The sequence below is a fragment of the Pollicipes pollicipes genome, unplaced genomic scaffold (assembly GCF_011947565.3).
Source record: "Pollicipes pollicipes isolate AB1234 unplaced genomic scaffold, Ppol_2.1 Scaffold_6686;HRSCAF=7923_pilon_pilon_pilon, whole genome shotgun sequence".
Classification (NCBI taxonomy): Eukaryota; Metazoa; Arthropoda; class Thecostraca; order Pollicipedomorpha; family Pollicipedidae; genus Pollicipes; species Pollicipes pollicipes.
Window position 1 is genome coordinate 20,451,477 of NW_023596921.1, and position 69,726 is coordinate 20,521,202.

Genomic DNA, 69,726 nt, shown 5'->3' on the forward strand with positions numbered 1-69,726 from the left:
CACCTTCAGGTGAGTGAGTCGGCCTCGGCCGGCGCCCGCCCTTGTCCGGAGACGGACGGCCGAGGGCTGCTGGCGGCTCCAGCCCCAGCCCGGTCACACGTCTGTGGGTCTGGCTGCCGGCGCCAGAGCGTTTAGTCTCGGGGTCGGCGCCCGGCCGCGCTGCCCTGCAGCGGTCAGGTTCCGCCGACGCTGAGCCCTAGGTGAGTCCCGGCCGTGTTCCGGCGCCGATACTTGGTCCGGTTGGTTCCGCTGCCCCTCCCCCTATCCCAACATTCGGGTGGCTGCGGGGGGGGGGGGGCGTCTGGCCGCGGTGGTGACCTCTCGGTACGGACAGAGCCGGTGTCGAGCGGGCCGGCCAGCGTCACCGGCGCCCGCGGCGACCGACTGGACCTGGCCGCCGGCTCCGACGCCACGCTTCCCTGCAGGGGCCAGGGCCACCCGGTGCCCTCCTACAGGTACGGCACAGGGGGGGGGGGCAGGTGACGTCACAGGTCTGCTGCCTGTCCTTAGGCGGGCACGTCTCTCCTCTCTGGACGGTCGGCACGCGACTAAGGGCGTCGGCGTCTTCGGTGGCGTGGTGGTTTGAAGAGGCTCTATCCCGACAGTTGGGTACGCTCCTCTCGCCCCCTCCAGTGTGATCACTCGGCGAGCGCCGTCTGGGAGGCCCCGGAGCCCTCGATGCAGGTCCAGACATCATGACGCTTGTTTGAAAGCTTACTGGCTTAAAACGTTGAGTTGTTGAGGTTCCGTCATATGGGAACAGTAGTACTTCATACAAAACCACGGTGATGGTATGACAGATACAAGCGAGTGACCTCTCCAGGAGTGTGGTTCCGGGGCCGACCCACGCGGAGCCGTCCTTTGATCGGGTGCTCCAGGGGCACCCCAAACACTGCCGCACGTGGTGCGTGACGCGGCGCAGCCACGTGGTGGGCGTCGGGGCGCCACCAGACTGCAGTAGCGCCGTCTGTTGGCAGAGCCGGTGGCCAGCTCGGCGCCCAGCCTGCCACTCGAGTCCAAATCGAACACGTTCGCGTTCTCGACGGGCCGGGCTCTGGGCCTGCCGTGCCGGGGCCAGGCGTACCCGGTGCCCGTGTTCAGGTGTGTGGTGCCGGCCGGCTCGGTCACTGGAGGTCGGAGCAGTCCTCGACCGCGGACGGCCTGCAGCGGCGGCCGCCGCTGACCGCCGGCCTCCACACGTGCGCTCCACGACACGGGGTGGCCCTCACGCCGGCTCTTAGACGCGCGCTGGATCGGGTCGGGCCGGGCCTGAGCTGTGTGGCTGTGGCGGCGGCTCGGTCTCGGCGCCTGACGTGCTGACGGAGGCCGCGGCGGCCCGGCGGCAGACCCTGTCCTCAGAACGCCCTCGTCAGTGCCCAGGTCACTGAGTGGGGCGGGGCAGCATAGAGGGGGGGGGGGGGAGGGCAATGCTCTCACGCGGCCCGTGCCTGGCGCAGAACCGGTGAGCGGCACGGCGCCCAGTTCGCGCGCGAGACCAAGCGGGAGACGCTGGAGCGGCGGCGCGGCCGCGGCCTGCGCATCGCCTGCGCCGCCCAGGCCTCCCCGGTGCCGAGCTTCAGGTGAGCGGCGCGGTTCGGCGAGCGACGGCGCGGGACCCGGCGGCCCGGCTGCGGGGAGGGTCGCGGGGTCCGGACCGGGTACAGGCCGTCAGTGAGCGGCGGACGGTGTCCCGCGCGCAGAGCCGAGGTCGGCGGCGGCGCCGCGCCTGCTCGGCGAGCGGCTGCGGCTGCGGGCTGCGGCGCAGCGGTCGGTGGCGGTGCTGGACTGCAGCGCCAGGCGTCCCCGCCGCCCGTACACAGGTAGGAGCTGCTGCGGCAGGCGGCCGGTGTCCTGCTGAGGCTGACCTGGCCAGAGAAAGGCAGGTACGGCCAGCGCGGTGACCCAGTGCTGATAGATCCGTGGTGTGGAGGGAGCTGCAATGTTACGGATCTCGCATGGTTGGTCTAGTCGTGGTCTGGAAGCAACGGCTGAGCGGTCCGTTCGGCACGACGACGCCATCTATTGCTGGCGACTGGGAAACTGGACTTAAGGTCGGTGGCTGAAGCAGTGATTCCTGCCTGTGGAGGGAGCTCTGAAGTCAGAATATTGAATTGGCTTCGCAATGAAGAATCTGCTTACGACATTTGGGACATCAAATCCGTCTTCTCAAAGGTCGCCCGACGTTCGTACAATGGCTAGTTTCTAACGCTGGGCCACCGGCCTCGTGAGGATCAAGTGAAAACGCCTTCCATGCATGACGTATTGCGTGTTCGTGGCCAACCACAAACCTCACAACACCCGACAACCAGCGATGCACTCTGGTCGGGACGGCGTGCGACAACAGTGCGCCTGAAAAGGGCAGCGATTCTGAAGAGCAACGGACGGTGGCGCGGCTGGCTGGCCGCCGGCGCCGACCGCGGCCCGGGCCGTACCCTCTCCCAACATTCTCGGGCGTGCGGCCCCGAGTGCCGACGCTGGCCGCTGGTGCGCGCAGAGCCGGTGTCCGGCGCCGCGCCGCGCGTCCCCCTGGACGCGCGCGGCAACATCTACAGCTTCCCGGCGGGTTGCCGCCGTCACACTGTCGGGTCGCGGCCAGGGGTACCCGGTGCCCGCGTTCAGGTACGTCTGGCGGGCGAGCAGTCGGGCTGGACCGCCCCGCGCTGTCCGCAGAGCCCATGTCGAGCGCCGCGCCCCGGCTGCCGGCCGGATCCAAGTCGGACTCGTTCGCGTTCGCGTCCGGGCGGGCCCGCTGACTCTGCCGTGCCCGGGCCAGGCGTTCCCGGCGCCCCGGTTCAGGTGGGTCTCGCCCGTCCCGACCCCGGCGTTCGGGTGGGCTCCGCGGCCCCGGCGCGGCCGGCTGCTGACCTGACGCGGCGTCCTGGGCCGTAGAGCCGAGCGGCAGCAGCGCGCCCCGCCTGGCGGCCACACAGAGGAACTACGAGTTTGTCCGCGGTCCGGCGCAGGTGGCGCTGGTGATGTCCTGTGACGCGCAGTCGCACCGCCGCCAGCACACAGGTAATGGGCGCGCCGGCGTCCGGGCGCGGCCCACCGCAGGTAAAGAGGGCCGCGCCGCTGCTTCGTGGAGCTGAAGTGCAGGTGAGCTGTCAGACAACATGGTGGGCATTTCATCCGTTGCAGTGCCATAACACCAGCCTCTTCAGATCAGCCTCATCTTCGTAAGGTATTGCACGCATGAAGTTAAGCGGTGGCCTACCGTTGTCGGATCGATCATATCCGCGGAAATTACGCGCAATAGATCTACTGCCGAACAGCTGACATCAAAAGCAGGTGCAGTGGAGCCCAGATCAGGTGCCGTGCTGATGAACGGACGGTGCGGGCGCCGGACGCCGGCCCGGGGGGGGGGGGGGGGGGCGACAGCGGCGACGACGGGTGACGGGCGCGTCTGCCGCAGAGCCCGGCTCGGCCGGCGCGCCGCGCGTCTCCGGCGAGCGTTTTCTGTTCCGCTCGCCGCCGCGGCGGGCCGACACCACCCTGCAGTGCAGGGCGCAGGCCTCCCCGCTGCCCGTGTATAGGTACGCCGCTCGTGCCGGGGCCCGGCGGCCCGCCAGCGTGGGATGCCGGGCGCGTGACGTGTCTCGAGAGTTGGCTCGCCGGGTGTGGGGGCAGGGGGAGGGGACGGTTCTCGGGTTGAGCCGCGCTATGCAGGCGGTGTACGCAGACCTGTCTGTTCCGCTCTGTCCCTGGTTTTGCAGGCCGCTCATGGAAAGCACGCTCCGTGGGCTGGCCTGGGCGGCGCCACGCCGCTAGCATGGCCCCGGGGCACCGCGGGAGCTGCCGTCTAGCGGTGAGTGGCCAACTTACTCTTAGAACGCTCCCGCTTGGCGGCGCGCATGTCGGCCGCCTGCCCGGTGCCCCGCGGCTGTCTGCTGCCGGCATGGCGCCCGACCCGACCTGGCCCCGCACGTCGGCGGCGGGAGCTCGGGCGCTTGGCCTTTTGTGGTTGTCGCCTGCTTTTAGTGGCTTCGACCCCCATCAGTTGTATGGTGCAGCTGCTGCTGTCTCGCGATTTTAGATGTGGTGGCAGTGTTGGGCTGTGGAGCAGCCGGGCTGGGGCGGGGCGGCTGCTAGTCTCTGGCGCGCACCGTCAGTCCCCGGTGATACCACACCGGCGCCGCGCCCACTGGCCGAGCCGCCGCCCGCCGCCGGCGTCGCCGCGTCCGACGGCTCGCTCCTCCGAGCGGCGCGCGCGCGCACGCGCGCTGACGGCCGGCCGGGCCGCTGTGGGCAGGCCGGTCCGTCGGCGCACGGTGAGTGGAGCCCGCTGTGTGCTGTGCGGGGTGAGAGCAGCAGACCTGCGCTGTGCACGCGCACTCGGGACGGTACGTGGGCCGCCCGCGGGCGGTCGGTGGCCGCGCCTGCCGTCTTGCTGCCGGCGGCCAGGTGACGTGCGGGGACAAGTGCTGTCCTTTCTCTCATTATCGTGCTCATGCCTCATTGTGTTGCTCATGTGGTTGTTCGATGTTTGTGTATTTTTGACGTATTGCCGTGGCCAATGTCGCGATTTTCGTCCTTCGCCGCTGCGCTCTCCTGCCAGCGGTCCTGCTAATCATCTGCGCGCTCCTGTCCACGTGTGCGATTCCGCCGCCGCTGTGCGCGGGAGCTGTGCCGCCCGCTCGGTCCACATGTGCCGCGTCCGGCGGCCCTGCCCAGGCCGGTCCTGGGCCGGTGACCCGGCCGGTGCGCCGCCGCCAGCCGCCGCCCGTCAGCCGCCGCCGTTCGCCGCCAGGTGGTTCAAGTTCGACGAGGGCAGCTCGCGCCGCCGCCCGGTGCCGCTGGACGACCGCGTGCGTCAGGTGGCCGGCACGCTCATCATCCGCGAGGCGCGCGTCGCCGACTCCGGCAAGTACCTGTGCGAGGTCAACAACACCGTCGGTGGCGAGAGCGTCGAGACTGTGCTCACCGTCACGGGTGAGTGTGGCGGCGCCGCCTCCTGCCGCCGCCGACGGACGCCGCCGACAGGCACCCGCAGCCACACGCGTGCTGCGCCGAACGTTAGCTCCCAGTCAGCCACATACTGCTGTGTAGCGCAGGAGACGGCCACGCCGGGACTTTCAAACTCTCAATGATCCCTGCCGTGGAGCGTGGAGCTGCGACGTTGCGTGCCCAGCTGGGACTGTGCAGTGCCGTCATAGGCGTCAGCAAGAACATGCATCACTTGTGTGCTTGTGGAAGGCAACTGTGAAATGAAACCAATTAGTGTTCTGCATCCGAGTTGACTGCACCATAGCAAAGTCACCAGCGCGGAGTGCGTTGTGCGCGCGTGCGGCTCCGGCGTCGCGTTCCTCCCGGGAGTCGTTGTGTACGTGGTGCGCCTCTTTTCAGCGCCACTGTCGTCCAGCATCACGCCGCAGTCCCAGGTGGTCGACTTCGGCAAGCCGGCCCAGTTCACCTGCGCCTACAAGGGCAACCCCGTCAAGACCGTGTACTGGATGAAGGACGGCGTCAAACTAGGTAGGGTCCCACCGCGCCGCCGCCAGACACCGACGCTGGTCCCGATGTAGCCGAGATGTGCCGCTGGTGTGATGCGGTCAAGCCGTGCCGAGCTCGCCGTGGTCAGGCGTCGTGTCATGGGACAGTTTTTCCCGGCGCGCCCGCCCCGTGGTGACCACCTCGACGACGTTAGACGCTTATGTTAGCGCGAGCCCCCCTAACAGGGGTGCGAAGCCCTCGCAGGTTAACGAGTGTCCTCAAACAACAACTTACGAATTTCGTCTGACACTGCGTTTCATTGATGTATAAGCTTGTTGCGATCTATCACAAAAAAAGATTAAGCGTAAACTAGTTGCCTAAGCATCAAGAAATCGTAACAGTATTGAACAGAGCTGCTGGCGGCGGGGCCTGTCCGTTGTCCATCCCCGCCCACGTGGCCGGCGCGGGTGTGACATAACCTTGACGGCCGCGCGTGCCGCTGCCGCCGCAGATACGCACGAGCCGACGCTGTCCATCAGTAGCGTGACCAAGGCCGACAAGGGCATGTACCAGTGCTTCGTGACGAACGACCAGGAGAGCGCACAGGCTACCGCGGAGCTCAGGCTGGGCGGCAAATGTGAGTACGAGCCCGGCCGACGCGCACCCGGCGGGCCGCTGGTCCGGGGCAGGGACAGAAACCGCCGCGTCCGCGGAGGGCGGACCGATCGTGCCGGGAGGTCAGAGCTTTCCGCTTCGAGCCATCTCCGCCGTCGTGACAGGGGAAGCAGACGCCGCGTACCTCGCACGAAGCCGCCGCTGGTGGCGCCTTCCACGCGTTGAGCGGCTATTGAGTTTTGGGACCGTGTGCCGTGCCGTGAACGTGTACCATGCTGGGACGCGCGTGCTCTTGCTGGGACGCTCGCCGTGCTGGGACGCCCGCCGTGCTGAGACCGCCGCGGTCGGCAGTCGACCCGCCGGCGCTGGTCGAGGTGTTCGAGGCCAAGCAGCTGAAGCCGGGTCCGTCCATCCACCTCAAGTGCGCCGCCACCGGCGACCCCACCCCCGAGATCACCTGGTTCGTGGACGAGACCAAGATGAGCAGCCGGGACCGGTGAGTGGCGGCCGGCCGGTCGGCGCTGGCCGGGGTACAGCCGGGGCCGGCCCGTAGGGTGCCGCAGTGCTCGGTGAAGCGACGCTTGGTCCGGTCAGGCTTGGCTCGCGGATGACGGGCGGGGGCCGGCTGGTCGGCGCTGGCTGAGGTACAGCCGGGGCCGGCCCGTAGGTGGACCGCAGTGCTCGGTGATCGACGCCTGGTCCGGTCAGGCTTGGCTCGTGGAGGACGGGCGGGGGCCGGCCGCCGCCGTTAACGCCTCTGGTGCTGAGCGTGATTGACGGCATGGAGCCAAAGAACCCGTGTATGAATATTGACCTACATAGTATCCAGATCAGTCGTACAGCGTCAGATGTTGAAAGGATGGTGTGTGCGAGATGTTGAACGCCTCCGTGTTCTGCTCAGATTCCAGGTGGGCCAGACGGTGCGGTCGTCAGGCACGGTCGTCTCCTATCTGAACGTCACCAACATCCTCACCAACGACGGCGGACTCTTCAAATGCGAAGCCACATCCAAGGTGATGGAGAGCGCGTATGCCGATGGTTTGCGTCACATCTCACGTACTGCTGGGGCCTACTGATGCCGATAGTGTGTTTCGCGAGGCCGAACCGCCGCACAGAAAGGCAGTGCACGAGATCGCGGCTGTTCCTCAGCGCTCTGTCACTGGCATTCCTTCACACCGGACGTTTTGCGAGGGCAGCCACGGACCCCTGTGTGATTCCACCTGCGGCCCCGAGCCCGCCCCTCTGACCGTGTGCTGCGGCGTCGGCTTCAGGTGGGGTCGGTGGCGCACCAGGCTCGTATCGACGTCCGCGGCGTGCCCTACGTCAAGCCGATGAAGAAGATGTCTGTGGTGGCGGGCCAGACGCTGATGAAGACCTGTCCCGTGGCCGGCCACCCCATCGACAGCATCACCTGGGAGATGAGTGAGTGGCCGGCTCGCCAGCCAGACACGTTCAGCCCACTCGGCGGCGGGTCTCCCTTGCCCTGTTGTCGGCATTCGTCTGAGGGGCGTCCGCCTCGTTCCCGCGTCGCACGTGGAGCGAGGGCCGACTCTGGGCCCGCAGAGCCGGCCAGTGACAGCTTGTTGCACAGATGGCGTGTCAGCGGCAGCTTGTCCCGCCCCCTCCGCACTCTCACCCGCCCCGCTGTCCCCACAGACGGCCGGGTGCTGCCCAGCAACGCGCGCCAGAAGGTACACCCCAACGGCACCCTGTTCGTGGAGAATGTGCAGCGGCTGTCCGACCAGGGCACCTACACGTGCGTGGCGCGCAACTCGCGCGGCTACATGGCCAGAGCCAACCTGGAGGTGCTCGTCATGGGTGAGTACTCCGCCGGACAGGCCCCGGGGGTGGGAGGCACGGGGCCGGTCCGCCGCCGCCGCCGCTGCTGCTGCGCTCACTGCGCTTCAGTGACGGAATAATGACCTTTACTGACGGTCAAGCACAGGTCGCTGGTCCAAATGTATCAAAAACAGGCACTTCTGAAGAATTTGTTCGGTTTTGTTTGACACGTCAGGCCGAACGTTGTTCGATGCACCGAAACAAAATGGTGTTAAGTCTGGGAAAGCTGAGAGAGCAAATCCGCTCCCACGTAATGAAAGTGGCCTAGTCCACATGGCGCGTGTCGGTCATGTCACACCAATGTGCGGGCGGTGGGTTGGCCCTCGTGTGCTTTAGTGTGTGTTAGAGGAGCTCCATTGATAATATATACGTCTATTGTGAAACAATTCTGATGGTCAAGTATATGGATGATCACGTAAGCCAGTGTAACGTAATTGCTGTCAGTTAATTTAGACGTACAATAGTTATGGTAACGAATATCCGTCCTTAAAGCTGAGATGAAAAAGGTCATTATTTGTGTAACACGGAACAAAAGAACATGACGGAATCCCCTTGAGGGCATCAATGTGCGAGGCTGAGACTGCAGCTCGTCTCGCGTGCGTTGCGTGTGGCGATGACAGCCTGTTTCAGCTCCGGCCGGCCCGGGCTGCGCCGCGCCGCGCTGACCGCGGAGCGTCCGCAGAGCCCCCACAGATCGTTCCGTTCGCGTTCGACGCCAACCTGCGCGTCGGCGACCTGGTGTACGCCTCGTGCGTGGTGCGCTCCGGCGACTCGCCGCTGCAGCTGCGCTGGCTGCGCGGCGGCCGCCCGCTGGCCCGCTCGGCCGAGGTGGTCACGCGTGAGACCGGCGACCGGCTCAGTGTCCTGCTCATCGCGCACGTGCGCGCCCGCCACGTGGGCCGCTACACGTGCGAGGCCAGCAACGCGGCCGGCACGGCGCGCCACTCGGCGGCGCTCGTGGCTCGAGGTAGCGCCGCCCGCCCGTCCCCGGCCCGACCCGGTCCGCTCGCACGTGGTCCCGAGGATCCGGTGCTAACCGCCAGCCGCGCACCCGCCACCGCCACCTCGCTGGTCCCGGTGTCCGCCCGGCCGCCGGGTCCGCGGCCGCGCCGCGCTGCGGTCGGCATGGATGGGAGGATGTCCTCCGCCGCCGCCGCCGCCGCCGGCACCTGCGTCCCTTCTCCGCACCAGCCCAGCCACGCCGTGTGTGACCGCCGCCGCTGCGTGAGCCCGCGTCCGTGGACGACAGGCAGACGGGTCCGGAATGTGGCCGACTGCCGCCGACGGCCCGATGTCCTCACCGTCCGCGTCTCGTGTGACGTCACGGTGACTTGACGCGCGACGCTCGCCGCCGGGCGTGCCCCGGCTCGGTTCAGACCAGCTGTGTGGCCGGCGGCGATGCTGGTCGACTCGGCCCCGCGCCGCGGCTGCGCGGGCGGGGCGCGCAGCCGGGCCGTCCGCGCGCTCCGGCGGCTGTCTCCGCGCCGCCCAGCCTCAGTGTGCTGAGCGGGTGCTCCAGCGCTGCCCGGCGCGGGTCAGCCGCGCCGGCATCTGCGGTCGGACGCACCATCGACGTCCTGTCAACTGTGAAGGCAATCAGCTGGCTGCTGCTGCCGCCGGGCCGGGCCCACCCGCCGCCCACGACTGGACGCGGTCTGGCGGTGATGCCGTCAGGTTGGGAGGAAGCACGTTTGACGAAAACAGTGTCACATATCGTCAGATTTGTAGCGTTGGGCCGGGTCTGGCATCCACGGCCAATGTGACACCCAAGGGCTTTAGCTCAAGAGGTCGTGACGCAACATTCTCAAGCCTGATCACCCGCATTGACTCACTCATGTCGCAATGGACAGAATCGCTGACGGACAGACATGCAGTCCTCCAGCACCGACTCTCGCCTCCACACCGGCTTTCGACACGCAAGGAATGCACATTAGCTGACACATGCGGCACCCAAGTGAAGTTCCGTGCCGTTCTTCCCCGGCTATCCCACCACGTGGGCGGCCGGCCGCCCGCCGCGCGTTTGACCCCGACAGAGTATGGGGCGTTTGGTGGCGTCCGCCGCCGTCGCCGCCGACCGAGTGTGGCGCCCCGAGCGTGGTGCGGCGCGGTGAGTGTCCCGCCTCGGGTTCGGCAGCGCCCGCAGCGGCGTGCGGTCTGTCGCTCGCCAGGCGTGTGCGCCCCGGTGCCGTCCGCCTTAGCGCCGCCTCCCCGCCGCCAGAGCCGCCGGAGATCATACCGTTCGGCAGGCAGGAGCCGCTCAGCGCCGGCCGCGAGGCCACGCTCATGTGCAACGCCTACAAGGGCGACACGCCGCTGACGCTCGTTTGGGAGTTCGAGGGCGGCCCGGTGGCGCGCGGCGGCGGCGTGCGTGTGATCCAGGCCGGGGCGCGCACCAGTCTGCTCACGGTCGAGTCGGCGGGCGCCGCGCACAGCGGCCTGTACACGTGCGTCGCGTCCAACGCGGCCGGCCGGGCCGCCCACTCGGCTCGGCTCACGGTCAGGGGTCAGTGACGCTGCTCGTCCCTTCCCCTCCCCCCGCGTGTGGCGCCCTTGGTCCTGACCCTTTCCGTCCGCCTAAAATAGCAGCATATTCCTTGTCGTGCCAGGCTCCCCGGTATTTACGACTTAATCAAACGGAGGAATAACACCCCGATCCTGTTCTCAGTCCTCACCTCTCCTCCGTTCGATGCCCGATTGCTCTGACCGCGGCCTGTCCGCTTGACAGAGGCGCCCGAGATTGTTCCGTTCGCCGTGGATGCGCCGCTCAGCACGGGGGAGGACGTGGTCCTCACGTGCAGCGTCAGAAAGGGCGACACTCCTATGACTATATCGTGGAGCTTCGAGGGCCGCCCCGTGTCCGCGGACTCCGGAGCGCGCGTGCTGTCCGCCGGCTCGCGAGCCAGTATTCTGACGATCGAGTCGGTGGGAGCAGCGCACACAGGCATCTTTACGTGCACAGCCACGAACGCGGTCGGCGGAGGCGTCACACTCGGCACGGCTCACCGTCAGGGGTCAGTCATCCGCATGTCAAGGATCGCCGCAACCATCACATTCCCAACAAACCTGTCTCTTTCACAATCCACCAGAATTCTTCGCCGTCCTCTCCGTCGTCCACGCCTTAGGGGATCAACGGTTCACGCCTGAAGGAAAGGGTTTTGATAGTTGCACGATGCTTTTGACAGAGGCTCCGGAGATCGTGCCGTTCGCCATGGAGGCGCCCCTGAGCACGGGCAGGGACGCAGCGCTCACCTGCAGCGTTTACAAGGGCGACACTCCCATGACCATTGCATGGAGCTTCAATGGCAAGCCTCTGACGAGCGCCATGGGAGTGCAGATTGTGACGGCCGGCTCCCGGACTAGTTTGATGTCGATCGAGTCAGTGGGCGCGGCTCATAGTGGGCTGTACACGTGCACAGCCTCGAACGCGGTCGGCGAGGCGTCACACTCGGCACGGCTCGTCGTCAAGGGTCAGTCATGCACATGTTGAGGGTCTCTTACTCCCGTATTCTGCTCACAAATCCTGACTCCTGGCGCTTGCACACATCGACTCACCGGCCTTTCCCTGAAAAATCCCCTCCATTTGGATAGTAAAATCTGCGGTTGTTTGACAGAGGCTCCGGAGATTGTTCCGTTCGCCATGGAGGCGCCTCTGAGCACGGGAGAGGACGCAGCTCTTGTATGCAGCGTCAAGAAAGGTGACGCCCCCATGACCATTGCATGGAGGTTCAATGGCAAGCCTCTGGCCAGCGCCATGGGAGTGCAGATTGTGCCCGCGGGCTCTCGCACTAGCGTGGTGACCATCAAGTCAGTGGGTGCGGCGCATAGTGGGCTGTACACGTGCACAGCCACGAACGCGGTCGGCGAGGCGTCACACTCGGCACGGCTCACCGTCAAGGGTCAGTCATCCGCATGGCAAGGGTGCCGGCCATGGACACATCTTGTTCAGAACACCTTGTCCCCACACCTCCATCATTCCCGATCCTTTCCTGGTCCTCTTCACAGATGCATATGCTGCGGCTGCGCTGAAATGCTTCGTTAGGTTTATCTGATGACAACGGGACGCACTTGACAGAGGCGCCCGAGATTGTTCCGTTCGCTGTGGACGCGCCGCTCAGCACCGGGGAGGACGTGGCCCTCACGTGCAGCGTCAAGAAAGGTGACACTCCCATGGTCATATCGTGGAGCTTTGAGGGCCGCCCCGTGTCCGCGGACTCCGGAGCACGCGTGGTTGCCGTGGGCTCCCGGACCAGCGTGATGTCGATCGAGTCAGTGGGTGCTGCGCATAGTGGGCTGTACACCTGTACAGCCACGAACGCGGTCGGCGAGGCGTCACACTCGGCACGGCTCGTCGTCAAGGGTCAGTCAGCTGTGTGCCGTCCAGTATACCTATTCCGTGCGCGTGCACTTCACCAGATTCCTCCAGCATCCTCTCCCCGGCGGTGTCGGCATGCGAGGACCCGAGTCTCGGCTAAGCGTGCCTGACGGTAACCGGGTGCGGTCGGCAGAGGCTCCGGAGATCGTTCCGTTCGCCATGGAGGCGCCCCTGAGCACGGGCAGAGACGCCGCTCTGACCTGCAATGTCTTCAAGGGCGACACACCGATGACCATTGCATGGAGCTTCAATGGCGAGCCTCTGACAAGCGACATGGGAGTACAGATTTTGGCCGCTGGATCTCGGACCAGTTTTCTGTCGATCGAGTCAGTGGGCGCGGCACACAGTGGGCTGTACACGTGCACAGCCACGAACGCGGTCGGCAAGGCGTCACACTCGGCACGGCTCACCGTCAAGGGTCAGTCATGCCCTTGTTGAGGGTCTCTTACTCCCGTTTTCTGTTAACAGATCCTTACCTCCTTGACGCTTGCACACTGGACAGAATTCCCCTCCCCCGCCATGTCTTGGATTAGACACCCGAGTCTCGGCTAAGCGTGCCTGACGGTAACCGGGTGCGGTCGGCAGAGGCTCCGGAGATCGTTCCGTTCGCCATGGAGGCGCCGCTGAGCGCGGGCAGAGACGCGACTCTGACCTGCAATGTCTACAAGGGTGACACGCCGATGACGCTGACGTGGACTTTCAACGGTGAACCAGTGACGGCCGACATGGGGGCCCGCGTGGTCGCCGTGGGTTCCCGTACCAGCGTGATGTCGATCGAGTCAGTGGGCGCGGCTCATAGCGGGCTGTACACGTGCACAGCCACGAACACGGTCGGCAAGGCGTCACACACGGCACGGCTCACCGTCAAGGGTCAGTCATCCCCATGTCATGGGTGCCGGCAGACGCATTTCGTCCGGAAGACCTGTTCCCACCCTTCCATGACTCCGGATCCGTCCCTGATCCTGTTAACTTATGCATATGTCGCGGCTGCGCAGAAATTCCCCGTTAGGTTTATCTCATGGCAAGTCGACGCGTTTGACAGAGGCGCCCGAGATTGTTCCGTTCGCCGTGGATGCGCCGCTCAGCACCGGGGAAGACGCGGCTCTCACGTGCATAGTGAAGAAGGGTGACACGCCGATGACCATATCGTGGAGCTTCGACGGACGTCCGTTGCCCACGGACTCCGGAGCGCGCGTGCTGTCCGCTGGCTCCCGGACCAGTTTGATGTCGATCGAGTCAGTGGGCGCGGCACATAGTGGGCTGTACACGTGCACAGCCACGAACGCGGTCGGCGAGGCGTCACACTCGGCACGGCTCACCGTCAAGGGTCAGTCATCCGCATGTCATGGGTCTCTAACTCCCGTATTCCGCTCACAATCCCGACTCCTGACGCTTGCACACATCGACTCAGCATCCTTTTCCCGGAAAATTCCCTCCATTCGGACGGTAAAATCCGTGGTTATTTGACAGAGGCTCCGGAGATTGTTCCGTTCGCCATGGAGGCGCCTCTGAAATGCGCGGCAGGACGCGGACTCTGACCATGCAATGTCACAAGTGCCACGCCGATGACGCTGACGTGACTTTCAACGGTGACCAGTGACGGCCGACATGGGGGCCCCCCGCGTGGTCCCCGTGGGTTCCGTACCAGCTGATGGTCGATCCGAGTCAGTGGGGGCGCGGCTCATAGCGGGCTGTACACGTGCACAGCCCAGAACACGGTCGGCACAAGGCGTCACACAACTGCACTAGCTCCCGTAAGGTCAGTCATCCCCCATGTCTGGGGGTGCCGGCATGACGCATTTCGTCCGGAAGACCTGTTCCCAACCCTCCATGACTTCCGGATACGTCCCTGATCTGTTAACTTATGCATATGTCGCGCTGCGCAGAAATTCCCCGTAGGTTTATCTCATGGCAAGTCGACGCGGTTGACAGAGGCGGCCCGAGATTGTTCCGTTCGCCTGTGGATGCGCCGCTTAGCACCGGGGAAGACGCGGCTCTCACGTGCATAGTGAAGAAGGGTGACACGCCGATGATCATATCGTGGAGCTTCGACGGACGTCCGTTGCCCACGGACTCCGGAGCGCGCGTGGTGTCCGCCGGCTCCCGTACCAGCGTGATGTCGATCGAGTCAGTGGGCGCGGCACACAGTGGGCTGTACACGTGCACAGCCACGAACGCGGTCGGCGAGGCGTCACACTCGGCACGGCTCACCGTCAAGGGTCAGTCATGCACATGTTGAGGGTCTCTTACTCCCGTGTTCTGCTCACAAATCCCGTCTCCTGATGTTTGCACACATCGACTCAGCATCCTTTTCCCGGAAAATTCCCTCCATTCGGACGGTAAAATCCGTGGTTATTTGACAGAGGCTCCGGAGATTGTTCCGTTCGCCATGGAGGCGCCTCTGAGCACGGGAGAGGACGTAGCCCTTGTATGCAGCGTCAAGAAAGGCGACACTCCCATGACTATTGCATGGAGCTTCAATGGCAAGACTCTGATGAGCAACATGGGAGTGCAAATCATGACGGCTAGCTCGCGGGCCAGTTTTCTTTCGATCGCGTCAGTGGGCGCGGCACATAGTGGGCTGTACACGTGCACAGCCACGAACGCGGTCGGCGAGGCGTCACACTCGGCACGGCTCGTCGTCAAGGGTCAGTCATCCGCATGGCAAGGGTCTGCCCACAAAACCTTGCTCCTCACACTTGCACACTCCTACGACAGACTCAGCATCCTTTCCCCGGCAAGTCCCCTCCATTCGGGCGGTAAAATCCGTGGTTATTTGACAGAGGCTCCGGAGATCGTTCCGTTCGCCATGAAAGTGCACCGGCAGAGACAACTAAAATGGTTTGTTTGGCTTATCCTGATGACAAGTCGGCGCGTTCGGCAGAGGCGCCCGAGATTGTTCCGTTCGCTGTGGACGCGCCGCTCAGCACCGGGGAAGACGCGGCTCTCATGTGCATCGTGAAGAAGGGTGACACGCCGATGGCCATATCGTGGAGCTTCGACGGACGTCCGTTGCCCACGGACTCCGGAGCGCGCGTGCTGTCCGCTGGCTCCCGTACCAGCGTGATGTCGATCGAGTCAGTGGGCGCGGCACATAGTGGGCTGTACACCTGTACAGCCACGAACGCGGTCGGCGAGGCGTCACACTCGGCACGGCTCGTCGTCAAGGGTCAGTCATGCACATGCTGAGGGTCTCTAACTCCCGTATTCTGCTTACGAATCCTGACTCCTCACGTTTGCAAACTCGTGTGATCGGCCCAGCATCCTTTCCTACCGCTTCCACCCCATTCGGGCGGTAAAATCTGCGGTTGTTTGACAGAGGCTCCGGAGATTGTTCCGTTCGTCATGGAGGCGCCTCTGAGCACGGGAGAGGACGCTGCCCTAATATGCAGTGTCAAGAAGGGCGACACTCCCATGACTATTGCGTGGAGCTTCAATGGCAAGCCTCTGACGAGCTACACGGGAGTGCAAGTTTCGGCTGTGGGCTCTCGCACTAGCGTGGTGACCATCGAGTCAGTGGGCGCGGCGCATAGTGGGCTGTACACGTGCACAGCCACGAACGCGGTCGGCGAGGCGTCACACTCGGCACGGCTCACCGTCAGGGGTCAGTTATTCGCTTTTCATGGACCATCCACACTTGTATTCGGCCCACAAAGGCTATCCTGACGCTTGCCTTCCCGAAGTGTTTAAGTCCTGCAGCATCCTCTAGCCTGACATATTGCATCCATTTAGGCGGCGAGGTCTGGTGGTTTGGCAGGCTCCGGAGGTTCGCCCGGTGGCCAGTGAGGTACCATTGAGCACTGGCCGGAAGTCGGCCGACGTTGTGACTCGTAGGCTCCTCCCGGTAATGAAGCATTGCGAGTTGCCAGGATAATGGTCCAGCGACTTAGGACAGGTGCTGGGGATGCATCGTGTTAGAACAGGTTAACAGAATTTGAAATTCGCAATGCTGCTTACACTACCCCTTACCTGGAACGTGAAAGCGGTCTCGTCTAATGGCCTGACCTGACCCGACTGGGTCGTGGATTTGAGCGTAGCTGCCGCCCGCGTGTTCCGCCGTCTTTTTACGACCGGGCGAGCAATTATGGCGCAAAACATCTGCATTCATTTTCATACAGCCCAGAAACAATCGCGCGGGAAACCTGAACGCCTCTCGGTAATGATCGGCTACTTAAGCTGTTGTCCCAAGCTCAGGACCCTCTCACGGTGCGCAACCACGGAGCCTCACCAAGCACGCCCCGCCCGCTTCGTTACCAGCTGCAGTGCATGTTCACCAGGCGTGTTTTGCGCTGACTCATTTGGAAGGAATGGCCGGCGGGAACGTTGCGGCCCCAGACTCTCCACTGGAGCGGGACTTGCGGATAGCTGACAGCCCGTCCCCATCGGACGGCGGACTGGAGACTCGACGCTCGAGTCTCTGGCGGCTCCGAGCCATTCCAGCACCAGGGACGATCAAAGGCTTGGCTGCAGTCAGCTGATCTTTAAGTGTTTGAGGGACTTCACTACCACACCCCTGATAACAGGCTAAAGCGTTTCGGAGAAACGGAGAATTCGTCCACTCCTGACTCGATTTAGATTGATGAAGAAAAAAAATTGCGCATGAAAAACGGGATGGTCTTGGGCGGCGACTGCCACCATGCCACCGAGAGGACTCGCCTAGGAGATCTCCGTTGGTGGTCTCCCGGTCAATAACAGCTCTGAATTTCTCCCCCCCCCCCCCCCATTGAAAATGTGCCTACAGATGTTATGACATAGACTGCGAGACAGTAACTACAAATAACGTTTTTCAACCGCTGAGCCGGCCGGATGGCCGTCGCCGGGAGCATGACGTCACAAGTCACCGAGGGATCGCTGGTTGACCCGGTGCGACGCGTGGCCTGCTTTATCCAGTCGGCGAGGTCACGTGACATCATGCGCAATACAACACGTGCTGCCCGGGGGTGGTATAAGCGGCAAAGAACTGACTTAGAATAACGGTCAGGAGCGTAACGATCGAGCAGAAGGCGGCCATTTTCTGCACCGGCATGTGATCTTTCACGTAAAAAAGAAGACTTTCGTGACGGTCGGGACTGGACTGTGGTCCAGTCCCGAGCGCAGCCCTCGCCGCCGGACCTGACCGGTGAGCCGTGCCGAAGCCTTCCGCAGCCGCTGTATTTCGGCCAGTGGTTGATCCGGCTGGACAGATGCGAGGGATGGTATCGGGTTCCCTGAGCTGTCTCAGGGTGTCATACAAGGCGACGCAGCAGCACGGAGCGGAACCGTAGCAGACCCAACGACGGTGTGGCGCTTGTGACGTTTTGTGACGCTCCGCCGCGTACGTCTTGCAGTGCCGCCGGAGATATTTCCGTTCCCTGCGCTGGACGCCCTCAATGCCGGCGACGACGCCAGCCTCCAGTGTTACGTGTACAAGGGCGACGCGCCTATGACCATCGCCTGGACGTTCCACGGCAAGGACGTGTCCATGGAGCGCGAGTTCACCACGCAGGCGGTGGGCAAGCGGACCAAGATGCTGGTGATCCCGTCTGTCTCTCACGGACATTCGGGCACCTACACGTGCATCGCCACGAACGCCGCCGGCCGCACCCAGTATTCCACCGACCTGGTGGTTCGGGGTCAGTCGGTGTTGCGTGTGGAAATTGTAATACCTGCCTGTCGACCTTGATCCTTGTCACACCTTAATCTAACGATGCTATTCATGGCATGTGGCTCTTCCTCAAGTCGCCTCCATTTCCGCTTACGATGCGATAGGTTTCACACTTTTGTGGGGCTGGCGTCCGTCGAAATTTCGTAGATTTTGTGAGCTGGATGGGATATTTTTGGCGCGGCGGAAACATGGCCAGGCTTTTGATTCGTCGGTGCGCCTCACATGACAGGTGAAGCTGCGCGCACAGATGCGGCTTCCTATAGAAACTACCGGTATATATGCCTACGAGGTATGTCGTCCAGGCGGTGGGTTATCGCCGTCTAGACGATGGATGGGTTTGAAGGCATTCAGCGACAGCACTCGCATGCAATGTTTGGAGGATTGAGACTGCTGTCACTGGAGCCCCACGACGCACTCGGCAGTTGAGGGCGTCGTGGAGCTCCAGTGACAACAATATGTCTTCGCCTACCTCCCACCCCGGGCAGGAATGGCGGGCATCGCGGCGAGTGGGAACTGTCCCAGACGCGCGATGACAGCACTGTGCCACCGGCACACGGAAGGATTGAGATTGGTCCGTCTTCCAGTGCCGCCGGAGATATTCGCGTTCCCTGCGCTGGACGCGCTGAATGCCGGCGACGACGCCAGCCTGCAGTGTTACGTGTACAAGGGCGACACGCCTATGACCATCGCGTGGACGTTCCACGGCAAAGACGTCGCCATGGAGCGCGAGTTCACCACGCAGCTGGTGGGGGACAGGACAAATATCCTGGTGATCAAGTCCGTGTCCCACGGCCACTCGGGCACCTACACGTGCCGGGCCAAGAACGCGGCTGGCGTGACCCAGTACTCCACCGACCTGGTCGTCCGGGGTCAGTCGACATCGCGCCCAGCACCTCTCCCCCCGACCCCCTCACTCCTTCCTGACCAGGTCAGTTCCAGCTCGCCTCCGGTATATTCACCGCGCCGCGTTGGCTGTCTCCCGTCGCCCCGCTGCTGCTGTTGTCAGGGAGGTTCCGTTCGTATGCTTGGCCGCTCCTTGAAGGCCCGGGTCGGTGCCGGCGCTCCGGACGATGCCGTGGTTGCGCATACGCCAGGTCTGTTTTCCAACGGACGCCGTCCCATCTGCGGTCTTCCAGTCGTTCTGTTCCGCAGCGTGCCGACCACCAAAGGTGCTACACGGGAGGCATGGGGTGACTCGATCACAAGAGGAAATGAGGGTCTCGAAAGCGGGCCGTCGAAGGCCATGGCGTCACTGCCTTCAAAAATCGTCTTTGAAGGCGGAACACCTTGACTCCTAGAATACTACACAAGTCCCATTACATTAGTTGTGTTTTATCATTTCCTTCCGTGCCCTTCTAACCACACCATTGAAAAATGAGCCGAACATGACACTCCTTCGAGCCAGGCTATGCTACTTGTGGTCCCCTGTGCAAACCCGGCAGCTTTGCATTGCAGTGCCGCCGGAGATATTCCCGTTTCCGGCGCTGGACGCGCTCAGCGCCGGGGACGACGCCACGCTTCAGTGCTACGTCTTCAAGGGCGACACGCCCATGGTGATCAGCTGGACGTTCCACGGCAAGGCTGTTTCCATGGAGCGCGAGTTCACCACGCTGGCGGCGGGCGACCGCACCAGAATACTGCTGATCAAGTCCGTGTCCCACGGCCACTCGGGCACCTACACGTGCCGGGCCAAGAACGCGGCCGGCGTGGCCCAGCAGTCGACCGCGCTGGTGGTGAAGGGTCAGTCCGGCGCGAAGTCCGGACAGATCGGGCGGTCCTCATCCCTCATATTCCTCGTATTCGCTCCTGTCTTGCCATCATCCCGATGCCTCATGATGCGATGCCGGGTCCTGCGCGGTACTCCTGTTAGAATTTGAGGACAAATGACATATTTTTGATGCAGCTTCTTTCCGCAGCTTGTCTGGCGATCCCTTTCCTGAAGATTTGGGTTAGGCAGAAGGCTGTGCTCTTCACAGCCAGGCTGTGTAGTGGCTGGATAGTTAGGTATGGTCAGCTTATGCCCGACAACGGCGCAAGTTCGTTCTTGATCGCATCGGATGACGTCCGTATTAGCGGGCTGGGGAACTAGTGACATTTGATACGTGCTCACACTCGTTGATACAGGCTCATATTTATTCCGAATTTATAATAACATGTAATGTCGTGCCTCTCTGCTTCTGAACACTTCTTGGCACTGTCCATGATACGGGCGACCTGGGCGGTCGGTTCGTCCCGCTGGGCTCGGTTCGGTAGCTGGTTCCGGCCTGACGCTGAGGCTCCGGCCGGAGGACACCGGGAGGAGGGTGTCGGTCGGCGGTGCTGCACCGGCAGCGGACGGGCGGACGGTACTGGCCTGCCGGTGAGGTTCTGGCCGGAGAACACCGGGAGGAGGGTGTCGGCCGGCGGTGCTGCACCGGCAGCGGACGGCCGGACGGTACCGGCCTGCTGATGAGGCTCCGGCCGGAGGACACCGGGACGAAGGTGTCGGCCACCGGCGCTGCACCGGCAGCGGACGGACGGACGGTACTGACGGCGGCGGCGGTGGGCTGGCGAGGCCCCTCTGACCGCCACGGCGGCCCCGTTACAGTCCGGCCCGAGATTCTGCCCATTCCGGCGGTGGGGACCCTCGGTGCCGGCGACGACGTCTCCCTCACCTGTAACGTCTTCAAGGGCGACACGCCGCTCTCCATCGCTTGGACCTTCCACGGCCAGGACCTGCCCATGGACCGCGAGTTTACCACTCAGACTGTGGGAGACCGCACCAGCATTCTACTGATCAAGGGCGTGTCTCACGGCCACTCGGGCACCTACACGTGTCTAGCGAAGAACACGGCCGGGGAGGCATTCGTCGCAACTGATCTGCTTGTCCGGGGTTAGCTGCTGATGAATGATGAACACTTGTACGTCTTCAGGTGTCCTCAGCAGCCGGATCCCATGGTCCCTCGGCACGCCCCAATTCATCCTGTCACTTTTCAGCTTGCCAGCCTCTCTGAGATTTTCTTGTTCTCACCAGCCCGCCAGAACCTCTTTAGATCAGGCCGATGATGGTGATTCCCTGGCTAGAATGGAAACACTGTGAACATTGATGCTGGTGACAAATTCGACATTGCGGCAGGAGCTATGGCGGAGCTGTCATCGTGGCAGGAGCTGCGATGGGGTTTGGAGCCGGAAAACTCCTGAACCTGACACTCGTGTGCCATAAACACAGCCAAGCAGCGTCATCGGCAGCGAGACTCTGTTTTGGAATACGCGCATTGACTGGTGCAATCATCCTTTAACAGCCACCCTACAAGGGAAACAATATACGGCCGTCGTTGGACGCCTCGGTGTCTGCCGTGTTTCAGTTCCGCCGGAGATATTTCCGTTCCCCGCTCCGGACGCGCTGCGGACGGGAGACGAGGTTTCGCTGAACTGTAACGCCTACAAGGGCGACACGCCCATGGTGATCGGCTGGACCTTTCACGGCCGAGACGTGTCCATGGAGCGCGAGTTTACCACGCAGGCCTTCGGCGCCCGCACCAGGATGCTGCTCATCAGATCCGTGTCGCACGGGCATTCGGGCACCTACACGTGTACGGCCAGGAACGCGGCCGGAGAGACGTCCTACTCCACAACACTGGTGGTCAAGGGTCAGTCCGTGCGCTTGCCTCCCGGCTCCCTGATCTCTGATCCTGCACCATCCCCTGCCATCCGCCTCGTCTGAGTAGGAAATCTCCCCAGTTCCGTCGGATGACGCAATTTGACGCTGTTGCGTCATATGTGGCAGCAGGACAACATCCAGCTGCATCGGCAAGGTGTGGTTTTTACGGCGGCAGGCGACGCTGGGCACCGTGCTTCCGTCTGGTGTCGGCTTGTTCTGGTGGTAGTCTCCCGGCGTCTTGCTCGGCCGGCCTCGTGTCATGTCCGCAGCACCGGCAGTTGGGAACTCACATCACCTGTTATCTCAGCGAGCTGCGTGAAATACGGGAAAACTAACTGCTCTAAGAGTTTGTTGGTGACCTGAGGTGACGAAGCCTTGTTTGCACCTACTCCGGGACTCTCCATAAGGTCAGAAGACGGCAGCTCGGGGAATTTCGGCAAGAAGTAGCTCCTTCCGTAGGATGTCTACCGGGCCAATGTACCGGCGCGCGTTAGCGGGTGGCACGGCGCCTGCCATCAGCATAGTCGTCGCATGCTTACCTCCGCCATGCCTTCCCGTGCACCATTTTGGTTGTGGACGCCAGGCGTTCCAGATGAGTGCGGCACTAGCACAGGTCGTGTGGTGCTCAGTCCTCAGCCACGTGACATGACGTCTGGTGCTCCGCGTCCCCGTGAGGTGCTCAGCCTTCAGCCACCTGATATCACGTCTGGCGCTCCGCGTCCCCTCGTGGTGCTCAGCCATTGGTGGCGCTGCCCAGCCGCGTCACCATCAGGGACGACGGCAGGGCGGTTTTGCACCGGTGATGCTCCCGGGTAATCCTCGCCCCTCATGAAATGTGCGTCGCTGGCCTTCCAGCATTACTACATAAGGCTGTGCGTCTTGCAGTGCCGCCGGAGATATTTCCGTTTCTGGCGCTGGACGCGCTCAGTGCCGGCGACGACGCCAGCCTGCAGTGTTACGTGTACAAGGGCGACACGCCCATGACCATCGCGTGGACGTTCCACGGCAAAGACGTGTCCATGAAGCGCGAGTTCACCACGCAGGCGTTTGGAGACCGCACCAGTATGCTGCTGATCAAGTCCGTGTCCCACGGACACTCGGGCACATACACGTGCCGGGCCAAGAACGCGGCCGGCGTGGCCCAGCAGTCGACCGCGCTGGTGGTGAAGGGTCAGTGCGGTGTCTGGCGGCGCGCGCTACCCTGGAATCCTTGGCCTCCGTTCCCCATCTGACCTCCCGTCTCCGTGAGCTGGATCACAGCAGGCCCGATGTAGACCTGCTGTCTTGCGAGTCCTCTCCAGCTCGCACACCTGCGCTGGGTTAGTGGTTAGCGGCCGGCGGTCCACGGCGTGGCGCGGTACAGGCGTTCAGTGGGTACTCGGAGAGCAGGCCCGTGAGGCTTACTTCGTTGAGTGCGAGGGCATGAATCGGACGGCGGGCGCCTGTTTCAGTCCAGCCGGAGATCCTGCCGATCGTTGTTGCGGACGCGCTGAGTGCCGGCGACGACGTCTCCCTCAACTGCATCGTCTTCAAGGGCGACCTGCCCCTGTCCATCACCTGGACCTTCCACGGGAACGACGTGGCCATGGACCGCCAGTTCACCACGCAGGCCGTCGGCAAGCGGACCAGCATCCTGCTCATTCAGAGCGTGTCTCACGGCCACTCGGGCACCTACACGTGCCGGGCTCAAAATGCGGCCGGGGAGACGGCGTACTCCACCGATCTGCTCGTCAGGGGTTAGTTCGGGGACCGCGCGGACGCCGCGAACCTCACTCCGCCCGCCCTGGACTGGTGATCATGTCGCTCTTGGCGATATCGCCGTTTCATTCCATCTTTCCTTATAGTACATCCGCCCTGTACATTGCTTCCTCAGTTTTCGGAGTTATTTTGATTGCTGCCATTGACATCGATAAACGGCCCCCTGGTTGGGTCAAACGCCATCGTCTGAGTCGCGACGGGTTCGACTTCATAGTCCGCCGTCGAGCCGAATATCATCCTTGGGAAAGTCCGTACACATACACGTCTGGGTTCTCTCGACGGTGCCGTCAGTCCTCCTGTGAGCTCTGATTAGTCTCGGGAGGTACTCCCGCCTCGGAATAACTCCCGACACGGTGAGTGCCGGGAGACGAAAGATCTCTCAGCTGTAACTCCATCAAGGACAACACTCGGCCGCCGCTGAGCCGGATCTTCCAGGGAGGAGCGCTCGTCCACCAGGGACAGAGGGGGGCTGTCCCGCCTGGCGCCGCCCGTGGCGCTTTGTTGCCTGCGGTCATCCGTCAGCCAGGAGCCGGCGCCGTCGGCCTATCCCGGTGGCCACCGTTAACGACCACCGGCTCGCGGGAGCTGGGGACTGGGTGAGCTGGCTGTATGGTGTCAGTGTTCTGCTCGGCTGAGCCGCCAGCTTTCGGTTGCAATGCCACCGGAGCTGGCTGCGTGGTGTCAGCGTTCTCCTCGGCTGAGCCGCCAGCTTTTGGTTGCAGTGCCACCAGAGCTGGCTGTGTATGGGTCGGAGGAGGCCCTTAACGCCGGCGACGACGTCTCCCTCACCTGTAACGTCTTCAAGGGCGACACGCCGCTGTCCATCGCCTGGACCTTCCACGGCCAGGACCTGCCTATGGACCGCGAGTTTACCACTCTGACGGCTGGAGACCGCACCAGCATTCTTCTGATCAAGGGCGTGTCTCACGGCCACTCGGGCACCTACACGTGTCTGGCCAAGAACGCGGCCGGGGAAGCTTCGATTGCCACCCCGCTAGTTGTCAAGGGTCAGTCGAATGTTAATCGATGCTAATTCTGTCCTTCATCTCCTTGTCCGTAGTCCTTACCTTAGTCTCCCTAACCACGTCACTGTATCTTGGCCAGAACGTCACAGGACAGCACTACTGCACGTCGTCAGAGGCCTCGGTTCAACGGTCTTTACGCCGTAGCTGGTTCAGGCGAGAGCACAGAGTCGGCTGGTTTGCCATTCCACACTCGCTTCGTCGGCACCGAATGGGCCATTCTGTTGACTCCAGTTGAAAGCAAGCCAGCATACGTCCCCAACCTTCCTTGTACATCCTATAGATGCAGGCTAAGCCCTCTCATCAATCATTGCAGTGATGGTACTGATATTAAGCGACGTCGACGCCGGCCTCCGGTTGCAGTGCCGCCAGAGTTGGCTGTCTTCGGCTCTATGGAGGCTCTAAACGCCGGCGACGACGTCTCCCTCACCTGTAACGTCTTCAAGGGAGACACGCCGCTGTCCATCGCCTGGACCTTCCACGGCCAGGACCTGCCTATGGACCGGGGCTTTGTGACGCAAACCTTTGGGGATCGAGCCAGAATGCTACTGATCAAGGGCGTTTCTCACGGACACTCGGGCACGTACACGTGCCTGGCCAAGAACGCGGCCGGAGAGGCGTCGATCTCCACCCCTCTGGTCGTCAAGGGTCAGTCGAATGCTTGTAGAACCACCCGTTATTTCCTCCTGTCCCACTCTATCCATGCGCCTAGCATACCTTGTCCTGATATACCTAGCATACGTTGTCCTTGTCGGCGTCGTTCAGTGTTTCGTTTACGATCCGGTCGTGTAGGGTACAGTGTTGACCTTTTCCAGTACAGAAGCATCGTCTGAATTCGGTGGTTGGTCCTTCGGTTTCAGACTTGGTTTAGAGCGCGGTATTTGGGATGGAACAGAAGGTTTAGAGCGCGGTATTTTGGATGGAACAGAAGAACGCCTGCTGCTGTCGCTGGTTGCACGGACATTCCTACCTTGTTTTGGTCCAGGGTCGGGGTTGACAGCCGTTGTGTAGAGATCTTCTGCCCAGGCCCAGGTGCTGGGTTTTGTCTTAGGTCTTCTTAGATCCAGCTAGTTAATGGTGTTACTTCAGTCAATTATCTGATGGTTACAACGGATATAAAGTGACAGATACGCTGGACGCTGGTTACAGCTCCGCCGGAGCTGGCTGTGTATGGGTCGGAGGAGGCCCTTAACGCCGGCGACGACGTCTCCCTCACCTGTAACGTCTTCAAGGGCGACACGCCGCTATCCATCGCCTGGACCTTCCACGGCCAGGACCTGCCTATGGACCGCGAGTTTACCACGCAGACTGTGGGCAAGCGCACCAGCATTCTCGTGATCCAGGACGTTTCTCACGGACACTCGGGCACGTACACGTGTCTGGCCAAGAACGCGGCCGGAGAGGCGTCGGTCTCCACCCCGCTGGTCGTGAAGGGTCAGTCGAATGCACGATGACTCTGACCCTAGATCCCTCCTGTCTGTTCCGCCAGCCCATCTTACCATGCCTCCACCAGGAGCTGTTGACAACACATCGGTCCAGTTATACACGTTAGAGGTCGCATTCACGACAGGCAGAAGAGCATTCTTCGACGGGTATGGAAGCATCCACGCTTTAGATGGATGTGTTCGGCAGCTGTCGTCTCCATTGCAGGCAGGACTTCCGTGAGCTTATCTTAGATGGGGCGGGCAAGCGCCACCTTAGTGCTGGTGGACTGACTGTGTTTGACTTCTTCGTTGGTTGACGGTTGCAGTGCCGCCAGAGCTGGCTGTCTTCGGCTCCATGGAGGCTCTTAACGCCGGCGACGACGTCTCCCTCACCTGTAACGTATTCAAGGGCGACACGCCGCTGTCCATCGCCTGGACCTTCCACGGCCAGGACCTGCCTATGGACCGCGAGTTTACCACTCTGACGGCTGGAGACCGCACCAGCATTCTACTGATCAAGGGCGTGTCTCACGGCCACTCGGGCACCTACACGTGTCTGGCGAAGAACGCGGCCGGGGAAGCTTCGATTGCCACCCCGCTAGTTGTCAAGGGTCAGTCGAATGTTAATCGGTGCTAATTCTGTCCTTCATCTCCTTGTCCGTAGTCCTTACCCTAGTCTCTTCAACTACGTCACTGTATCTTGGCCAGAACGTCACAGGACAGCACTACTGCACGTCGTCAGAGGCCTCGGTTCAACGGTCTTTGCGCCGTACCTGGCTTAGGCGAGAGCACAGTGTCGGCTGGTTTGGCATTCCACACTCGTGTCGGCGGCACCGAACGGGCCATTCTGTTGACTCCAGTTGAAAGCAAGCCAGTACATGGCTCCAACCTTCCTTGTACATCCTGTAGATGCCGGCTATACCTTTTCATCGAGCACTGCAGTGATGGTACTGATATTAAGCAGCGTCGACGCCGGCCTCCGGTTGCAGTGCCGCCAGAGTTGGCTGTCTTCGGCTCTATGGAGGCTCTAAACGCCGGCGACGACGTCTCCCTCACCTGTAACGTCTTCAAGGGAGACACGCCGCTGTCCATCGCCTGGACCTTCCACGGCCAGGACCTGCCCATGGACCGCGAGTTTACCACACAGACTGTGGGCAAACGCACCAGCATTCTCGTCATCCAGGGCGTTTCTCACGGACACTCGGGCACGTACACGTGTCTGGCCAAGAACGCGGCCGGAGAGGCGTCGGTCTCCACCCCGCTGGTTGTCAAGGGTCAGTCGAATGCACCAACAACGGCACATACTCTCCTTCGAATGGTCCGCGCGCCTTTCCTACCTTGCCTTCAACAGCACGGTCCGCGGTGCTTATCCGCACGCGCCGTACGCTCCAATTGCGTCAGCCCCGCCGCGGACAGACACGCACATTGGGCCGGGCGGTGAAGTCCGCCCTGCCGCATGAGCGCTCCATAGGCTTCGGTCCGGTGCAAACTAGCCCAGATGGCGACGGGCTGAGAGGCTGACAACTTCGAGGACGACTGTCTAGCTGTGATTCCTGAACGGCACTGCTAGCCTCACAGAAGGTTAGCTTTTGCCGTAGTGCTTTTTATTTTTGATAACTTTCTCTTCGATTGTCGTTCGTAGTGCCGCCGGAGCTGGCTGTGTATGGGTCGGAGGAGGCCCTTAACGCCGGCGACGACGTCTCCCTCGCCTGTAACGTCTTCAAGGGCGACACGCCGCTGTCCATCGCTTGGACCTTCCACGGCCAGGACCTGCCCATGGACCGGGGCTTTGTGACACAAACCTTTGGTGATCGAGCCAAAATGCTGCTGATCAAGGGCGTTTCTCATGGACACTCGGGCACGTACACGTGTCTGGCCAAGAACGCGGCCGGAGAGGCGTCGATCTCCACCCCTCTGGTCGTCAAGGGTCAGTCAAATGCACGAAGACACTGTCCCTCGTTCCGTTCTGCCCGCTCCGTCAGCCCTTGTCACCACGCCCTGCCTAGAAGCTCCTGACAGCGGGACCCTGCTGCGATGTGGACCACATCGACGCCCCCCCCCCCCCCCCTCCGGCGAACAGATCACAATCCGGCTAGGTTTGGATTGTGTGCACTGGTTATAGGGTGGCGCCTGGCGGCTTTCCTATAAACAGTGCGTTCACGCGTTTTCCGCTTACGTCGATGGGTGTAGGAGCATTAGCTCTGTACTGGTGGACGGACTGTGTCTGACTTCTTCGTTGGTTGTCGGTTGCAGTGCCACCAGAGTTAGTTGTCTTCGGCTCCTTGGAGGCTCTTAACGCCGGCGACGACGTCTCCCTCACCTGTAACGTCTTCAAGGGAGACACGCCGCTGTCCATCGCCTGGACCTTCCATGGCCAGGACCTGCCCATGGACCGCGGCTTTATCACACAGAATGTGGGAGATCGTACCAGCTTTCTATTGATCAAGAGTGTTTCTCACGGACACTCGGGCACGTACACGTGTCTGGCCAAGAACGCGGCCGGAGAGGCGTCGACCTCCACCCCGCTGGTTGTCAAGGGTCAGTCCGCGCCTCACCTCTCCTCCCCTGGCTCCTTTTGTCCTCGGATCTGAATTCCTTGAAAAAACAAGCGTCCTCCTCGAACGGAGTGACTGGCGTGCTTCCCTCTATCCGTTGCCAGCGTCTCTGTCTGAGAGAAAGACACAGGATGGGTTCTTAGCGTCGTCGTTCTGGCGTCGCCGAGCGTCCCAGCCGTGGCCGCTTGGCAGCAGCAGTTGCAGGAGTCTGCGATCGTCTCACCGGCTGGCACGAGTGGTCTTGCGGTCCACCCGTAACAGCGTTTGGTATTTGGTCAAGGAGTTCTTGGCTGTTTGTATTATCTGGGGAAGGACATTAACATCTGCCGGCCGTACTTCGTCGTCGTCGTCGTCGCTGATCTTCGCGTCGCAGCATCGTCTAGTATTGCTCCAGCGGCGTCGGTGATGCGGCTGTCGCCCTGTGTGTTCGTTGTCCCGTGTTCCGCGTGCCGCCGGTGACCGCTCCTCACTCTCTGACCCCTCCTCTCTCCGCGCCGCCAGTGCCACCCCAGGTGGCGCTGCTCGGCGTCGACTCGGTGCTGAACACGGGCGACGACGTCACGCTGACGTGCACGGCGTTCCGTGGCGACCTGCCGGTCCGGCTCTCCTGGACGGTGGACGGCCGGCCGGTGCCGACGGCTGACGGTCTGACCACGCTGGCCGCCGGCGCGCGCACCAGCCTGCTGCTGGTGTCCGCCGTCTCGCACGCCCACTCGGGCACGTACGCGTGCCGCGCGACCAACGCGGCGGGTAGCGGCGCCGCCTCCACCGAGCTCCTTGTCAGGGGTCAGTGGCGCCGCGCGCGCGCGTGATCCCGCCGGGCCGCCCGTCGTCACGCCCGCCCAGCGGTCCCGGTCTGTCCCGCCGCCGCTCCGTCCCGTCTCCAGCGGCGTCATGCAGCAGCGTCGGCGAGCACGGCTGACGCTATGTCCAGGCAGTTGTCACCGGGGTTGGAAGAGCTGGGGAGCGGGAGGGCCTGGCCTGGATCGGTTGTAGCAGTCTGGCTACTGACCGCCCATCTGGCCTGTTGCGCATTGCTGTTCTGCCTACTATTCTTACTAGTTTTTTCTCACACCATCTGTAAGAGAGCCATGCCCAAGGGACGAGCACTGAGTGCCTCGTCTGATTTTTTCGGGGTCGAGGATTGGTTCTCAGACGTCCCTTACCTGCATCACATTTTTGAAACCCTTTGTTTACGGAAGCCCCACTGCGCTCACCGTGTTTGTATTTGATGGCGTTGTACCTGGTGAGTCTCCGGCCGCCAGGTAAAGCCTGGCCACGCCCAAGACTACCACCGTTGTTCCAGGTGCCGTGTGGTAGCACACGCTATAGCTATAGGTACACCGTTCTCATCTACAACCAGATTCACTGTGTTGGGAAGGTGGTATGTGTCAGAGGCTGCAGCTTGGGACCCACAGTCAAGCTGTAAGCACGTTGCTTCATCAGCGGACTTATCGGCGCGGTGCAGCACGCCGGGCTGATGTTGACGGCGGCGGTCTGATGCCCCGGACGTCAGGCTACGTCAGGCTGTGGCTCTGGAGGCTGGCTTCTCTGCAGCGCTCGGTGTTAGCCCCTCTGGCCTGGGGGCACCCAGGCCGAACGGTGTGCCGCTGTGTCCGCCGGGACAGCGGAGGCTAGGAGCTAAACGGCTTCGCGAGGTCAGGCATGCGTTGTGCCGGACTTGGGTCAGCTGGTTTGGTTAGGTCGTGTCGGGTCGGCTGCTGCCGTTTCCGATCTGTGATTGGTTAGCGTCCGCCTGTCATCGGGTTAGGTTTTTCGGCACGTTCAGTCAAAGGAGGCAAACCCATCCTCATCCTCATCTCTTACCCCTGCCGCCAACCCTCTCTCTCTCCCATAACATGCGGTGTATTAACAGCGCATGCTGCATGCTACTACCGACTGTTTATCCCACTTGTAATATATCAATTGCATTCACTAGAAATCGAGATATCATTGCATCCGTGCAATTTGCATTGCTTGCAGTGGGACAAACACGTTTACCGTCCACGTTTCCATCTGTGCTCATTCAGTCAGCTCGTCCAAAGTATCCAGAGCGTTGTTTGACTGTATGTTCAATAACAATTCGAGCACAGACTGACCTGGACGGTACTGCTGTCGTGTTACAGTTGTTTTACTTGAATAACCGTGGCCCAAGCTGCCACGCTATTATTGTAATGTCTTTAACGATGAGTTTTTGCATTTCCACAAAGCTGAACAGTTCTTCTTGTAATTGTACTGAATTTGCTATCAAACATCGCTAGCTACAAACTACTGCTCACATGACGAACGATGAGTTGCAGTAGCGTCTGTACTGTTTTGGAGTGGCTATACCGATGCCCGTGTGCGCGTGCGTATGTGTTTGTAGCCGGCTGGCGTGACTTGCCCTGACCTGAGCCGCGCGGTCGCCAGTGCCCCCGCGCTGGATCATCGAGCCCACCGAGAAGGAGTTCGCTCTGGGCACCACGGCCGAGATCCAGTGCAAGGCGGACGGCTTCCCCAAGCCGCAGATGGTCTGGAAAAAGGCGGCCGGTGAGTGGGTGGTAGATGTGGCCCGCACCCCATACCCTACCGGCTGGCCGTCGGCGCTGGAGGACGGCTGGTCCAAGAGCGTCGTTACACGTACTGTCTGGCCGCTCGTTATTGCGTGTTCTCACGAAACGCGGATGATGTAGTCACCTATGTCAGCGTTAAGAGCTCCGCCGAAATGTTGGCTTTGGGTACGTGTAGGCTGCTGGTAAGCAGTTGAACATCCAGCGTCCCACAGCCCGTCGCACCGACGGCGATGTGCCGGGTTCATAGTGTTGTGGCCGTCCGACGGTGCCGTCGCGGCCAGTTGCCGGGTGGCGGGCTGGACCGAGAAGCCGCCGGTGCGCCGGACCGCTCGGCGGCGGCGTCGGCGTGCGCGTGACCCCGGCCGGTGTCTGCAGGCTCGCGACCGGAGGACTACCGCGACCTCGGCCAGTCGGACAGCAACATCCAGGTGCGCGACGACGGCACGCTGGTGATCAGCAGCATCCAGAAGCGCGACGAGGGCTACTACCTGTGCGAGGCCGACAACCAGATTGGGCCCACCCTCTCGGCCGTCATCTATGTCAACGTTCAGGGTGAGCGAGACGCGCCCGACGCCGGCCGGCCGCCGGTACACGCGAAGGACGCGCCGCTGGATGGCGGCCGCCACCGCCTGGGACCTTCCACGCGATCGCCGGGCGGGTGCCCTCTTGCGTTAGTCGGGCGTGGGGAGGTGTCTAGCTGCGATCGTGAACTGCCGCGGCTGTTCCGGGGAGCTGCACTGCCACGGCAGGTTGCCGTCTGCGGCCGCTGTATTGCACCGCAGTGTGACTGGGAGCCGGTTGCCCCACGCGTGGGGCGCGTGAGCTGCAGTACGAGGTCGCCCCCTGTTTCCGCAGCGCCGCCGCACTTCGAGATCAAGCTGCGCAACCAGACGGCGCGTCTGGGCGACTCGGCCGTGCTGGTGTGCGAGGCCAAGGGCGAGCGGCCGATCAGCATCACCTGGAGCCGGGACGGCGTGCCGCTGAGCGCGCGCGAGCCGTCGCCGCGCTACACCATCCGGCAGCAGGCCACCGACGGCGGCGCCGGCTCCGACCTCAGCCTGCAGGAGACCAGCCGCCGCGACTCGGCCACCTACACCTGCCGCGCCTCCAACGCCTTCGGCACCGACAACACCACCATCAACCTGATCGTGCAGGGTGAGTGGCGGCGTGGCCGTAGTCGGCACGCCTCGTCCGCTCGGTCGTGCGGTGCGGCAGTGCTACGCCGCCACGGGGCTGTACTGTGACAGGCGGCTGGAACATTCGCGCGCTCATCCTTGTCCGGTGTTTGCCATGTACTCAATGTTGCCATGCGCAGAGATCGCGGTGTTGACACTCGGGTGTGACTTGCAGAGAAGCCGGAGGTGCCGTTCTCCATCAAGGTGCAGAACAAGTCGGGCCGCACGGTGGAGCTCTCTTGGACGGCCCCGTACGACGGCAACTCTGAGATCTCCCGCTACATCATCGAATACAAGCTGGCCAAAAGTACGGGGCGAGACCTCAGACGCCGACGGACACCGTGGCCGCTTTTAGCGGTGTGAAAATGGCTGGGAATACGCTTACTTCAGTATGTTTCAGAGCCGTGCAGCTCATTCATTCGGACGCATTCAAAGCGTTGTGAAACAGGCTGTGTGGTTTTTACTGTCAGCTGTCTAGTGCGCGTAGTGACGCGTGCTGCTGCCGTGTGACTCGGCCGCTGGCAGCCGCTGGTGCTGTGACAGTCGCCTCGTCCGCAGACGAGTGGGACACCCGCAGCATGGAGCGCGTGCTGATCCCGGGCAAGATGCCGGTGGTGTCCGTGCAGGACCTGCGGCCGGCCACTACCTATCAGATGCGCATCATCGCTGAAAACGAGGTGAGGTCGGGGCCCGGGACAGACGCGGCGGCGGCGGCGGCGGCGCCAGGCAGCGCCCTCCGCCGGACGGTCGCGGAAGTGTGCAGTTTGGTGGAGTTAGCGGAGGCGCCGGCGGTCGAGGAGTCTGGCCCGGTCTGCTCAGTTTTCCAGAAGCGCGGTGATTGTTTGCCGTGTGTGGCCATGCGAAAACTGGATGGTTATGTAGACAAACCCGTTTTGTTGTTGGTGTAGATGTGGGGTTCAGCTTCCTGTAGTTGTGATTCAGTTTTTCATCGAATGGTTCATCCGCTCAAAAAATTTGCGCGATATATCTGGTGCAACATTGCTGCTGGCGTTTTCTTTTCAGTCAATTTTTGAACAAGCATAACGGAGCGTCAAAACCTTCATCTAGATGCTCCTCTCGCTCCCCCCCCCCCCCCCCCCCCTCCCTCTCCACGACCACCAACGCACGGCGCAAACTGACACTTGATCCATCTTTGGTTGGCACTAGCCCTTTGTGGAATGGCTCGATGCTTGCTGGAGCCGCCGTGTGGACCGCAGCGCAGTCGCAGCCGCGGCCGGGGCTGGCCAGCGGCGAGACGGCTGGTGCCATGCGTGCTGACTTGTGTGCCGGCGGCGGCGGCAGGTGGGCACGTCCGAGCCCTCCGAGCTGGTGACCATCATGACGTCAGAGGAGGCCCCGGCCGGCCCGCCCACGGACGTGGTGGTGGCCCCGCTCGACCGCGGTCTGCTGGTCACCTGGAAACAGCCCGAACAGCACCTGCTGAACGGCGAGGTCACGGTCAGTGTCAGCGCGGTGACGGGCGGGGTCAGGACCAAAGTCAGGGTGACGGCAGAGGTCAGGGTCGACGTCGGGTTCGGTCAGAGATGGCGGTCGAGGTCAGGGCCGGCCATGGGTGACGGCCGAGTCGGGCTCAGTGTCAGTGGGGTGACCGACGAGGTCACTGGCGATCTTGGGTGGCGGCCTAGGTAAGGGCCGTTCAGGGGTGACGAGAAGACACTTAGGAACGTTCCAGGAGTGCAGGTCTACTCATGGCGGCTGACTCGGGTGTGCTCTGGAGGGGATGCTGAGTTCGGTCGTCTCCGGGACCGGTGAGGCGGCGATGAACGGGCCCTGTCCGCCGGCCAGCCCGCCCGAGGCTGGCGAGGTCAGCCTCTATGACTCACCCCGCCCGCCTCCTCCTCCTCAGGGCTACTACGTGGGTCACCGGCTGGCCGACAGCGATGACAGCTTGTCCTTCCAGACGTTCGAGTTCACCAGCGAGGCCAGCCGCAAACACGAAATCCGCATCACTAAACTCGAGTACGTGTCGTCGCGTGGTGCATTCCTCCTCCTCCCCCCCCCCCTTCACGGTTCCACCCCCTGCCGTGTGATGAGGCACCACACTGCTGCCTGGCTGCCTGTGTATGCACACGCGTCCCCCCTCCGCCTCCCTCCTTCTCGCGCATCCTTTCGCTCGTGGTGAGCCACGCGCTGCTTCGTTCTCACACACCAGCTGCGCAGCTGGCCGGCACCAGTCGCCCTCTCGAGCATCCCAGTCTTGACAAGGCTGGCTACAGTTTATCGTGGATCAGACCACCGGCCGCTCGGTGTGACTGGCCGCCCCACCCTGTGACGCGACGCCGTACGCCGTTGAAGCTGGTCTTCTCCACCGCTGGCCGACGCTAACCTCGCTCCCGCCTGCGCAGGGAGTTCCGCGAGTACGCGGTGGTGGTGCAGGCGTTCAACGGCCAGGGCTCGGGACCCCAGTCGGGCGAGGTGCGCCAGTTCACGGCCGAAGGCGCGCCCTCGGAGCCGCCTCAGGCCATCACCTGCCGCACGCTCACCTCCGACTCGATCCGCGCCAGCTGGACGCCGCCGCCGGCCGACTCCACCAACGGCATCGTGGCGGGCTACAAGGTCATGTACGGCCCCAGCAGCACCTGGTACGGTGAGTGCTGGCCGGTGGCTCGCAGCGGCCCCGCCCAGGCAGCGGGGCGCGCGGCGTCCACAGGTCTCTTCGTGTCGCAGGTACCTCAGTGGGATGGTACCTCAGCGTCAGCAGGTACCTCAGTGTCAGTGGGATGCCTGGGCAGCAGTGTTCACGGCTCGTCGTGTTGCGTCGCGCCGCCGAACAAGCGACGTACGCGCTGCGCTGTGCGGTCTGGGATCGGACGGCAATGGTCGGGGGTCCCCGGTGTGTGCCCGCCCCAGCGAGCGCGGCTGGCCGGGCGCGGCGTGACGGCACCGTCGGCTCCTTCGGCAGACGACAGCACGATTGACATGGCCAAGTCGACGTCGACCGAGGCGCTGCTCACCGGTCTGCGCAAGTTCACCGAGTACAACATCACCGTGCTGGCGTACACGGGCGGCGGCGACGGGCCCCGTAGCCGCTCCGCCATCTGCCGCACCGAGGAAGACGGTAGGCGCCGCCCGGCCCCCGCGCGGCACGCGCCGCTCGGCCGGTCACACGCGCACGTGGCGGCGAGGCGGAGGGGAGGACGCGGCCCCTCGCCGAGCCGGATACGAGGCGCGAGTTTGCTGGAACCTGACCCGGAGTGGGAAAGGTTTAGCTTTTATTGCACACACGTGTCTGTTGTAGGTGCGGTGGTGTCTACAGTTGTGGTTTATGGCGTGACCTGTTGTGTGCTGCCGTGTCAGAGTATGCCGTGCTCTAGCGCCCAGTTCCTAGTATGATTGTGTGTTGGGGCAGCGCTTGGGAGTCGTATATGGTTCATGACCTCCCCATGGTGCTGCGGTGGCTCAGTGTCCCGCGTGTGACCTCCCCGGGGTGCCGCGGCGGCTCAGTGTCCCGCGTGTGACCTCCCCGGGGTGCCACGGTGGCTCAGTGTCCCGCCTGTGACCTCCCCGGGGTGCCGCGGCGACTCAGCGTCCCGCGTGTGACCTCCCCGGGGTGCCGCGGCGACTCAGTGTCCCGCGTGTGACCTCCCCGGGGTGCCGCGGCGACTCAGTGTCTCGCTTGTGACCTCCCCATGGTGCCGCGGCGACTCAGTGTCTCGCTTGTGACCTCCCCGTGGTGCCACAGTGCCCGAGCCGCCGGCGGACATCAAGGCGCTGCCCATGTCGCCCGACAGCATTCTCGTCAGCTGGCGCGAGCCGGCCCAGCCCAACGGCGTCATCAAGCGCTACACTGTCTACTTCAAGGAGGAGGGCAGCCGAGAGGTGCGACACTGGCGCAGGGCGCCGGCCGCGCAGGCCGGAGGCGGCACCTGCTGGCCCGCTGGCCCGTGGCCTGTGCCCGCCGCTGCTGCTGTGAAGGCCTCTGGGTGGATGTGCGAGGGCTGGTCCTTGCGATGTGGTCATTGGACCCGTCTGCTTGGAACCTTGTGGAAGCTTGTTTAACGCAGTGGCCAGAGGTTTTCAGGCGCATGTGTGGTCGTCCCGGGAGACCCGTCGCCGGGGCGGGAGCACCGCCTCCCTCCCACCGGTGCAGGGGAGACGGTCCGGCGGAGCGGCTCCTCGTCTTGGGGTCCTGACGCTGTCTTCTCGTCCGCAGCCCCAGATGCACCGCGTGACGCCCTTCCAGCTGTCCTACCGCGCCAGCGGCCTCAAGAAGACGCAGAAGTACCAGTTCTGGGTGAAGGCAGAGACGAGCATGGGCGAGGGCGACGCGTCCCAGATGGTCACCGTCACGCCGCGTAACCAGGGTGGGTGGCAGCCGCGCTGCTCACGCAGGCCGGTGCCCGCGGCCTGACATACCGCGGGACTGGCCCGCTGCGCCGACCTCGCGGCTCCGGCGACCGTACCGACGCCGGCCAGCGGCTCGGCCGTCGTGTTGGGGCGGACGTGGCGTTCGAGCCACACGCTCAGACCGCCGTCGTCCGGCGGACAGCCCGGACGCGTTCTGTGCCGCCGCGCGCCGACGGAGGTCCTGTCACTGCGGCCGCTGTCACGTTCAGCGCCTCCAGCGGTCCCCTGCGGACGGACACCGTCCGGGGGCTGGAGGCCGGCGACCCTGCGCTGACTTAGGCGGTGTGCTTGCAGTTCCGGCGAGGATCGCGTCCTTCGACGACGAGCACGTGGTGAACTTCCAGCATGACGCCAAGCTGCCGTGCCAGGCGGTGGGCTTCCCGCAGCCCACCATCACCTGGCAGGTGGACGGCAAGCCGTTCAAGTCCAACGAGCGCATGCGCATCCTGCCAGAGGTACGTGGTCGGAACGGCACCCGGTCCGAGGTACGCGATCGCCGCCGCAGACTGCCCGAGGTATGTGGCCTCCGCCGGCGACGCGTCTTGCAGCGGTGACGACGTCCGCTCGCATCGGCGGGTCGCCTGTCCAGGTCCGCGGACGCCCTCGGACGTGAACATGAGCGCGCGGACCGCGCCTGCTGGCCGGCACGGGGTGGCGTTGACAGCACGGGTTCGGTGGACGTGAGCTGCGCGGATGCGTGGCGAGCCGTCTCGGTGCTGATTGGCGTCCCCGTCTGTGGCGGCAGGGCTCCCTGCAGATCCGCAGTGTGGAGCGCAGCGACCGCGGCGAGTACTCGTGCATCGCCAAGAACCAGTTCGGCCAGGACACCGTCTCCCACCGGCTCATCGTGCAGGGTGAGTGGGGGCTCGGACGCGCGCGACCCGGGCAGGGGGACGGCGCCGCGTCGGCCGGTGTGACGCTGCGCGGGGTGTTCTGCAGGGTCCTGGTTTTAGCCCTCGATCCGGTGAATCGAGGCTAGCTGGTCGACAGCAACTGGTGGATGGCGGGCGGTGAGGATGGATTGGTGATTTGATACGCAATTCATGAAGTGAAGGGTGGGTTGAACAAGAAGCGTTGGACTGGTTGTTTCAAGGGTGGCATACAACAGAAGGAGCAGAAGACAGGGTACCTGGTGTCCCCATTGCCTCTGGGGCTGCGCAGCGTCGTGTGGCGTCGACACGCGCTCCCCACCGTCTCCGCCGTCTGTCGTGTCGTGCTGGCGTGTGGCGGTGCTGAGTGTGTGCTGGTTGTGAGCGCCGGCGAGCTCGCTGTGGGCGCCGGCGATGGCCGTGACTGGGCGCGCCCTGGCCCGCAGCGCCGCCCCACCCGCCCGAGGTGCTGCTCATCGGCTCCTCCAACAACTCGATCGAGGTGCGCCTCAAGCCGCGTGAGCACGTGTCGGTGCCGTTGTACGGCTTCACGTTGCACTACAAGGCGGCGTTCGACGACTGGAAGACTGTCCAAGTGGCCAAGAAGGTGAGCGGCCGCTGGGCGGGCTGACGGGGCTGGCGGGGAGGGGAGGGGGGGGGAGGGTACCGATCCAGCTGCAACGATTGCTGCACCCGTGACGTTCATCTGGCTGTTTGGCTACGAAACTTGAGTTTGATGCGATCATGACGTTGCCGTGTCGAAGGTATTCAGAGTTGATAACTTTGGTATACGCGCGGCCGTCCCACCAGCCGTCATCGGCTATTGTCCACTGCTCGGAGGGCGGACCATATGTTTTCCCGGATAGCGTTATGGCGAGCAGGCTTGAGAAGCGTGACGTCACGGGTGTCGCGTCCGCCGGGCAGGCATGAGCTGCATGATACTGTCCATGTCGCTGTGGCTTGTTCATCTGTGCCGCCTGCGTCTTCAGGCCCGCGCCTTCACTCTGGAGAACCTGTGGTGCGGAACAAAGCACCAGATCTACGCCACCGCGTTCAACGGGTGAGTACGCTGGCGCGAGAGCCACGCCCTGACATCACGCGTCTGTGTGTTCGACCCGCCTCCGTGGGTGCCCGAGCGCCGAGTTCAGACCATGCTCCGCTCGTTCTGCCGTCGCCCTGCGCTGCACTGCCCTGACAGCCGTCTCCTGATGACGCTGCGCTGCGCTGGCCTGACGTGTTCCTGCGGCGTGCGCAGGGTCGGCCCCGGCGAGCAGTCTGCCATCCTGACCACCCGCACCAAGGGCCAGGCGCCCACGCTGCCGGCCGCCGACCGGTTCATGCGCGTGCTGGCGCGCAGTGTCGAGCTGCACCTTAAGACCTGGGAGAACGGCGGCTGCCCCATCCTCTACTTCGTGGTGGAGCACAAGAAGCGGTGAGTGGCGCGCGCCGCCGGACATGCCGGCCCGGCAGGCCGCGGAGGCCCCACGGTCTTGACAAGCGAACCCTCAGCCTGTGTGTGCGACTGTCCAGAGACAGGGAGGCAGGAGGGTGTGGGTGACTGGCGGTGACAGGGCTGCTCGTGCACTTCATGGCGCTCATCACGGTTATATTCTTTCTTGGGGGTCCAAATTATTTCCGGTTAAAATGGTTGTTAGGCAAAGTTATCTCTGACAGCATGTCGAAATGTTCGGCCAGCCTGTGAAAGGTTTCCTAGTGGATGCTGCTCTCCACTAATATTTGAGATTGTCTCGTGCCTAAACGCCGGTTGCAGTTTTGTTGAGGACGTTACGCGGTCGAAAAAACACGCCGGCTTTATTTCAAACGTCTGTGGTTCCTTGATATGTTTCCCCGAGAGAGCGCGTGCCGGTGCAGACAACAGCGCCGTCGAGACTCGGCTGCACCGGCCGAGTCCGTGTGTCGGACGCCCTCTATCTCGCTGCTGCCGTCTGCCCGCGCAGCTTCGAGACGGAGTGGACGACCGTGTCCAACACGCTGAAGCCCCAGGGCAGCCTCACGGTGCTGGACCTGGAGCCGGCCACGTGGTACGACCTGCGCGTGACAGCGCACAACAACGCCGGCTCCACGCCCGCCGAATACCTGTTCGCCACGCTCGACGAGGAGGGAGGTGGGTGACGCGGCCACCTCCCGCCGTCGCGCGCGCAGTGTGACTCGTCCCGCATCGGTTTTGAACGCACGATGTGTGCTTTTGTTTGCGCAGCCTCGTGATATTGGCACATGTCGTTGTGAAGCTTGCCTGCCTTTTCGTAGATAGGGAACAATAGCAGAAGCTTCTGCTATTGTTTCGATAAGGGCATATTGCCGAAACATCGACCCTTCTATATTTTCATTCTCCTGGTTTTTCTCCGAGGAGTAAGGCTATTACTACCGTCTTAACCATGCGAATAATGTTCCTCGCAAGCACTGAACAGTTAACTGCCCGCCTTTCCGTTGTTTTGTCTGTGTCGTCGCTTTACTGATCGTGTGATGCCCACGCTTTATACTTGTGTCCACCGGCCGCCTACTGCCAGCTGAAGTAGTTGCCTGTGCACGTGATAATGTTTCCGCAGCACCCGAGCACAGCGATGGCGGCCCTGCATGCCCTGAAAGACGCGGGGGACTTGCCGTTCGCCACCAGGAGGCCGATTGCTGATCCGTGTCGCGCGCATTGTCTCCCTGGTGTGTGTGGCACCCCCAGCTGACGTGGAGGGGAGGGTTTCCCGTCTGGTGGAGCATATGTGCCGACGGTGGCAGCACATAACCATGTGACTCGCGGCTATCGAGAGCTGTCCGGTAGGCGAGAAGTGCAGTGCGGTGCCGTATCGGTGCAGACATCGCGTCGGTCGGGTGGCCGGCGTCTGTACGTCCTCGGCGGGACCGGAACCGCTGCGTCCCGCCGGCAGCCGGGGAGGCGGCCGAGGAACGTGCACCTCTGGCTGTCGCTCCGATGCGTCTGTGGCCCTCACCGCAGCGACGCCTCACTCGCCGGTCGCTGTGGGGTGCGCAAGCACCGCAGTGTGTGGCCTCGCACCGTTACTTCCTCGTCATATTCTGGCGTCCCACATGCGTCGGGCGCCTGGCAGCTGTGGGCGGCTGGATGGCGTGGCGGCGTACCTTCGCAAGTGGTCCGGTGCGTGTGTACGTGTCAGAGCCGAGCCGAGCCGGCCGTCCCCGCTCCACAGCAGCCGCGCCGGGCCGCGCCGCAGCGGCGGCCGCTGACGCTGCGCACGCCCGCGTCCGCAGGCACCGTGGGGCCGCCGCGGCGCGCCGACGACGACACCGTGCACACCGGCGCCGTGCCCTTCTTCGCCAACCCGAACGTGGCGGTGCCGATCGCGGTGGCGGCCGGCGTGGTGGTGCTGGGAGCGGTGGCCGTGGTCTGCCTGCGGCACCGCTCGGCGCCCAGCCGCGGCAAGGGTGAGTGACCGGCGGCGTGTGACCGTGTGCCGCGCAGGGACCGTCGGGCCGCCGCTGGTGCGCGCCGCCGACGCCGACTGGTGGGACCGGATGCCCGGCTGGATGCCCGACCTCAACATACTCGTGCCGGCCGCCTGCGGCCTGGTGGTGCTGCTCGTCGGACTCTGCGTGCTTTGCGTCTACCTGAGCTCGCGGCAGCGCGGCGGTGCGCAGCGCTTCAAAGGTAGCCGGCGGCCCGGGCGGCGCCGGCGCCGCTGGACGGCCGGGCGCCGCCCGCGCTCTCGGCTGGACGGGCGCCGGTGCCAGCCTGCGTGTGTCTGCGGCTGGCGGCCGCTGCTGACCCCGTGCCGGTGACGTATGGCGGGCGGGCGGATCGTGGTCGGGATGAGTTGCAATGGAGTGGGGATGGCTGGGTCGGGATCAGTTGCAATGGAGTGGGGATGGCCGGGTCGTTGTCACCAGACTTGCTCTGCTGGTAGAGTTGTGCCGTGTGTGTGTGTGTGTGTGTGTGTGTGTGTGTGTGTGTGTGTGTGTGTGTGTGTGTGTGTGTGTGTGTGTGTGTGTGTGTGTGTGTGTGTGCGTGTGCGTGTGCGTGTGCGTGTGCGTGTGCGTGTGTGTGTGTGTGTGCCTGCGTGCGTGCGTGCGTGCGTGCGTGCCTGTGTGGTGCGTGTGTTGGGCCACCGAGTTACGAGGCGCCGCCGCTGACAGCTGGCGCCGGCGGCTGTCCACAGACGACACCCAGTACACCGGCCCGCCGCCGTACCCGAACCGGCTCTACAACGAGGAGCTCGGCTACATCGCTCCCCCGAACCGCAAGCTGCCGCCCATCCCCGGCTCCAACTACAGCACCCTCGGCTCGCAGGTCAAGCGCATGCCCGGAGGTGAGTGTCCCAGCGGCGCCGCCGCCGCCGCCGCCGCCCGCAGCCTTGCGCTCTTCCTCTGCGCTGCCGTGACGTCTGCCTGAGCAGTGTGCAGGTGTCATTGGCGTCTGCTTCCGCCGTTTTTTATATTTGGCGCCGGCTGGTCCCCGTCGATTTTAGACGTTTCTGACGGGTCGGACTTGGCTTCTGGCAGGGCTGAGCATAACAGCGTAATCAGACTGGTACATGCCTCTCTGAATTAAAGCCGCCTATTACTGTCAGTCCTCATAAGTATGTGACGTTTTGCCATGACCTGCAAAGTTGCACGGCCTTCCCCCAAGGTTGACTGATGCCGATAATTACTGCATGGACCTGATGGCCATTGTATAGAAGGATCTCGGCCAGGTGATTTTTAGACGTTCTAAACCGTTTTGCCACTCCGGCACTTCGCATGCGATTTTTTCGCTTGGTGTGTTCGGTGGCGCGGGTGCTGTCGCTCCCGCGGTGTGAGTGCGAGAGCTTCGGAACGGATGGCCGGCCAGAGCCGGACGTAGTCGGCCGTCTGCTGGCGCGCCCGCCCGCCGGCGAGCACCCGTCCCCAGCCGTGGCGCCGTGCGCTTGTGTCGTGTGGCCGTTTGTTCGCCTCCTGTGTTGGCCCGCCGTCGCCGCGCCTAGTGCGGCCGTAGCTCGAGGCGCGCCGGCGCCGGTCAGCCGCCGCCCCTCCCCTCCGAGTGAGAGAGCACGTGTGTGTGTGTGTGTGACAGGAGCAATGAGCGTCTACGGCCCGAGCAACCCGCGCCACCAGTATGAGGAGCTTAGCCAGCAGCAGTACCAGGCGGCGTACGGCGCGCCGCCGCCGCCGCCCCACGGAGTCCCCACCAGCCCCAGCACGTACTACAGCGGTAAGACTGGCGCCGCCGCGGGCTGGAGAGCGAGGGCGAGCGCGCTGACGGTGGGGGCGTGACGATGACTGGGATGGGCGGGCTGGGCGGTGCGGGCGGCGCCGCCTCGGCCGGCTGGTGACGCTGTCGACCGCCGCCCCTGTGCCGCAGTGGTGGGACCGAACGGCGAGGAGGAGATCGCCCCGTACGCCACCTTCCACCTGCTGGGCTTCCGTGAGGAGATGGACCCGTCCGGGCCGGAACAGCCGCCGGCCGGCTTCCAGACGATGGCCGCCCGTCCGGCGCAGCAGGGCCAGCCGGGCCGGCAGCAGGGCCCGCAGGTCCGCACTCTGGTCAGTACCGCTGCCGGCGCCCGGCTCAACACTCAGCCAGCGGGACGGCTGCTCTCCTCCGTCTGGGCTGGCCCTAGGTCCGTCCGAGGAGCCCTAGGTGTGGTCTGGGTGGGCTCTTTGCATTGTGGGCATTTGGGCCATACGCGTTCGTGTGGCGATATTTTTTTTAAAAAAAATATTTTTACGCCTGGCTTGGCAAGGCCGACCGCAGAATTGTTTGTTGGAAATTGTTAATACCAAGGTAATACTTGCGGCAGTCCGCGAGGTTGCGTCTGTTCACGTGTCCATTTGAGTTGTGTCGTGTCTTGTGTGCAGTGAGTTCACCAGAGCCTGGTCGTCTCCATCCCGTGCCGAGGCCTCACCGAAGGCTGTAACGTGTCGCCGTGCGCTAGAGCGCCGTTGCCTGTTCATCATCGCCGCGGTCGTGTCTGCTCGATGCGGCCCGGGGTCATCATGCACGGTCCGTGGGACGGGCGTGCGCGCACGGCCGGCGCCACCTGACCTAAGCCGTCCGGCCGGCAGCCCCGCAACACGCGCTACAGCCAGCCGGTGAACCCGTTCCCGCCGCCGGCGCACATGCAGCGCAGCTCGCTGGGCGGCGCCGCCTCCATGTTCTCGCCCACCTACGACGACCCGGCGCGCTCCGACGACGAGGCCAACTACAACGGCAGCCAGTACAGCGGCGGCGGCCCGTACGCCGCGCTCGACGACACTTCCAGCCGCACGGGCACCGCCCGGCGCAACGGTGAGCGCGCGCCGGCGACGGCTCCGCGGCATGGCGGCCCCTCGGCCGCGTCTCTAGTGCACGTCGGCCGGGCGGTGCCGTCGGCGGCACCGGCGCGCGGCGCCGCCTGCCTCCGGCACACGGCCGGCCGCAGGCTCTTTATACGTGTTCTCGTGCATATGGTTCATGATCTTCGTATGTTGATTGTGGAATAGAAGGTGAGCTGTCGCCTTAATCCGGAGGTGCGGCCGGGCGTACTGAGAGCGCGCTGCCAAACACGGTTTTCCGCGTTGTCCATAAGAGGCTGTACATGCGCTCTGGCTCTGGGCTGGACGCCTGTCTCCGGATAAAGCCGCCAGTCAGAACTGTTTATGCATGCTGTACGGATATGCGTATATTTCTCTGTACATTCGCACCTAGCTGCCTTGCACAGAGCGTATCTGCATCGGCGTCAGTTACGTCCAATTTACACCGGATGCGTCCGACATGTACGTACGCAGGCGCATGCGCCAGAGGACGCAATACTACGGCATGCGTAAAATGGCCCCTTGGAGCGCGATGCTGGCATAAATTAAATCACTGAGCTCCTATTCCTCATCTTCGAGCTCGGACGCTGCTGTGTCATGTTAGGCATGCAATCGCGTCAGTTGGCGCCACGTGATGCGTACTGGCGTCGGACGCATCCGTGGTGGGTTGGCTCGTAGTCTGTTCGTACCCTGCGGCTGGGCGCGGCGCGGCGCGGCGCGCTGAGCCTGCGGCCGTGCAGTGAAGGCCTGTGTCTGCCCGGTGAAGGGACGGACGGCGGCTGGCCCGACTGCGGCTCTCTGCCGCCTCCGCCGCCGTCCCTGCTGGACCAGGAGGAGCCGCTGCCGCCGCCGCCGCCGCCGCGCGCCTCCCTGGACGACTCCAACACCTCGCAGCAGACCGACACGTCGGCCATGGAGTGTGACCGCGACCACGCCATCCTGGCAGGTACCTGGCCACCGCATGTCGCCGCGAGCCGCCACCCATTCCGCCTGCACGCATCGTCCGCTGATGACTGTCGTATGCTCTGCCGGTGTGTTCGACCCGCTCTCCATGCCCGTCTGTGAGCAGCTAGCTGGGACGGTGCGGGCCCGCGCATCTGTGTCTGATGCGGCGCTCTGTTGAAAGCGCCGGTGTGGAGTGCAGGTGTGCTGTTGTGTGGTGTGCGTTTCGATGTTCTCATCACGGGCCGCCGTCGGTGGTCGGCGCGTGCCCGGCGGCCGCCGGCTGGCGAGGAGCCGGGCCGCGCGGTGCCCTGCCCCCGCCGCCGGCCGGTGCAGGCCGCTGACGAAGCGCCCCGGCTCCGTGTTGCAGACAGCCCGCAGTTTGGAAAGGACGGCAGACCGGCGGACGAGACCCGCAAACTTCTGGACAGGTACGCCGCCTCACACTGCTGTGAAGTCGGGATGGACGTCCGCATTCTCACAAAATAGATAGCTTGTGTCGCTATATCTTATGAATTTGGGATGAAGTGTGTTTCAGTGTACGATAGGAGTAAAGCGAACATTGCGAAGGCCCAGGAGCCTGAGAGAGATACAAACACTCCACCCGCGGCCGCCACGGACGCTACGCCACGAAGCCCGCGTCGCACAGGCTTGTCGCGACGTCCACCGACCATGAATCTCACCTGGAAACAGGGGGTACTCTCATGGGCTGAAAACGCCAGCTTAATGCGTTTTGATGGCATCAAGTTGTCGATACCCAGCTAGCAGTCGAACTGACACGTCAGGCGCTGGATATATGTTGTCACCTAATACGCACATGAGCCCGCATCTTTCCGGCGGTGCTCCTGCTGAAAACAAAATGCTGCAGCGCTGCTGTGGACGTCCTGTGTGACGAGCGGTCTCCTCGACGCTACTCTGCATAACGATCTTATCCGACTAGCTCCATTGCCAGTAAATGGAGGGAACCCCTACAGAACACTACATAATTCGTGTGACTGCGACACACCATTTGGGTCGCAGCGATGATCTCATTTTTCTCGGAGGGACACAAAGAGCACGCCTGCCCCATTCCTGCGCGCGCTACCCCCCGCTGGCGCTGCCCCGTCCGGCGGCTGAACTCTAACGGGTCCGTTTCCGCGCCGCCCCAGCGACAAGGAGCAGTAAGTGTGGCGCGCCAACCCCGCTCTCACGTTAGTACGGTCCACGTGTCTTGCCTGCGGACGGCGCCCACCCCCGCGCCGTCGCCTGTGGCGCTCCTCTAGATGTGGTTGGGGGGGGGGGGGGTGAAGTTGGCTCCCCTCCGGTGTCATTCGGCCCTGTCTGGACGGCCGGCCGATCGGGCCCGAGGCTGGTCCGGCCGCCGGGCTCTCGGGCCTGAGGCTGGTCCGGCCACCGGTTCGCTCTGGTCCGAGGCTGGTCCAGTCGCCGGCCGCTCCGGCCCGAGGCTGGTCCGGCCGCCGGCCGCTCGGCCACCGGCTCCAGGATCGGCGCACCTGCACGCTCGTCGTGTCGAGCTGCTTGCCGGCATGCCAGTCTGTACAGCACTGGCCCAGCACCGGTGTCACGCACACCCACTGGGGGCGACGGATCGGGCCCATTGGGCGCGATGGTCGTGCGCCCCGTGTGGTTTTGCACGCACCAGTGGGCCGGGTTCGTTCCCCTGGAATGCACTATGGTGCCCCCGGCTGCACGTGGAAGGCATGGGTGCGGTGTTTTATCACCTAGATGTGTATGGTGATGCCGGCTCTGTAGTTTCAGACCTTTTGACAGCTCACTTTCAACTGGACAAATGACCCGTTATGTACGTTGTACTTGACGTGATCCGCAAGGCTGCACCTTGCGGATCACGTCGCAGTCACCTCGTAGACTGACCTCTGCACCTTGCTTACCTGTCCCGTCAGGCAGCTCTGTAAGCGCGCGGGATCCGTGTTGTGGGTGGCCTCGCCACTGCGATGCACTGCAGCCAGTCCTGAAGGACCTCTATGACCTCAGATTCTTCTGAATATGAACACGTTCTGTCGATTCGTGTAGCCTTTCTATAGACTTGAGTTGTGATGTGCACATATCGATCTTTGTGTGCTTTCCGTATGAGGTCATCGATTTCGACGTCCGTTTCTCGGTGGTGGCTGTGCATGTTATTTGTTGACATTTTTGTAGCGTCGCACGCGAGCAGGTAGCGCTTTAATGTGCTCATGTTCACTTCACCTTCCTAGTTAAACAGTATGAGGGCGGTCGTCTTTCCCCAGTCAGGGGCACGACACAGTGCGAAGACACGACGCCTGGGGTCTGTCCTTGTGTCACCAAATTGCATTCAGAGCAACTCGGCTGAGATCGTTGGCCGCCTGACGGGGCCGGTGTGTTCCGTTCGTGCGCCGCTGCCGGGATCGGCCGGGCCATCGGGCCGGCCTCGTCGCGCGCCACGCGGCGTCACGGTCAGCCGCGGACGGCGGCCGTCTGGAGGCGGTCGTGTTTCGCCTGCCGCTCGTGATGGGGCGGGGAGTGGACGGCCACCACGCCGGCGTCGGACACCGACTGTCGGCGCCAGACACCGACTGTTGGCGCCGGACACCGACGGTCGGCGCCCGACGCGGACCGTCCATGGCGATGCCTTGCGACGGCCGTGCCGCTCTGCTGGTGGCCGTTTCGTAGTGCCGCTGCACGTGGGCCGCGTGTCGCGGTTGTCTGGCGTTCCCGTGCTCCGGATGTCAGGCGTCCCTGTGTCCCGGTTATCTGGCACCCCGTGTCCCGTTTGTCTTATCTCCGCGTTTGTTGCCTGACGTGACCGCTCTCAGGTCGTCCCGCTCGTCTGACGTCCGTCCGTCCCGTCCCAGGAACGAGGCCCGCCGGCCGCACGTGACCGCGCAGAATGGCCTGGTGCCGTACGACACGGTGAACGTGTGAGCGGCGCGACCCGGCCGCGGCCGTCTCAGCTCGCCCAGCGCTCGGCCCGCGCCCTCCCGCCGGGCCGACGCAGCCCCGTGCCATGGCGCGGCCCGCCGGCCGCCGGCCGCGCCCTGCCCCGCTCTGCCCCGCCCCGCCCCACCCCGCTTCTGTGGCGTGCGCCGCCCGCTTGGGCCCGCTCATTGGTAGGTAGTGCCGCCGCCGCCGCCGCCGCCGTCGCCGCCGTTGCTCGGTGTTTGCCTAGATGTTCCGCTTCTCGACGTGTGTGTCTAAGTCAGTGTAGCGTGATAGGAAGCCGCGCCGCCGCCGTCGCGCGCGCGCCAGGACAGGAGCGCGCCTCGGGCGCTGCGCGTAGTCGGTTTTGTACATGTACTCGGCGTGTCAGGGGCGAAAGGCGTGCCGGTCGGAGGCCGCCCGCCGGCCGCGGTCCCGGCGCTCGCTGGCCGCAGGACCAGTGCTCGCTTTCTTTTTATGAACGAACCCCGTTGTGATACTTTGGTTTAGTTGTGAGGCGCGCAGACCGAGCGGCATTGCTGCAGCGGGATGGGAGTGAGCGGCGGGCATCCTGATGTGGATGGATCGGGGCTACCTAGTCGTTTACGGAGCGTGTGCTGTCAGCGAATGGATGGGGGTTAAGGTCCCGCTCAGGGGAGTAGGTGGGGAGGCAGGTATTGTACGCGGAGGTGACGTTCCGTTCTCCATCAGGCGCCGTGGTGTGGTGCGACCCCTTGGGGCTCGCTGGCTCCGTACTGAGTCTCAAGTCGATTACGTACTTAAATTCGAGAAAACCTTCCAATTTCTTCCATGTTACTGCTCAAAAGGACGTTTTCGAGTGATTAATGGGGACCGCAGAGGATGGCTTTGATTGGTGCTTTTCTGTTGTAGTATTGGCATGGCGCCGCCGGCTTCTGCGGAGTACTCGTGACCGTGTGTTGTGGCCTGCGCCGCGGTTTTTGCTGACTAATGCTGCCGGGGCGGTTGATGTTGCCGCTGTGTACAGTGTTTGACTGCAACGATCCATCGATAATCCTATGTATTTACACTAACGAGTTTAACTACTTTATGTTTCCGTTGTAGTCGCCATGTGCCAATTTTATTTGCCGCGCTATGATTGGCGACCAGCACACTCCGTGCTCTCTGGATCTAACATGCGGCCCGCAATGGGCCGCCCGGCTTCTGCTAGGGAAGTGACATTTTAAACCGCTATACTGTTTAGCTGCCCTCGTTCTGACGAACGAGCTTTTGTGCTTCAATAAATATTGTCCTCTGGCATTGTGCGTGTGTGGTGGAGCGGCGTTCGCCTGGCTTCACGTCTCCAGTGAAGGCTCAGGCTCGGCAACGACGCGAGAGAGGGAGCAAAGACAAAGAGACAAGCTCAAGTGCTCAAATGTTGGCCGGCGCTGGCCTGTTAGAATGACACGGCGAAACACTGCGCCGGAGGCGCATACACGGCTGGCAAGTGGTGCGAGCGCAACTGCTCTCAACATCTCACGGCCGCCGGAGAGCGAGCCGGCCGGAGCGGGCGGCGGCCGTGGAGCGCGCGGTCACCGCCCGCCAGACACCCGGCGCTCGCTGATGAATGGGGATGGTTTGGCAGACTGCGCTCCTCCAGACGTCACTGGTTGGCTCTGCCCGGGCCAGTGACGGGCCCGTGAGGAGCGCACACACGTGGTCACGTATACGCCGCGCAGACACACGCACGTCCATATTTGCACCATGTCTTAGGAACAAGCGAATTATGTGTACAATTAAATCACAATGAGCAATGCATGACAAGTTACGAATGATTCCGGGAGTGTTAGTGCTGGGACGCTGGCTGCCCATAACAGTAAGAGGCTCGGGGACGAACAGCGAAGCGGCCGACCGACACACGTCAACCGCTCTCTTGCCCGCGGGTGACTGTCAGCGTTGAGTGGGTGGCGTGTTGTCGGGCTGCGAAGGGGTGGGGAGCTCGCAACTTCTGTAGCGTTTGAGAAATAGTGATGGCTGGTTACGAAGCGTCGTTTAAGTTCATGTGTGGCTACATTTTAAGATGACTGAGCAAAAACAAGCAAGGTAGCTGCGTGCAACGTGAAATTCGACCCACGAACAAAAACGTGACGTTCGCAGTCCTGTGCGAATGTTCAGTTACAAGCATGCAAACTGAGGGGGGGGGGGGGATGTGAGCCAGACCCACGTTTCTGAGTCAGAGGGCGTGATCGCAGCGACGGCTCATGCGGCAGTACCTCATACTTCGCCGAGCCTGCCGGCGCCCACGGGCTATCTTTGTGCACGACAAGGGACAGACGCGACCCGGCCAGAGTGGCCCCGGCCGGCGGCAGCTGTCGCTGACGCGTCGCGAATGTGTGACCGGGCTGTTCGCTGTCCGCCCCCGGGCGGGCCGGACCTGGCCGGCGCTCTGGAGCGGGCGGCCGGCGCCCCGCGCGACGCGCCCGGCGGCCCAGCCGGACGGGAGGGGGCGGCACCCCGCCGGAGGGTGCCGGTGGCACCCCGCTGACTGCTGCCGGCGCGCGCGCGCGGCCGGCGGCGTGCCCGCGGGTCCCCGGTGTTCTCAGCGGCCGAGACCGCCCGCAGTCGGCTACTGTGGCGGCGGCCGGCCCCAGCCGCGCCGGCTAGCCTCTGCTGCGACGGTGGCCAGCCCCAGCCGCACCGGCTAGCCTCCGCTGCGACGGCGGCCAGCCCCAGCTGCGCCGGCTAGCCTCTGCTGCGACGGCGGCCAGCCCCAGCCGTGCCGGCTAGCCCCTGCTGCGGCGGCGGCCAGCCCCAGCCGCGCCGGCTAGCCTCTGAGACGTCTCGCTATTAAATACAACGCACATACGCTTAACATGACTAGTGGCGGGGGTTGTCGACCGAACGAACCAGCGCGACGATTCCACTTGCACCTCGTTACATAAACAGGTTCCCGCGGCTTGGCACGTTCAAAAGTATGCGCAGAGCGCACGCGATCACTGGCGCATTTCAGGGCTGAGTCCCTTACGTCTCATGCGACCCGATTCGGCCGCGTTAGGCTTCGAAGAAACCTAGCGGCCGCAACTTTGACGGCTAGGTAGGTCGCGGCGTCACACTCGCGCTTCTAAACACGTCACTCGCGCCACACGGGTTCTAGCCGAGATTGTGTCGCCGCAGGTCGTATAAGTACTGCAGGAAGGTGATGTACTGGCGCCAGCGGCGGCGCCAGGCGCGGCATGCTGCTGCCGCCGCGCCGTCGCTGCGCTGCCGGGCCCGACCCTTCCCCCGGCCCCGGCTCCGGCCCCGCTCACAGTCCGCCCAGCTGCCGGCGACGCCTGGCGACGAGGGCCGCTGCTGCGAGTTCGCTCGGCCGCCGCCGTCGCCGGCCGACTCGAGTTCCGTCGGCGCTGCCTGGAGCCGTGCCTGTGCCCCTTTACTGGAGTCCGCGTCGGCAGCGGCAGCCCGCCCGGGCCCTCGCACTGGCTCCGAGGCCCGCACACTGTCACTGGCACTGGACGCCGCCCCCGGCGACGGCAGGGCGCGCTCCGCCTTCGCCGCCGCGTCACTGGTGCTCAAAACGGCCGGCAGCAGCGGCGGCGGCTCGGCCGTCTGCGTGCCGTCCGCCTCCGCCTGGCTGGGCGTGGTCAGCTGCGGCGGCGGCTCCGAGAACCGCTTGACACGCAGCGCGCCGCACGCCCGCCGCCGCCAGCCATCGCCCCGCCAGCGCGCTGTCTCGCAGCGCTCGGCGAACGCCGCCAGCCGCTTCCGCTCGAGCCGCAGCGCCTCGCGCAGCGGTTTGGAGCCCTTGAGCGGTAGCAGCTGGAACATGATGTCGCGCGGCACGGGGCGCTGCCGAGCGCGCTGGTGGCGGCGGCGCGCCTTCTGACGCTGTTGGGCCGCCGCGTGCCGCAGCCGGTGGGACGGCGGCACTCGGCGGCGGCCTTCCGCCTCGGCCGGCTCGGTGGCGCGCGCCGGCCGCCGCCGTCTGGCTTGCGTCCGCGTCCGCGTCCGCTGCCGGCGGCGGCCGGACCCCCGCCGCCGGCCGCCGGCGCCGGCCGTGCGCGGCGTCGACGGCCGGCGCCGACGACCGTGTCTCGGCCGCGGCCGGCCGCCCGCCCGACGCCGCCCGTCCCGCCGGTACTTCGTGCGCACGGCGCGCACGCGCACAGCGCCCTCGTCCGAGATGGAGAGGTGCAGCCGACGGTCTGGCCGCTTCGGCTCGTGTAGGTAGATCATGTAGAGTCTCTTCTTGGGCAATATCTTGAATCGACACTTGCTCCCACGAAAGTATTTCTGAAACAGAGAGAATGGTGGCCTGGCCTTCAAACTGCTTTAGTGTTGGATGCACTTAGATGCTCGGAGTGCCACGTGATTTTAATCGGTGGTTTATGAATCATAGATGGATTTTTGTCGACATCATTTGTACACAGCATGGTCAAAACATAACTGGCAATGCAGGTTTAAACAAATATGAGTTGGAAACCCATATGCACGGCGGACAATAACTAAGAGCAGCTTATACCGTTGATCTATAGCCAAGCCTTCCCCGATGTATTGACATGTAGGGATCATTCGCATGATTGCAACTGAAACGGCAAAATTTTGAAAGATGGCCCACTCGGGTGATCTGAAACACTGTGCTCGGACCCTACCGAAGAGAACGCCTGGCGCTTTCTGCTGAGGCACAGGTACATTCCAGAGGCCACGCCGCGAAACGTGTAGTACCTCCGAACGTCCGTTCTTATAGTCTTGGACGTGGTCATGTTTAGGACAGCTGAAAAAGACGAAACGTGTAAATCATTCACCATAGCGATTGTGATTAAACCAGCACCAACTCACACCACTTGGCCACATCATAGGACACGGACACCGCAAATGTATCCCCCTCGCTTGGGTTAGGTGGGGTGGGGAGGGTGGACTCGGATCCGCGTCTGCAGGTGTGGAGGGAAAGAGGGTGGACCCGGCGGCATGTCTGGGTGTCAGAGAGGGGTCTGGCGCTGTGTCTGGATGAGGGAGGGAGGCTGGACCCGGTGTCATGACTGGGTGTCAGAGAGGGATCTGGTGCTGTGTCTGGATGAGGGAGGGAGGCTGGACCCGGTGTCATGACTGGGTGTCAGAGAGGGGTCTGGCGCTGTGTCTGGATGAGGGAGGGAGGCTGGACCCGGTGTCATGACTGGGTGTCAGAGAGGGGTCTGGTGCTGTGTCTGGATGAGGGAGGGTGGTTGGACCCGGTGTCATGACTGGGTGTCAGAGAGGGGTCTGGCGCTGTGTCTGGATGAGGGAGGGAGGCTGGACCCGGTGTCATGACTGGGTGTCAGAGAGGGGTCTGGTGCTGTGTCTGGATGAGGGAGGCTGGTTGGACCCGGTGTCATGACTGGGTGTCAGAGAGGGGTCTGGCGCTGTGTCTGGATGAGGGAGGGAGGCTGGACCCGGTGTCATGACTGGGTGTCAGGGAGGGGTCTGGTGCTGTGTCTGGATGAGGGAGGGAGGCTGGACCCGGTGTCATGACTGGGTGTCAGAGAGGGGTCTGGTGCTGTGTCTGGATGAGGGAGGGAGGCTGGACCCGGTGTCATGACTGGGTGTCAGAGAGGGGTCTGGTGCTGTGTCTGGATGAGGGAGGGTGGTTGGACCCGGTGTCATGACTGGGTGTCAGAGAGGGGTCTGGCGCTGTGTCTGGATGAGGGAGGGAGGCTGGACCCGGTGTCATGACTGGGTGTCAGAGAGGGGTCTGGTGCTGTGTCTGGATGAGGGAGGGAGGCTGGACCCGGTGTCATGACTGGGTGTCAGAGAGGGGTCTGGTGCTGTGTCTGGATGAGGGAGGGTGGTTGGACCCGGTGTCATGACTGGGTGTCAGAGAGGGGTCTGGCGCTGTGTCTGGATGAGGGAGGGAGGCTGGACCCGGTGTCATGACTGGGTGTCAGGGAGGGGTCTGGTGCTGTGTCTGGATGAGGGAGGGAGGCTGGACCCGGTGTCATGACTGGGTGTCAGAGAGGGGTCTGGCGCTGTGTCTGGATGAGGGAGGGAGGCTGGACCCGGTGTCATGACTGGGTGTCAGAGAGGGGTCTGGCGCTGTGTCTGGATGAGGGAGGGAGGCTGGACCCGGTGTCATGACTGGGTGTCAGAGAGGGGTCTGGCGCTGTGTCTGGATGAGGGAGGAAGGCTGGACCCGGTGTCATGACTGGGTGTCAGGGAGGGGTCTGGTGCTGTGTCTGGATGAGGGAGGGAGGTTGGACCCCGTACCGTGACTGGGCATGGCGGAGAGGGTGGACGCGGCACCGTGTCTGGATGTGGTAGGGAAGGAGGATGGACCCCGTGCCGTGTCTGGGCGCCAGAGGGGGGGGGGGGGGGCACGGCACCGTGTCTGGGTGTGGTGGAGAGGGTGGAGCCGGTGCCGCGTCTGGTGTGGGAGGGAGGGAGTGGGCCCGGCGCTGTATCTGGATGTGGGAGACAGGGCAGGCCTAGACGGACAGCTGACCAGGCTGATCCGAGTCGCGATCGGCCGCAGCCGCTGGTGCAGAGCTATTGTTGGTGCTATCAGATGGACGGACGGCCAGCTATCGGAGCATCGCTGCCACGCTGCCGACCGGCCAATTGGACGCCCAGGATCCCAGCGGCAGGGTTGTTCGGCGGGTGGAACAACGCGGCCAGCCGTCACCGTTGGAGCCACTGAGTCGGGACAAGGGACGCCGGGGAGCACCGGTTACCCAGACGACGACCTACTCCCGGCACCCCAGCCACTGGCTGGCTCAGTGCCGTTAATGGTAATTCAGCCAGCGGGCGGGTACTAGAATTCTTAGAACACAGCCAATGTCGTCCATCTGTTTCATTAGGTTACCTTCGTCTAACCAGCTCGCCTGAAATAAAGCTGATTCTGGCGGAGAGCTATCGGAGGGATGGGTAGCGGGAGCGAAGCCACCGCCTCCTATCGCTAGCCGAGCCGGCCGAGGCTGGAGATATGTCACCCCGGATCGGGTCATCGCTGCTGTTCACGCCAGAGGTGGAATTGTACCTTGCAGCCAGCCTTCCCTCACACACTGCCAGCTCCTGGGCAGACAGTGATGCCCGGAAGGAAGTCAGGCCACTGCTCCGGAAGGGCCACGCGGCGCCGACACCGAACACCCACTTGGAGCGGGTGGGGGGGGGGATGTGACTGTTGTGTTGGCTGGAACACCGCGCTGGTGACTGCACCCAGCCGAGATGGCGGACTGGTGACTACACCGCCGGGAGCCGGACTGCTGACTGCACCTGGTCAAGGCGGCAGACTGGTGACTGCACACGGCTAAGGTGGCGGACTGGTGACTTCGCCCGGTCCGACCGGCACGGCCTGGTAGCTGCACCCGGCCGAGGTGGCGGATTGGTGACTACACGGCCGAGAGCCGGACTGGTGACTGCACCCGGCTGAGGCGCCGCACTGGTGACTGCGCCCGGCCGAAGTGGCGGACTGGCGACTGCACCCGGCCGAGGCGCCGCACTGGTGACTGCACCCGGCCGAGATGGCGGACTGGCGACTGCACCCGGCCGGTACCACGTCCGACAGGGACGGCTCAGAGCCGACCAGCGCGTGGTGGAGCCAGCTCTCTCGTCTGCGTCACGCGTTATCTCCGCAGGGGATCACTGGTCACCAGCGCGGCGGCGCTCGTTACGGCGGCTGTGAATTATCCACGGCAACGGACCGGGCATATGTCCATTGACGCGGTAGATTTACCTTGCGCGATAAACGAATACGGCGCCCCGCTTGCCGCCGTACATTAGCCAGTAATCGCTGGAATGCCAGGCGATGCAGCCTTTCCCCATTGCCGTGTGCCCTTGGCAGATCGGTCAGTTACATGATAAACCATGATCTGCCGCTCACATTTCACCTGATACGCCGAAGCGCGGGAGCGCGCAGCCACGGTTGCGTCACAGCTGGCGGAAAAGCGTGCCGGGCAGAGGAGGGGAGCAGCGCCGCGCGCCAGCAGGGCCGGTTCAAGTGCGTCTCCCTATCGAGCCGGCATCAACGACTCCGCGGGCGGCCCTCGCCGCTCTGCGCCGCCGCCAGACGGCGCCGGTGCGCAGTGGAGAACCAGTCGGCCGCCGCCGCGCCACGGCTCGCCGACGACATCGGAGAGGCCGCTGCTGAGCCGTGGCACCGCCTCGGACCGTCACACCGACTGCGGCACCGCCTCGGACCGTCGCACTGACCGTGGCGCCGCCTCGACACGTCACACCGACTGCGGCGGCGTCTCGGACCGTCACACTAACCGTGGTGCCGCCTTGGCCAGTCACACCGACCGCGGCACCATCTCGGCCCGTCACACTGACCGCGGTACCATCTCGGCCCGTCACACTGACCGCGGCGCTGCCTCGGACCGCCACACCGACCGCGGCATCGCCTTGGACCGCCACACTGACCGCGGCACCATCTCGGACCGTCACACCGACCGCGGTACCATCTCGGCCCGTCACACTGACCGTGGCGCTGCCTCGGACCGCCACACCGACCGCGGCACCGCCACGGGATGGCACGTGCACTATGTGAGCACCGCGGGCCGCACGCACTCAGTGAAGCCGGGAATTGGCGCGTGTGCATGGATGTGGGTAATGCTAATGTCTTATTAGCGCTCCGTGTCGCTTGCTGCGGCCCTAAGGTTATGACGAGCGGCTCGGGGCGGCGAGGCTCTCTCAAGGTATGGGATAGGCATTCAGGGGCGTGTTCACATGGCTGCTCCCAGGAGTACGTCCCTCCCCTTTATATATATATATATATATATATATATATATATATATATATGTATATATATATATATACAGTACATATAATGTGTAATGAATGGGTGTTGACAGATATTTCAGGTAGACGGGTAAGAATAAGAAAACCGACGGCGTGCAATTTTCGTCACAAACAAATATCGTCCGGCTGCGGCGCGATAAAATTGGTTCTTAGGAAAAAATTATAGGCGTGCCGCTCCCCCTTTGTAAAATGATGCGTACACCCTTGTACGCATTGCACATATACACACTTTGCCCGCTAAACGGTTGTTATGTTATTTTCCACTTCTTTTGTTGTAGTCTTTGCCGCACTGCCCCGTTATTTACACGGTTCGTGACACTTTACATTTCTATACGTACAAAGGCCATAATTTCATTCTTGCATCTTTATCATGCACACAGCGTGCGTGCACTGTGTGAATTTGTGCCACAGGTTATGCACTTGAATCATACGTGATTTGAATTACGACCGTATCGAACGAATTACTCGGAATGCAGCCAATCATCCACCTCATGAATACATGCGCTACGGTACCACCAGAACCAACTATCTCGCTCAGCATGATTCAACAGGCCACACAGCTCACAATTACACAACACACAACACAGCCCTCAAACAGCGCGCAGTCCTGCGCCGCGGCGCGCGTACTTCATTACATTCGTGCCGACCCTCTCCTGTGATTTGCTGCGCGCGCGGCGTAGTGTGCGAACCATCAGCCGACATGTCAGACGTCAGCCGACACGTCAGCCGACGCGCCGTCCGGGCCGGCAGCCCTGCGCATGGGCGCCGACACGTGTCGCCGGCCGCAGGACAAAATGGCCCACCGGTGGCCACGGGGACAGGGCAGGCCGTGTCACCGACCAATACAGCACGGGCCGCCGGCTGCAGACTCCGCCCTCGGAGCGGCGCCGGCGCCGCGCCGGCCGCGCCGGCCGCGGCCGGGGCGGCCCCAGGCTGGAGGCAGGGCTGCCGACCTGGGCCGCCGCTAGGCCGACCCCAGAGCCTCGGGGTCGGACTGGAGGCAGGGCGGCCGACCTGGGCCGCCGCTAGGCCGGCCCCAGAGCCTCGGGGTCGGACTGGAGGCAGGGCGGCCGACCTGGGCCGCCGCTGAGCCGGCCCCGGAGCCTCGGGGTCGGGCTGGAGGCAGGGCGGCCGACCCGGGTCGTCGCTGAACCGGGCCCCGGAGCCTCGGGGTCGCTCTGGACAAGGTGACGCTGGTGGCACAGCTCACTCCACGGCTGGCGGAGGTGACGCTCCCGCCCCGGTCGGCCTGGGTAGTCAGCTGGCGGGAGTCTCAGTTCCAGCAACACGCTTTAGTCCCCCGCAAACATTAGGCACCTCTGTGCTGTGAAAACAGCGATGCTATGTTCAGAGGCAGCAGATTTATGTTATGGTTAGGCTTAGAGCCGACGCGCAGCTCATCGCAAGGTCTTGTTGCTGTCCAAAGGCCATTAACGCCAAACAGTGGAAGCGATGGACGCCGGACTTGTAAATAAACAGCCACCCCACAATCTCAGTAAATTCGAACGATGAATTCCGGGGAAGAATCATGATTTGAATCAAAAGCACATGTTGAAGAAATGAACACAATTTATATTTGACTTAAGCCATTCTATTTTGCTTATTCTCATCCTGTATCATGAAAAACGTCGAGTCAAGGAATGGGAGAAAAGGAAACTATTAGGAATGCTAATGCTGGCTAATGACTGATGCAGAGCTACACGAAATTCTTACCTTTGTGTGTGGAGTGAAAAAAAGCTTTCCTGTCTTTTGAAATGTAATCATAAATTCAACGTTATCTTGGAATCGCAACAGAAATGGTGATCCGTCAAGTTATTGGAAAATTACACAACATGAGCTAGACTTTGGAAAAGTTGACATGCTCAGTTTATGATTAATGCCTGTGAGGCTTGTCAGTTCTCTGTTTTGCTGCATTAGGTTGGCCTTTCGACTCTTAATCAAGATTAAAAGAATGAATGCACCGAATCACTGAAGTAAATGATACACAGGCACAGTCAATAATTGTGTAAATAAAAAGCTTAGAACACAGGATGCACGCACGAATCCAAACGGGACACTCTTCCAAATATAGTTTTCCCACCAATATACAGGCTAGCGATGAGCATGATGATTTTCTGACAATATTCAAAACTGTGTTTCAATCAGACGTAGACGTTTTCTTGTGATAATAAAAATATCATAAATGAAATGCATGCTATCAATTTAGCATCGGTCTTAAATTGTAATCGTGTTCGAGTCGTCAACGTTGTGGATTTATGCACCTCAAATCTAAGGATCGAAGCTATGTGCACGCATCTTTCAACAGCCTCCCAGTGTCCCCACGGTCAGCTAGCCGGATCGGCTAGTTGTCCCACGCAGCTAACCGATCGATCGGCGGCTAGCCGGCTGGCCGGCTAGCTAGAAACAACCCTGGTCCAAAAGCGATGTGCGTGCTTTCAGGATAGCTAGTGGTGGGCCAAAGAGGTGTTACCAGATTTTGAAGGTTGTCTAGACACGGTTTATTCTTCCTGAACCAGCTCACAGCTTTCAGCCACAGAAGCCTCACCAAACTTGCTACGCCTTTGTTTGGGTACTGGTTTAAGTCACATCTAGTACATTCGCATCGTGAAAGGCCGAGTTCGCCATTGGCAAGCTTCCAAATGCGGGTGTACCTCTTAACCCAGTCTATATTTTGTTACAGTGTCATCTTCCATGCCAATCCTTAATTGTGTCTATATTCATCCTGTCATGTTTTGACATCCAGTCATGTCCATGTCGATATGCCTCCTTGGCAGTATTTGACCTTTCAATATTTACCTTTGGATAATTTGTCAGTTGGGTGGCTATTCCTTTCAATATTCACCATATCGACGTTTTGGTCTTCGACCACTTGAGCTCGACTTCTTACATTTCATCTGCAGTCGTGCGATACCCTGTCATATGGTTGGTACCGGTTCAATGTTTGTCGACGATGACAAGTTTGAGGTTAGTGATGCTTGCTAGGAGTCATCAGAGACAAATGTTCGACAAGGCTCTGCAGGCTATATCCTCGCTGTTTCCGGGTGGAAAAGCCACTGTAATGCTACAAACACAGAAAAAATGTGCTCTTCCATAAAAATCCAGGCTTGCGTGCGATGTAGTAAATGTCCGCATTTCAAATTGTCTACAACCGAGGATTTTTTGGGTAGATGGCAGATTACAGGCAGTCAACGTCCACAACGATGGCGTGGTCGCCAACACAAGCCAAGTGTTGTCAAGTGTCACCAAACACACGGGGCAAAACGATCGTGGCTTTCCTGCGGTGAACGCGCAGGGGGATGACGCAAGCAGAACAGCCGCTGCGTACATGCTACTCTGTCGCTGTGGTTGCCATGACCGGGAGCATCTTGCTTGTGCAGTTTGACCACTGGCAGATGGTGGCAGTTTGACCTTGGCAGATGGTGACGGCGCGTCACGCCAAGGTCACGGCAGACATCGCAGCGCGACGGAACTGGGCGCGGCTCATCGCGATGACGAGTTCTCAAAACGGTGCACGAAAAAGTGAGTGACTGCCCTGAACGGCACTCGCCCCGAGTGATTCCCGTTGCGCCGCGCTGTGAAGTTATGCAATGTGCACGAGGAATACAAACAGCAGCTGTATCTGGAGCGTGGATCTTGCTTCACACGAGCGTTGGGTGCGGGTTCTGTGTGTGAGCGGACACCTGTCATGGAGTTTAGTTGCAACAGGGATGCACGACGCCGATTTGACTTCCACAGTGTAATATAATTTGCCGAGACAGGTTGGCAGTTATGGTTCTGTGACCTTAATTCGCACGTCCTCGTCCGAACTGAAGGTAGGTGGGTTTTGAACAAAACGTGAAGGCATCTTTCTTTTGAGCCTATGGCCATCGCGGTGTGAATAATGGAACGGACTGTGCTTGAAGTCAGGGATTCGCTGAAAGCATGTAACAAAGCTCGGTGCCTCTCGAGATGCTAAGAAAACACTCGATCCGAGCCAATTTGCATGACAGACACCCATTCGAGTCTTCCGCTCTGAAATATCTCCGAATGCCCGTGGCCCGCCAGCAGCCGTAAGTGGTAGTTCGTTGAGGGATCAGCGAAACGGGTGCACTAACGATTCTACGGTCTGGTGAATCAGAATCCGTGCCGCGCACGGTCACGCTGTCCCCACTCGAGCTAGCTGTTGAGGAGGGCGGCCGAATGAAAGGGCGGCCCCGACCGAGGGCGGCGCGCCGAGAGCCTGCCACACAAAGCGCACCGCTCTCCACGGGCCGGGCTCCGCCTGATGGCTGCACTGATACACCTCGACCTCGGTGGGGGACACCTCGGTGACCGTCGGCAGCTGGGCTAGAGGACCCGTGCCCAGCAGGGGGGCGGAGGGAGGGCAGCGGAGCACGTGTGCTATCTCAGCGCGGCGCGGTGCTCGGCGCCCGGTCAGCGCCGGAACACCGCGGGAGGGCGCGGGGAGGAGCGCGGCTCCCGTCCGCGCCGGGTGGCGACGGGGGTAGGGCTAAGGTAGGACTGTTGGACTGGGTGTGCCTGGCTACGGGACGGACGGTTTGCAGTACGCAACGACGTGTCGCGTGGAGAGAGCACGTGACGTGTCCTCTGGAATGGGACAAAATCATGGTTCAAGTGTTCCACGTCTCCGGCCATGCAGGAGCTAAGCCGCATTCATACCTGATTTGGGAGCGTGCATATAGATTCATGGGTCGATTTTCTAAATACGGCTCCCCTGCGTAGGTCAAGCCCGATTTGAGTCGATTCACAAGCATCCGCACCCCAATCTAAAACTAGTCAGATTAGGTTAGGTGAGGTTAGGCAGCCAGCAGCCAGCCACTGCCCTGCGCACATGCTGTGCCCGGCCGTGTTAAATCCAAGCAACGTCATGTTAAAGCGATACGTATGCATCAGCCTATAGCTGGAGCTGGAGTCCGGCCCTGACTTTATATAACTTCCTTAGCGGTTCTGCTGCAGACGTGCTGTCTCGTTTGTAGATCACGTGACGATGCAGTGAGCACATGCGTGCATCACGTCATGATCTGAACGGGACAGGTTTTTCGTGTATATCGCGCCTTGAATGCATCTGCACGGAACATCTCCTCTGCTTAACTCCACTCGCAAGTGGGACTACACCGAATGACGCTTCTGTGAACACGACGTCATGAGTGCACCTGCACACGACAGCCCGTCCGGTTAATTACACCCGCAAGTGGAATTACACGAAAGAACGCTTCTGCGTATAGCACGTCATGAGCATACATGGCAGCCCGTCAGCCGAAATACAGTCCGGAGTGCACGTACACAGAATGGACTTCTTTGTAAATCCACAGTTCAGATCCACTCAGGTCTGAGTTGATTCACTCACAGGGCCGCGTTTGTGCAAACCTGCCCGCGAGTGGATTTACATAACATTGCGTCTATGAGTCAATCCATTCAGGTCAGAGTGGATTTACACCAGACGGCATTCTGTTGCCGTCTGGTATAAATATATACCCATACCCACTTATATTCACTCATATACCCACTTATACCCACTTATATACCCACTTATAGAGTATACCCACTTCGTAGAGCGTAAGACAGGAGTAATAGCCTTATTCCTCGTAGAAAAACCAGGCGAATGGAGGCATAGATGCGTTGATATTTTGGCAACATGTCTTTGTCGAAGCAAATAACAAAAGATTTATAGTGTTCGTTCTGCTATTCAATTCGATAAAGACATGCTGTCGAATTATCAACGCATCTATATTTCTATTCTCCTGGTTTTTCTACGAGAAATAGGGCTATTACTAATGTCTTATCTATGCGCATAATGTTCCTCGCAAATGTACGTAACAGCTTACGCTTCGTTGTGGATTCAAGTACAGGATCTGTTCTGAGTACAAGGACACATATTTTTCCGCATGGCATGGATGAGTCGAGCTGGTAAAATTGCGCATAAAATTGTAGAAAAAGTACAAGTATGTGCTGCAACCAGGATATTTAAGTTCTCCTTAACAGGTAATGATATTAAGAGGGATAATCTCCCACAAATTATCTAATATATACAGTTATGTGCATTCCCCTCCCTTCTTCGGGCGCAGGACAGGTGAGAGAGAGAGGGATGAAGAGAGAGAAGAAGAAGAAGCCCCTCCCCCCCCGTCCTCTCCTCTACAGGCAGGTGTCGTCTGGCGAGAGAGAGGGCGAGGGAGCACCCCCGGCGCCAGGTATCGTCTGACAAGGGAGAGGACGAGGGAGCACCCCGGGGCCATGTATCGCTTGACGAGGGAGAGGGCGAGGGAGCACCCCCGGCGCCAGGTATCGTCTGACAAGGGAGAGGACGAGGGAGCACCCCGGGGCCATGTATCGCTTGACGAGGGAGAGGGCGAGGGAGCACCCCCGGCACCAGGCATCGTCTAGCGGGTGGGGGGAGTGAGGGAGCACCCCCGGCACCACGCATCGTCTGACGGGCCACATTCACGCGCCGGGTGATTGTCAGCTTCTGGGGACGCCAGCCGACCTTCAACAGCGGCGGCCTGTCGTGTTGTCGACCGCTCTGACGTCACTGATCCGCAGTCGCGTGCCTTCGCCGCCAGCAGCCCAAGTGCCGGTCGGCCGTGCAGAGACACCCGCCGCCCGCGCCCACTGAACCCAGCCCTGAACGCTGAACTCGGCAATGCACGGAATACCAGGTCAGCCGGGCGGCCCGCCCTGAAACGGACACCGGTCCTGTCCCAAACGACGCGCGACACGCTACACATCCCCGGAAGGCTGAGGCGTCACGAGAGAGGCGTCCAGGGGTCAGAAATCCAAGCGATAGACGCCGAGCGATGGGCAGAGCATGGTGCTGTGCGCCCGCCCCGCACGGATGCTGCGCGATGACGGACGGTGCGCTGGGCCGGAGGTCCTGAGGTCCTGCGGAGGACGAGGACACGGAGGTCCTGCGACACACATCCTCTGTCAGGCAGTCTGAAGAAGAGTAACAAAACCACCAGGGGCACGTTTCATTTCGTCTTATTAGTGCAGCCAGAAATTGTTGTTAGCACATGGATTAATTTCATTGCCGCTCAGGTACAAATGTGGCTGACACAAACATGCATCGCCTTCATTTTACCGATCGCATATATCCACCCGCTACCAAAAGCAACGGATGGAGGAAGCGTTGTAGCCCTGCATCGTTGCCCTACACATCGTGTATTGTTAAGGCTTCCTGACGACTGGCCATCGGCGCTGCGGCACGAGGGAGAGGCGTTCAGTTGCCGTTGAGAGCAGGTTGAGCCCGGCTGTGAAGTATGGCGCGATTGGCAGCGTTGTCGGCCCTCCTTATACTAAACGTACTGCATGCCGGTTTAAACTACTGTTGTGAAACGTGTTGATTGAAAATTCGCGTCGCTGAAAAATGTGCGCAAGATATCCAAGAAACGTGCACGGCAAGGGATCTAAAATCCCAGATGGTGAGGTCACTTCAGTACAACGTAACTCATGACCTCATTGCAGCAAGAAATGCATCACAACACGAAGCGCACCCCCACGCGTGCTGCGCTAACGTGAGGCGGTCACGATCGTTTTGCGGAGCGCTGGGGTTCTCATGGAAATTAGATTGCCCGTGAGATAGCAACCGTCCATCCGTCTGCGGAATTGTGACTTGGTCGCCTCGCTTTCTGAAAAGAGCGGCGCCGCTGGGACTGGCGCCGAGTGTCACGGGATGCCTGGACTGGCGCCGAGTGTCACGGGATGCCCGGACTGGCGCAAAGTGTCACGGGATGCCCGGACTGGCGCCGAGTGTCACAGGATGCCCGGACTGGCGCCGAGTGTCACGGGATGCCCGGACTGGCGCAAAGTGTCACAGGATGCCCGGACTGGCGCCGAGTGTCACGGGATGCCCGGACTGGCGCCGAGTGTCACAGGATGCCCGGACCGGCGCCGAGTGTCACGGGATGCCCCGATGCGCCCGCTGGGACTGGCGCCGAGTGTCACAGGATGCCCGGACCGGCGCCGAGTGTCACAGGATGCCCCGATGCGCCCGCTGGGACTGGCGCCGAGTGTCACAGGATGCCCGAACGCGATGAGCCGCCATCGCCAGACCGTTGGGCAACGGCGCGGCGCACACAGAATATAATGAACTCAAGTGTGCGTGCGTGCGTGCGTGCGTGCGTGTGTGTGCGCGCGTGGGGGGAGGGGGGGGGGGGCGAGCTATGTAGCTCACAGCACCCAACAGGTCCTGCATGTGTGCCATAGACACGTAGGTGATATATGATAGGATGGCATAATGTCTCCCTTTATATCTGATTGAGTTCAGGCGAAGAAGGACGCCAATGGTTTCTGTTCGCCGCCAAAGTAACGCGTATGAAGCCTTAGCCTTGTTTGTTCAGGCGAGGATGACGCCAATGGTTTCTGTTCGCCGCCAAAGTAACGCGTATGAAGCCTAAGCCTTTTTTATGGCCATGACTTACAATGGCACGCATCTTTCACTTTACAAAATACGACCGGTATGAAACTTGTGAAACCTGTCAAGGTATTTTCTTCGTCGTTAATGCCAGACCGTTCGTGCGACTTATTGATGACCGCAGTCCAAACGAGCATCGACGTGCGGTTGATCTTGCACGGAGCTTTAATTCCAGTAGTTTCCTCAGCAAATCACCATTGTGTGGACATTGCAAACTGCAATCAGATTGTTTATCACAATCAGTAGAAGCTCCCGACGGGGTCCCGTCAGGCACTTGTTACAGATACACTGCTTCATCTGCGTTTAGGATAAGCATGCACTACAACTATGAGTGCAGTCAATTTGTATTTAATAATATCGGAATATTTGGATGCTGATTCCAGTCGCACTGGTCGGAGCAGATCCATGGTTTCAAGCATTCAAGTGACAGATGCACTGACGATCACTTGAATAATAATGATCTTGAATATTGTACTGAAGTGATAGTGTGATAGTGATAGTGATCGTGAAGTGAAGTGATAATTGTACTGATTGGGTATCACCGATGCACGGACATAACGATAAGCACTTTCCGAGCCACCATGTCTGTTGGGTGCTGGTGTCCAGTGCGGTGGATCCAGCTCGATCCAGCGCGGTGGATCCAGCTCGATCCAGTGCGGTGGATCCAGCTCGATCCAGTGCGCCAGTCAGAAGCATATCGTGACGCACTGCGCTACCAAATTGATCAAAAGCGCGAATGTAAAAAAGCCAGCGATCCGGCCACCGAGACAAGGCGTTCCCGCCAACTATATGGGAGTCGCTGTGACTGGAAAAATCCAAGACCGTTTTTTACAGACTCTGCTTTGGCAAATTGCTTATCTAATGCCGTTTTTGCTGATACGTCACGCACGGCTTTGTTGAACCGTAATCTATCCGAAATGTCCTTTCACACAGCAACCAGCTGACCCGACGGCCAGCGCACAAGCTCTTGTTTACGGAGCTGACGCGCCGGACTCATGTACCGCACAGCAAAAGCTTCACCCGCGCTTCTTGCTTTCATTCCCGACCTGTCAACTCACCGGGGCCATTGGCAGCAGCATTGTGCGCTGAGCTGCTATTTTAAGCACGTATCTAGACGTCATCTGCGACAAGGGAGGAGCAAAAACGCCCCCGCAGGTCACTTGGACCCAACGAAGCCAGCGTGGGGGCGTTGATGCGGCCGACGCAGGGCCAGCCGACCGTGCGGAGCGTGCCGGCCGGCGGCGCCGCGGGCCCGCCGGCCGGCCGGCACCACCGGAGCCGTCGGCCAGGGGCGACTGGCGATTAGCGGGGCCGGCGCCGGCCGGAATTCCAAGCCATGGACTCGGTCACCGGAGCCTCCGACCGGGCTAGCGCTGAAGGCCTCCGCAGATGACCTTGCCAAACAGGCAGCCTGGTTACGTCCGATCAGGGTGTGGCTAAGCCGACCACTTATTCTCGGACACCCATCCTTAAACCGCAGGACGTTTGCCAGCGACTGCATTCCTGTGGCGCTGGCCGGCTTCATACCCATCAGGCATTTCAGAAATGTGGACAACAGATAATGACCGCACACTGATCGCGTGGATTGATCAGTATCTGCACCGAAAGAAGGCGCACCTCGGTGGCGGCAAAGCTATTCCTCGGAGCGGATCAAAGTGGCGCTCCACAGAAGCCACATAAAATCAATAGTAATCCTGCTTTCAGGGCTTCAGAGCAATACAAGAACTATGCATCACTGGGAAACGTGGGCTCAAAGAGTCGTTTTACCCGACGTAACACAACAGTATCATTATCAAAGAGACGAAGGCATCCTCATAGATACCAGAATTGTTGCAATCAAACAGGGATAACGCCTAAAACAAACGTTGCTATTAAAAGGGACTGCCCCGCCTTTGGAGCATGTTTCAAACACATGCTCAGGTTAAACCTCAGGACCAGCGAGTCTTATAATAGCACTGGGTAGTGCAACTGCAGCACCGGCAACACATAATAAAAACATGAGTTTTAATTAGATTCGAGCCCAAATTACACCGCTAACGCTTTGCAACAGCATTATACTTCTTCCTTGCAGTCGCGACCACCGTCGCCATGACAACCACCATGCACATCTTCGCTGGTGCCAATAAAAGTACGTTCATGTATTGGTAAATGTATTGGCCAAGCCAAGAAGTTGGCTGGCTGAAATTTGACCCTATGCGTCACATGGATCATGTGATATGATCACTCCCAAAGCCAAAGCGCACCTCGAAAAGAGCCACTGTGTTTTGCGTCAGCGTAGGGAGATATCAAAGCCATAGCATAACGTTCCGTTGAATCCGCGCGTTAATAGCTTCATGTTTGCATATTTTTTGTCCAAACGGAATGTTTCAAGCTTTCGTATTCCTTATTACACAAAAAATTTGGACACTTTATTGTGTGGTTAATCAACATGCGTTTCCATCATGGCGAGCATGAATTCAAACGAGCTGTCTCCCGCAGTGCCAGCTATTTGAAATAAAAATTCTGAGCTATTCCGAAGGATTCCGAGAAAACTGGTTTCACTGATCAAATCGTACACGTCTTATACACCAATAGGTGAAAAGCTAAAGAAGCTGGGATACTCCCTTTAACGTGGAAGTGCTGGAGGCATGCCATCCATATCGGCACAATACCGAGTTCGTGTCTAGCCAACTGCGAATCTGCCAGCCTCCGGCGGCAGCGCGAGACTTGTTCGACGTTCACAGAAAGTCGACACGCTTACAACTTATTTTGTCATACAATGCCAGCAGTTATGAGCGTTGGTAGTGCATGACGAAATGTTCCATTAGCCGTGACGTGGCATTTATCGCGATATAGCACCCACCAGACCTTTTCCGCGCTCATTTAGAGTCAAGGGAGCAAGAGATCACTCCGACGTGCCTAATTTATTTTGTGGAAACCCACCATTGACCTACATTGTTTCTTGTCACCAGTTAACCTTGGTGAAACCTGGCTGAAGTTCACGAGGAAGATTGATTGCTGAGACAGGTCCTTGTCAGATCGTAACTGGTCTGCCGTTACTTTTTCTGGCCATTCCCTACGAAGAAGTGGTAACCATGAGACCTTTCCCACACTACCCCATCCACGCATTCCAGGACACTTTATGCTAGCATATCGGGCAGGCAAATGCACAGTGACCCGTCGTGCCCCCATAGACAAGGACAAACTCCATCACGCAGACTGAGCGGTAGCCAACGGTGCATGCCGGCTTCACCGCAATCATGTTACGGGTGTAGCCTTACAACAGCTGTGCCGCCAAGGAGACACGGATTTGGCAAATGCGGGGCCGCTGTTGAGAGTAGGCGGTGATCCGCTTATGTCAAGCTGTTCAACCAGGCGCAAGAGAAATGCTGTCAAAAGGGCTACGAAAAAACGCCCCCCGACACCCCTAGTGCTCAGAGTGAAGGGCGTTAGGAGTGAAACAGGGAGTGGATGGCTGGACGGCAGAGCCTTGGGTCTGAGTCTGACCGGACTAGGTGTCGGACTTGGAATCGGACGGAGTTCACACCCAGACTATGGAGTAGCACAGCTCAAGGATGTATGGGGGCCGGCTCGCCGGTTCAAAAGGGGGAATCGGTGAGGTCTGAATCGGACCAACAACTACATATGTGGAGCATATTGAATTTGACATTGAATGGCGCGATATTCTCACACTTGGAGCCTGACTCACACTGAGTCAAATTAATGGTCAGTCAGTTTAGAAACCAATTTATAATTGTCTGTTTTTGGTAGTAGTCCAATTAGCTTCGAAAAGAGCACTCACTGTGTAATCTTTGCCTAATCATAAGATGAATTATCTCGCATGGACAATGTACAAATTTTCGTAGCTAAATTACAGCTACTATCAAATAATAATATTCGCGATTAGGTGACAGGCTCAAGGAACAATGATTCGGAATCAAGCTCATCATAAAAGTGCCAGGAATCAGACTCGGACTCAAAATGATGGGATACAAAATCGCAGCTTATTCCTGGCCAAGATTTTGACTCACTATGTCCTGAGTAAAATCCGACATCAAGCAACCAGGACAGAGCCTCAGATTCCGAACCATGAGGTTATGATTCGGATTTCGACTCGATATTAACTCGCCCTCGGGTGGGGAGGGGTCAAATTGACCCCTCCCCCGAAGGTTTTTACAGATTGATTTCGAACGGCGTGGCGTAGCCGCGGCGAATTACGACAGCTGTATACAATTGAATAACGGACCGTTTGGTACCAAAAATTTAGATGTACCTTGCAAGGTCACGGATCTATGGCAGGTCAAGGTCAGGCCATGATTTCAGCAAAGTCAATTTTTAGGGAATAATTCAATCTGATGCAATAGCGGAGTGCTAAACGAAGCCATGCATCTCTGAGATGCTTTCTTGGGTAACACAAATATTGAATGAGCAAATAGCGTTGACCTAAGGTCAGGCATAAAGGTCAAACCAAGGTCAAAATAAACCTGGTTTATTACTCTAAGTCTTACCGTGTGGAATAGTTTATGGTGCTCATTTAGAAATTATTTATGGTATCAACCACATTATGCATCTTCCATGGACTTCTTAGAGTTCAGAATAGGTAACTGACCTGAAATTACCTAGGTCAATATTTTGTTTTCAGAAATATACTGCCTAGCGTAATCTTTGTCACTTATTCTAATCCAAACTCAGAGCAGTCTTGTATGCTTTTGGTCACTATGACCCTTCAAAGGTCAAACAAGGCCACTGACCTTTACTGAGCACGTGACATTTTGATTAGAAACAGTTATGTAGGCTCTGGGGGCACTTTGGAGACCATTCTGGAATTTAACCTTGTTGGACCTTATTTGACCCGAAGGTCAATAACTAAAAACCTGAAACTTTGAACTGAGTGAGGTCATATAAAGGTCAACACACGCTGTAAATTTGGTGTCTCTAACTTTCTTATTTACCGACATCTCAGGGGAGTCAAATTGACCCCCACCCGAGTGCAGCGTATCCAGCCGGCCATGCGGGCGCGTGTTAAATTTTCGACCCACAGCCTTTTAGTCATGTGGTGTAGATATGGGCGTGATATAGATGTGCCGGTAGATATGGGCGTGACTTGTGTGCGATAGACTTCGAAATTAAGAATGAAACCCACACACGGCAACATGTAAGACTGTTATGGTGCTAACGAAACGCTGAACAGCACCCTTCACGAGGTGGCAGTAAGCAATGCTCGTTTTCCCTTTGGGAAGGATGTAGCACTGCTTAC

The 69,726-nt window shown here is 61.2% G+C and overlaps 1 protein-coding gene across 13 annotated transcripts; it reads left to right on the forward strand.

The window, feature by feature from the left end:
* The first annotated feature begins 4,802 nt into the window (after positions 1-4,802).
* On the forward strand, positions 4,803-47,438 carry LOC119107157 (Down syndrome cell adhesion molecule-like protein Dscam2). 13 transcript variants are annotated; one of them, XM_037230529.1, is made up of 33 exons: positions 4,803-4,929; positions 5,344-5,472; positions 5,942-6,067; positions 6,397-6,541; positions 6,947-7,058; positions 7,317-7,467; positions 7,702-7,863; positions 11,067-11,351; positions 30,709-30,828; positions 31,227-31,403; positions 31,707-32,006; positions 32,202-32,333; positions 32,585-32,703; positions 33,329-33,484; positions 33,894-34,006; positions 34,393-34,634; positions 34,950-35,105; positions 35,730-35,866; positions 36,201-36,351; positions 36,689-36,849; positions 37,140-37,248; positions 37,710-37,870; positions 38,253-38,323; positions 38,519-38,695; positions 39,222-39,388; positions 40,715-40,900; positions 41,409-41,558; positions 42,302-42,439; positions 42,590-42,771; positions 43,294-43,516; positions 44,834-44,894; positions 45,612-45,623; positions 47,295-47,438. In XM_037230529.1, exons 2-33 carry the CDS (start codon positions 5,451-5,453, stop codon positions 47,362-47,364), a joined length of 4,674 nt encoding a protein of 1,557 aa, XP_037086424.1. In that variant the 5' UTR covers positions 4,803-4,929; positions 5,344-5,450; the 3' UTR covers positions 47,365-47,438. The 13 variants fall into 13 exon arrangements, with proteins under 13 accessions (XP_037086424.1, XP_037086430.1, XP_037086431.1 ...); XM_037230535.1 differs by lacking the exons at positions 11,067-11,351; positions 40,715-40,900 and adding exons at positions 11,496-11,780; positions 40,504-40,677; XM_037230536.1 differs by lacking the exon at positions 11,067-11,351 and adding an exon at positions 11,496-11,780 and having other exon boundaries at positions 40,715-40,882.
* The last annotated feature ends 22,288 nt before the right edge of the window (positions 47,439-69,726 follow it).

Bases quoted from the DNA above. Each gene is read 5' to 3' on its own strand.
- LOC119107157 (XM_037230529.1), top strand. From the start codon at position 5,451: ATGAAGGACGGCGTCAAACTAG. The intron at 7,468-7,701 runs GTGAGTGGCCGG...CTGTCCCCACAG, and splicing joins CAGCATCACCTGGGAGATGA to ACGGCCGGGTGCTGCCCAGC. The intron at 32,704-33,328 runs GTGAGGTCGGGG...CGGCGGCGGCAG, and splicing joins GCATCATCGCTGAAAACGAG to GTGGGCACGTCCGAGCCCTC.